The 72,089-nt window shown below is 39.1% G+C and overlaps 1 protein-coding gene and 2 pseudogenes across 1 annotated transcript; 1 reads left to right on the forward strand and 2 right to left on the reverse strand.

Moving 5' to 3' along the window:
• Positions 1 to 1,559: 1,559 nt before the first annotated feature.
• SLC40A1 (solute carrier family 40 member 1) lies at positions 1,560 to 27,069 on the reverse strand. The gene is made up of 8 exons (XM_059055270.2): positions 26,622 to 27,069; positions 26,064 to 26,131; positions 20,507 to 20,666; positions 18,169 to 18,284; positions 12,954 to 13,080; positions 5,986 to 6,228; positions 4,522 to 5,175; positions 1,560 to 3,376 (listed from the first exon to the last, which is right to left on the reverse strand). Exons 1-8 carry the CDS (start codon positions 26,662 to 26,664, stop codon positions 3,063 to 3,065), a joined length of 1,725 nt encoding a protein of 574 aa, XP_058911253.1. The 5' UTR covers positions 26,665 to 27,069; the 3' UTR covers positions 1,560 to 3,062.
• A 23,175-nt stretch (positions 27,070 to 50,244) lies between these two features.
• Positions 50,245 to 53,019, reverse strand: LOC131750415 (non-histone chromosomal protein HMG-14 pseudogene; annotated as a pseudogene).
• A 1,561-nt stretch (positions 53,020 to 54,580) lies between these two features.
• Positions 54,581 to 56,953, forward strand: LOC131751453 (mitotic-spindle organizing protein 1 pseudogene; annotated as a pseudogene).
• The last annotated feature ends 15,136 nt before the right edge of the window (positions 56,954 to 72,089 follow it).

Raw genomic sequence — 72,089 nt, forward strand, 5'->3', positions numbered from 1 at the left:
GTCTGGGTGTGTGCTCTCCAGCTCACATACCCTGTGACCTCCCCAACAGCACGTCCAGGGATTTGGCTCACCTCTTGCATTGTTTTTTTGTCTTATGGTGAACAGGAAAATTATTTCTTACTTATACCCTTTTTCTTTTATTTTTTTAAGTTGGGGGGTGGGCAATGAAAGAAACATCAAGGAAGCCAGATGTTTCAAGGGAAAAAAAAAATGGGAAAAGGCATATTTCTTTATGGAAATGAAAACAGCTTTAGGGCTTCCCTGGTGGCACAGTGGTTAAGAATCCACCTGCCAACGCTGGGGACATGAGTTCAAGCCCTGGTCCGGGAAGATGCCACATGCTGTGGAGCAACTAAGCCCGTGTGCCACAACCACTGAGCCTGCACTCTATAGCCCGCGAGCCACAACTGCTGAGCCTGTGTGCCACAATTACTGAAGCCCACGTGGCTAGAGCCCATGCTTCGCAACAAGAGAAGGATGTCTATGTGGAAAGAATCAACTTTAATAAACACAAGAAACCTGCACAGGAATAGAGAAGAACATGAAAAAATGTAATAATTTGTTTTTAAGTGGGGAAAAAATAAGTGATACTTTTGTGAAATGCAATTACATGTTAAATGAAAGACTGTTTTCCTACATCTATTCACTTCACTCATTTGTTTTACCTATTGACCCTGTAGGTATTTGAGTTTGTTTCCCCATTTAGAAACACACCCAGACAGTCACACATCATCTACCCAGCCCTACTATGCCTTGGGGCAGTACACAGCAAAGGCTGTCCAGTCCAGCAGTGATTTTCCCCCATCTCCCTCCTCTTCCTGCTCCGAAACCGCACTTTGCAAAGATAAGGGGAGCACCTGTAAAAATTTGTTAACTAACTCCATTTTCTTTCCTTCCACACAGGGCCTCTCTCAGTAGCCCCCCAGTTTGGCAAAACATCCACATTAAGAGCTGAGATCTTCCTTTGCTAAGATGGTTCTACTCATTTTACAAGGTCACAGGCCTTCAATTATAGCTGCAAACACTCAGGGCAGATCTCCAACCCTAGCTCGACTCCTGCGGGAGGAAGCAGATGACCTGTTCAAGACAGCAGCCAGACCTAACAGAGGCATCTACTGTCTGCTCAAAAGTCAGCAGCAGATCAGTAGCTACAGGGTGATGCCAAAAGTTCTCAAGCTCCCAATTTGGGGGGAAAGAAAAGGAGCCTCTGATCAACCGTGTTTGAGTCAAATCTGCATCCCCAAGACCAGTTTGGGACACAGATCAAGTGTTCAGCAAACATCTGCTGAACACAGAATGTGGCTCTACTCTCTCTGGCCGATCATGAGGAACCTATCTTTAACTCCCTGTCATTAGTTAGATCCAACTTCTAGTAATACTACAACTTTGTCTTATAGCCCACAAAGTGCTTCTACAAGAATTATCTCACTTGACTCAATCAGGGAAGTTGGGAGGTAGGTAGGGTTGGTTTTATAATATCACTTCCAATTTACAGAAGAGAAAACAGAACTCAAGAGAGCTTAAAGTGACTTCTTCGAAGTCAAAGAATGAGTCCTGGGCCTCGTGTTTACTATACTTTTATCCAAGCCACCATAAACTAGACATATAATAAGCAGGGAGACAAATCTAAAATTGTGAATGATTATGAAACTGTAGGCCTTTAGAGATAAACAGATGTTACCCAAAACATGTTCTGTAACAAAAGCAATATTAAACAACTGGGGAATGCAATTAAGGAAAAAGAAATCAAGATTTTTTAAAATGTTTTTATACAGAAATATTTTACAAAGATTTTACAACATAGCAAATCATTATGTCATACTATAGAAAGGAGAAAAAGATTAAACCTCAAGGATAAAGAAAGTGCTCAGAGCAACGTATTGCAGTCTCCATGAAAGTGCATGAACAGTTAAGGCTAAGTACCCCATTGGTACTGGCATGTTGCAAAATGACTTGTAAAACAGTTTTTACTTGTAAAATATATATATAAAAGGGTTTTTTTTTTTTTCCTCCATTTTTCTCAAAGATGTTTGAAAGGGATACATTTATGAACAGTCTTGCTCTACAACTAGGTAAAAATAACTCCTGGGTACAAAACAGTAAAAGTAAAAATGCTCTACCAAGCATGTTAAAAGTAAATCAAATGATTTGTAAAGCAAAACCTTTCCAAGCTTGGGCTTGCTTTCTACATTTAACTTGCCAGGCTGAAGGCTAATTCCCTCATATTCCACGACAGAGATCATTAAGGATAGCAACGTGAGTTAAATCAAGATTGCCCTTTGCGTGACTTTTAACTTCTAGTTTCTATGGCCGAACCACTGGTGTGTTTGAAGTACTCATGCATTCACTGTGTTATAAATCTACTCTATAGCTTTGCTTCTATCTTCAGCTTACACAATAGCCATTTTATGAAGTGTTACATATGCTTAATACAATATTTTGCCCTAGCTGATAAGAAAAATACAAAGGTGGTCTCTAAAGTTAAACCATAAACCCTATCAGAGAATTCTAGTTAAGTATTTCATTTTTCCACATAGAGGTAAATCCCTTAACATCAATAGGATCAATAAGGATAATACTGGTTATCAAATTTTAATCTTCAAACTTGGAAGAGAATTTGTTTTTATAATATAACTGAGAATAAGATTTTTTTTAAAAGTAAATTAGCTAGACTTGAACAAGAGTGTTAGGGAAAACTGACATACCTGAATTCTAGTACAGATAAAAATCTGCCAAAGAATAACTTAATTCACATGACTAATCACTCTTTTATGTAAGATTTTACCTACTTGTGAGAAATAGGGAAAATCAGTGTTACTATTTTAGTCTCCATATTTAAACTGAGTTTTTCTTTCTCTATTTTTTTTCCACCCTTAAATATAAGGGAAATTAACCAGCTCATTTCTGCTGGCTCAAGTTTCCTAACTAGCTTTTAGCCCTCAAGGTATAGCTGTGGTAAAACCAGAGAGACACACTGAGCCATTTATTGGAATTTTGAAGTACAAAATAGGCACATGTGCTCTTCATAACCTAGTAACAGGGATAGCAACAGTTAAACTGTCTTACACATCCGATGTATTAGTTTGATTTGCATCTGTAACTTCTTTATCACCAGGACTACAGACAAAAAGTTGGGAGCCCAGAGTTTTCTGGGCAAATCGGAAATACATGATGTGGCCCATTGCCACAAAGGAGACTGAAATCAATACAAGCAAGCCAAAAGCTTCAGGATTTGGAGCCAGGATGACCATGATGAAATGCAGAAGATCAAGAAGATAGTTCATGGAGTTCTGTACACCATTTATAATGCCTCTCTCAGATTCGACTACATTTTCTTGCAGCAACTGTGTCACAGTTAAATCAAAGGACCAAAGACCTATAATAAAAGATTTTTTTTTAGAAACTTAATTTTAACTTATAGCTGTACATTTCAGATTTATAGATTAAAAATCTGTTGACGTGCAAAATACATACTTAACCCTATTACCTTAAAGTCACCATATGTATATTTATCATAGTCTAGCCTTAGAGTATTATTTTTCATTAATAAACACTGAGTTATTAGTAGCTTCAAGAAATTGTTTTTACAGCCACAAGACAAAAATAAGTCTAATCTACAAACTTCTTAATTCTGTTTTTCTGTGATTATTCATACTATGAAAGCAAAACTCTGAAATCAGAGACATAATAAATCTTATTTAAATTACTAGTATTTTTAAAGTTTAAAATGAGTAGACCTAATATATTGTTATCGTTAAAGTGTAAGGAAACTTTAAACCATCAATACATTTACTGTTTGGGTTCTAAAGCCCCTACAATAAAGCTGTCTTGCTTAAATATTAATGTCTTTGATAAATTAATGAACTGCTTTGTATCACAGGATAAATATGGTTTCATTTCAAGAACGATTTCAGTCAGAGATAATTTATCAGTACTCTATTAATGATTACTTAAATTTTACTTTGTAAGAGGTCTTTATGTTTCCTTCCAGAGCTATAAAATCCATTTGGCAAAGTATACAATAAACAAATATCAGCTAGAGAAGACCTTTGAAGGATGTTTTTTTCTAACTACTTATTTTTATTTTAATTTAAACCCCAAACCCTTTTTTTTACCTTGTCCCATTGAAATATTTGCTAAATTACAGTCCTTTCGGTAAAGTTATAGCAATATAAAGACTCTAAATTACTAAAAGTATAATTATCATTGATAATATCTTTAGAAAAATTAAATAAACTACATTAAAAGAGTAAGATATCCATTTAGTAAAAATTTTCAAGCCCTAACCATGTTTTAAGAAGGTATACATACACACACACAAACACACACACAAATATAGATTTTTTAAACTATAAAATAAAAATTTCATAATAAGTGACTGGATTATACATAAGGATAAATAGTGGATCTTGCTTAAATTAACATTCAGGGAATATTTTAGACCACTTACTGTTGAATTATCTGAAACCACATTGCAAAAAGACACTTTAGTTCATTAATATACAAAAAGAGATTTCTTACCGATTCTAGCAGCAATGACGCCTGCAAACAGCAGACTGACAGAGATTACAGGCACAGATTTAGGACTCATCTCTGGGACAATATTAGCAGGATCAGATCCGTTTGACATTTGCAAATCAGTTGTAGAGATGATTTCGGATATTTTTGTAGGTGTAATTGAAAGTGGTTCTGTTTGAATGAACCTAGAACGGATATCTTCAAAAGGAGAAACAGACAAGTCCAAGGGGCTTCCAGGCATGAACACGGAGATCACACACAAGATCAAACAGGAAAGCTGTGCAAATCCTGAGATCAGACCAGTCCGAACCAGGCCACATTTTCGACGTAGCCACGTAAAAGCCACAGTTCCCATTATTCCAGTTATGGCTGACGCTCCCATCAAAATACTGAGGATGGACCCGCTCAGCCCCTGAGTGTAGGCGTACCCTGTAGTGATGCAATCAAAGCCCAGGACAGTCATATAGAGGAAAGCAAGACCCATGCCCGCCAGAAACACCGGCTGGTTGTAATAGGAGACCCATCCATCTCGGAAGGTGCGGAAGGGCTCAGCCATCTGGGAGGCACAACTTAGCCCTTGCTCATGTTCAAGTTCATAGACGTCTGGGTCTTTCTCACCCATTAGATGAGTTCCCTCCAGGGGTTTTGGCTCAGTGTCTGTTAATAAAAGACATTATTATTTGAGGGAGGGGACATGGGGGAAAAAGCCAACTATCTTAGTATTTTTTCTTCTCCCCTTTCCCTCACCCATGGAGGGTATCAGCCATGGATACCCTTGGCTACTACAATATAAAATGTATTTTCTTTTACTCATCTAAGAATTCCAGCCAAGGAACAATCTCCAAGTATTTATGTTAAAGAAACAAAATACTATTGATACTTCTCCCCTCCTCTCTTCCCCTCTCTCTCAGAAATTATAATCCCACCAAAGTAAATAACAGGAAAACAGATCAGAAAACATATAATAATTGTCTGGGGAAACACAGAATCTTATTTTCTGGGACCCTTTTAAGATTACATTTGGTCAGAAGCCCAACTTCCTCTTCTCTTCTTGAAAAATGCCCACCTCATGTCCTCACTCACTTCCACTGTCTTACAAATGGCATGTAACTTCCCTTCTTTATAGACTCCTAGGAATTCTCTTGTTCTCTTTCTCCCACTGGTCTTCCCATTCCTATGGCTCAACTTTTCCCAGCCCTCCCTCAATGAATTGCCCCTCTGTGTCCGCTGTTCCTGTTAAGGAAAAGGGTCAGGGGTCCCATTCTAACCCCTTGAGGTTCAACCCAGAGTTGCTTCTCCGACCCTCAAGAGCCTGGATTCTGACTTACTACCACATTGATATATTTAACCTCATGCAGGCCTTCAGTGGTAACTAAACCTGATATAAATTCAAAATTATTTTGGCCTTAACCAATATTTAAGGTCTGAAAATGAGAATAAAGGGATTAAACATTTTGTTGAGTTTACCTTTGTATACCTTCAGCTGTTTCAACTCAGTGTCCTCTTTAGGAGCAGCTTTCACAGCTAGAGCAGGGGTTTTCTGATAAACCTTCCAGAGCAGAAAGTATTCCACACACATGGATACCAAATTCCATCCCGAAATGAAACCACAGCCAATGACTGGGGAGCCAAATGTCATAATCTGGCCTACAGCCATGGGGGCCAAGATGTTGGTTAACTGGTCAATCCTTCGTATTGTAGCATTCATATCTACAGAGGTAGGTGAAAGAGGCAGATAAGTGTGCAAATCTATCAAAGACAGACTGCCCACTTACATAATACAACTCATAAACTAAGGTGTAGACTCCTAAGATGTAAACTTCTAAAAGCATTCTACAAGCAAACCATTTTCTTAGAAAATCATTTGTTGTTTGGATCAAGTCATATTAAATTTGCCTCAAAAATTGTGATTCCCTTGGGATTATATAAATGAGCCTGACATCAGCTTTTAAAAAATGAATTCAATAGTAACTCTACATTCATTTATTTCAACAAGCATTTATTAAATGCCTATTATGAGCCAGGCACCATTCTGGCACCATAACAAAAAATGAAGAATATCCTTCCCTGTCTTCATGAAGTTTACACTCCCAAGGGAAAACAAAAATAATAAATCAACAAGCATATAAACATACAGCATGTCAGATGTTCATGAAATATTGTAGTGAAAAATAAAGCAGGAGAAAAAGGGCACAGAGAGTACTCAGGGGAAAGGGGAAATTTCAGTTTTATATATGGCAAGGTCAGGGAAGAACTCACTGAAAAAAAGACAGCATCACAGCAGAAGCATGAAGCAGCAGGAGGCAAAAGAGTGAGTCATCCGGATATCAGGGAAAAGACAATTCCAGACCAAGGGAAGTGCAAAAGTCCTGGGGCAGGAGGAGCTTGCCCAGAGGAACAGTGAGGAGTCCGGTAGGGCTGGAGCAGAGTGAGGAAGGGAGAGGATAGGAACAGATGCGGTCAGAGAGGAGGGAAGATTGGCCCAATCACATAAGGTCTTAGTCTATTACTCAAACTTCAGTTTTTACACTGAATGACTCAGGAAGCCTTTGGAAGTTAAGGTACAGAGAGGTGGTATCACGGGACATATTTTTAAAGTTTTATTTTGGCTGCTGTGATGAGAAAACAGTGTAAAGTAAGTGTGTGTGTGGGGGGGTGTAGACAAGTGCAGAGGCAGGGAGACAGGTGGGAGATGATGTGTCATGGAGCAGGACAGTAGCAATGGAAATGGAGAAATAGATACTGGGTGTACTTTAAAGTAGAATCAAGAAGGCTTGAAAAAGATTAGATATGCTATGTGACAGAAAGAGAGGAATTAAAGTTTTTACCCTGAGCAACTATTGGAAGGACAGAGCTTCGTCTTACTGAGAAAGACAAGACTTCAGAAGAATCAGGTTTTGGACAAAAGAATAAGCATCTGGTTCTAGAGGTGTGGATACAAGAGGCCCTATCAAGCAGACAGTTAGTCATATAGGTCTGGGGTCTAGGGAAGAAGTATGTGCCAGATTTGGGAGTCATCGGCAGCTTGATTTTTGAAGCAATGACACTGGATGAGATCACCAGGGGAGTGAGGGTACATGAGAAGAGACAAGGTCTGAGGACTGAGTCCTGGGCATGCCAGTGTTCAGAGGTCAGGAAGATGAGGAGGAATCAGCAAAAGAGGAGAAAAGGGCTTCCCTGGTGGCGCAGGGGTTGAGAGTCCGTCTGCCGATGCAGGGGACATGGGTTCGTGCCCCGGTCCGGGAAGATCCCACGTGCCGCGGAGCGGCTGGGCCCGTGAGCCATGGCCGCTGAGCCTGCGCGTCCGGAGCCTGTGCTCCGCGACGGGAGAGGCCACGACAGTGAGAGGCCCGCATACTGTAAAAAAAAAAAAAAAAAAAAAAGGAGGAGAAAAAACAGGAGAGCAGGGGGTCCTAGAAGCCAAGAGGTAACAGTGTTTCAAAGAGAGGGGAGTAATCAACTGGCAAGTGATGCTGGTAAGTGAAGAAAGGTGAGCACTGACAGTCAGCTCTAGATGGGTCACATGGAAGGTATTGAGGGCCTCAAAAAGAATAGTTCTGGTGGAGCAGTAAGGGCAAATGCCTGATTGAAGCTGGTTTACAAGATTGGTGCCAACTCCAGGGGACACCATTTCTATGATATTTTAAGTGAGTGGCACCCCCCTGGATTCACAATGTGAATGTTGCCCCCCTGGCATTACGGAAAGCAAGGCCCTGACCAAGGAAAGAAATTGGAAAGAGTGAGCACAGGTATTTCTTTTTGTTAAGTTTTGTGCAAAAGAAGAACAAAGAAATGGGGTGACAGAGGGGTAAAGACAGGTATTTTTAAGATGAGAAAAGTTATAGCATGTTTATATGCAAATAATACAGTAGATGAGAAGGGATAGAATGAATCTACTGCACAAGTGGCAGAGTTGTTCTTAGGAACGCAAGCAATTCAACAGTGTAGGTCATGTAATGGCCTCAGGTACGAGTAGGAAGAGTGATGTGAAGGTGGGAGCACACGGAAGTTCTCTCCTCATTTTTCCATCTTCTCAGCAGAATACAAAGCAAGGTCATCAGTGAAAGTGAGTATGGGAGAGGAGGTACTGAATGTATGAGGAGAATCGAGAAAGTGAGAAATAGTCCTTTAGGGAAGTGGGAGAAGGAAGGGACCAAAGAAAATAGTATGATCATCTGGCAGCATGAAAGGGCCAACTTGAACCCAGTGGTCATGAGCTTTAAGAGAGAGCAAAGTTGTATGTTTTTTACCAGCCATGTGCTACTGTGGAGAGCTGGATTTAAGCAGGGTCTTATGAAAGGAAAGTGACAAAAGGAGAGGAGGCCAAGTGAGCTGAGGGTATACACTAGGAGGTATTCATATGGTTGGAACAGCTGACGTTGGAATTTAAGCTGGGTAAGGAGGAGAGACAAGAAAGGTCATGAGCAGTAAAAAGGTAGTAGAATTAATGGCTTGTAGGTGCCAACCAGGTTGGAGCATGGCTGGGGTACCAGGAGGAGTGAGCTGGAAAGACAGGAGGTATAGTTCAAGTCTTGGATGCTGGAGATTGAGATTATGAAAAGGGAGGGTTTAGTGGTGATACCAAGGTCTAGGGTATGACCATGGGAATGTAGCTGAGTCAGAGTAGAGGACAAGATGAATAAAGGAGAGGAAGTCAAGAAAATAACCTACTTTGTCATTCTCTATCTCACGGAGTAGAGTGAAAATTATTGAAACAACTCCTCATCAATCATGTGGGGGCACTTTAAGGGAAAAGCAGTACATGACTTATAAGTACATTAATAGAAAACTGCCATTATTCTTTCTCTAGTTCTTCCTGGTCCTCAACTGCCTTCCAATTAGTCCTATGTGTGTAGAATGCTAATATGATAACAGGAGAACTTTGACATATTTCCCCTTTCACTTGAAAAGCAAAAGCAGTTTTCGTTGATCTTACACACAGCCATTTTTTGCCATGGCCTCATTAACTTCCATCTGCCCCTACTAATAAGTTCCTAACAGGGAAGTGTAGAATTGATCCAAATAACTCAATAATCTGAATCCAAAAATCAAGTACTAATGAAAATATACTCTTGGATCTGAAGGCCCCAGAACAAAAACAAAATTTAGTTAAAATGATTTGTTAATCTTTCACTACCTCCATTTTCAAGTGCTCATGAAGCTTCCTAATGCCACCAATTTCTATATTTTATTTAGAATTTAGAAATTTCTATCTCAGGAAGCTAATAATGTTTAGATGTAATGGAGTGCCAGAAAACAGATTTTATTTTTCTGAAGCAGAATGAATGAAATAATAATTTTGAAAAAGACCTAATCATTTTACTGTTAACAGGCTAGAGAAGAATCGGTCCTCTGAAGGTGCAAACATATTCTTTTTGCAGGTTTGTATTTATTCTTACGCAAACACACAAACCTGTGCTCATTTAATTCCAATTTAACTGTTTTCAGCTACAGCTGTGGCACAGAGCATGACATTCAGTAACTACTTACTATTATAAAAGGTATATTACATCTCATAGAATAATAATAAACAGATTTGCTGAGCAAATAGTAGCTAGCAGGTTTGTCTACCTCAAATATGAAATCAATTTTCAGTCAATAAGATTTCAAACAAGAAAGTTATCTGTCCTACTTGATCAAGCCAACCAGCAGATGTTTCTTTAGAATGGTGGACAAGAAAAACCTACCAGAAGCTATTAATAAAAAGTGATTAACAAAGGAAACGAAGAAGGAAATAAAACAACAGATGGAATAAAAACTCAGGCAAAGGAAATGAGTTTCAAAAAGGTTTGACAGGTTAAGGGTCATGGCTCAAAAGAATGTTTTAATAAAACACTAAATCAAGTTACCTAGACAAATTAGTTAACAGATTAATTAACAGTATTTATGTGGAAAAAGAGCATCTTTCCTGGAGCTGTCTAAATTAGATGGTAACAGCTATATTTTGACCTGATGACACTGGAGTTATAAAACTTTTCAGCCTACACACACACACACACACACACACACACACACACACACACACACACACACACACACACCTCACAACGCAGACCGGTTCAGCCAGCTCTGCCCCATCTCCTGCTTGGTTTCTAATAGTCTTTGTTGGCAACCTCAAAAATTTCTCTTCTACTTTTCCTTTACCCTCCTCCTTTTTTTCTGTTCTGTAACTGCCTTCTAGCAGGAATGGTACCAAAAACCCATGGTTAGAGCCTTGCTGACCCTCAGGATGGAAGAAGTTTCTGTTTCCTGTTTTGAAGCATGGTTTTTAATTAATTTTAAAACAAACATGGAGGTCCAAACCTGAGGAAAAACAACATGGAGGTTTTTCTTCATTAGGCTACTAACCCATTCTAGGGGCTGGATTTGAAACAGCACCGCTTCCTAAGCTAATTCACAGTGGACAAGAGTTCAACAGGCAGCTTACTTCCTTTCTTAAATTTGAGAAACTCCAGAAGGTTAGAAAATAGACTAGTTAGCCTGGATTTTTCCACTCTGCAATAATTCCTCAAATAAAGAAGGACAGCTGAGAAATGGCCAGTCATATTTTTGTTATTTTTCTGGAATCACTTTGTAGGCAGAAAGATCCCAGAAAGTTATGTGGGATCTTTGTTTTTGTTATTTATTTACTTGGATATTTAGCACAAATTAAAGATTCAGTGTAACTTTCTTTTTACTCAGGGCTTTTTTTTTCAATTACAGACTTCACAGAGTCAACATGAGTTAAGAAATACAGATAAGAGAAAGAAAATCATATTAAAAGCCACTTTTTTCCCCAAATACATTTTGACATATATATGTGATCTGTTTTCAAAATATATCCTTTTTGTGCCCTTTGAACTTTAAAACGTGGACATGTATTACATCCGTAAAATTGCACACTAAAAGAGAAAGTAAATAACAGGGAAAAAACACCAAAAAAAAAAAAAAAAGAAGGACAAAGTCTTATCTTTTAATTCCACGTGACAAAAAAGAGAAATGGAATTATTTCCTATTAGTAAATGATCACAGGAAGAAAAATCAGTGAGAATCACTACTTTAGCTCGAGAGAATTTCCTGCAATCCAGACTCACGTGTGTTAAATTCATCTTCCACACTCACCATCCTCTAAAATCACTGTGGTTTTTCTATCTGGAGCAGTATTATTACTGCTACCACAAAGTGATGACTTAAGCAAATCCTTCATTTAGACCTCCCACAGATTTTGTACCCTTTCTCTCAACCTCCTTTCTACCTTTTTTTTTTTTTTTTTTTAAACCACGGGTCTAGTCAAACAAAGTTGCTTGCTGACCCCAGTACTCAAGCTTGCTTCTGTGTCCTGATAAGCCACTGAAGTCATCAGGAATGGTTTCCTTGTCAGTCAGGATGGTTGGGAAATGTGTTTGTGATACCCATTATCTCAATGACCAGCAGAGTTGACTCAGCTGACCTGATGGGTAGATAGGTGTACCCTTCCTCCTTTACTCTGTGTAATTTCAATCCAATTTGTGTCTGGGTGCTGTACTGGGGGGCAGGTGGGGAATATTGAGTGAGGTAGGTTATTCTGAGCCCAAGTAATTGTGATGTAATGGATGTGTTGCTCTGTAAGCATTCTTTTTTTTTTTTTTTTTTTTTTTTTGCAGTAAGCGAGCCTCTCACTGTTGTGGACTCTCCCGTTGCGGAGCACAGGCTCTGGACGCGCAGGCTCAGCGGCCATGGCTCACGGGCCCAGCTGCTCAGCGGCATGTGAGATCTTCCCGGACCGGGGCACGAACCCGTGTCCCCTGCATCGGCAGGCGGACTCTCAACCACTGCGCCACCAGGGAAGCCCCTCTGTAAGCATTCTTCAGACTTTCTTGGCTCCTCTTGTACATGTTTCCAATGGACAACTAAGATGCAATCTTTTTAAAAACCTACGTTCTATCTTGTATTTCTCTTTAGTATTCATAATAGCAGTTATATTACACCATACATAATGTAATAAAAGTTACCAATTATGGCTTTAAAGTTGAAAGAATTCACTTCTAGAGTCTCTCCTAGAATTAAGTTGTTTCCATTTGTTTGGATAAAAACAATATCCATAGTATAACCAGTAAGTACTGGTAATAATATCCACCATATGACTGATAAAATCACAAGTCAGATTTTCACTGTTCTAAATATTAAGAAAACATTTAGAAACAGTTAACAGAATTTGAAAGAAAGCTCAAAAGAAATGTTCTTCTATTTGCCAGGTTTGCATGGAATAAAAGAGAAGGTCACTATCCTGTAAATTTGCTTCATAACAGTGAGGTAAATCTTTGCACTGAGACAGATAATGTAAGAAAAAGACTATGACTTCAATTTATTATTCTTAAAAAATACTAGGAGAAAAAGGCTTAAGCCTCATTTACTACCACTGATTTAAAGTGAATCCTGATAAAACCCATTTGGTAGAAAGAGAAAAGCAAATTTACCTGCTAGTTTGCTTCTGTCGTCTCCTGCAACAACAACAATCCAATCCCTTTGGATTGTGATTGCAGTAGCAGTACTGGCCAGGTTTGCAATATTTGCAATAGTGATGATCAGGATATAGCATGAAGTCTAAGGAATTACAGGAAAAAATTATTAAAATGTCAGTTTTACCATACTGTACCTACCTCACTGTACAATATAGTTTAAAATGGTCTTTGGTAACATAATAAAATTTTAATTTTAATTTCATTTCATAAAATCATAAGAAATCGTTCTACTTTGTACACATGAAACAATAAACACCAGTGGTCCAGTTAAAGGGCATAATGTCTTTCTAATCTGTATCCTCTATGGTATGCATAATACAAAAAATTTTAATAGTCATATGCACACTTATGTGACATAGTTATCATAAAGTGTTAACAAAGGGGTGGTTTTTAATTTCCCCCACAAATATGTCCTTTGCAAAAAACAGTGAAGGGGAAGTGAGAAGACATGAATTTAAATCAGAGTTCTGACACTTTCCAGATGCATGACAACGGGCAAACAGCTAACATCACTTTGTCTTACTTTTTTCATCAACAAAATGAAGGCAACAGCCTAGAAGGTTTCTTGTCCTACCTGGCTCTGAAACTCTACAATATCAATCCAAATATACCTAAGAAGATTTAACAGGAACATCAAATTCACTGCTTTCCACTACACCCATCTCTCTCCTCTTTTCCATCAAGCTATCATGAAATTAGAGTGTGGGAAGTTATCTAGTCCATGTCCTCAAACAGAAATACCACTTATTATTAGAAGAACACAATCATGACTGAGTTATATACATACATATATATATATATATATATAGACACCATTTCTTAAGTGGTGTGAAAAAATTACAGGTTAATACTACTGAGCTTAAAACTAGCAACTGAATTATGTAATAAACTCTTAAAACTGCCATTAAAAACAAACAGGAAGGGGCTTCCCTGGTGGCTCAGTGGTTAAGAATCTGCCTGCCAATGCAGGGCACATGGGTTCAAGCTCTGGTCCGGGAAGATCCCACATGCCGCAGAGCAACTAAGCCGATATGCCACAACTACTGAGCCTGCGCTCTAGAGCCTGTGCTCCACAACAAGAGAAGCCACTGCAATGAGAAGCCCGCATACCACAACAAAGAGTAGCACCCACTCTCCGCAACTAGAGAAAGCCCGCACACAGCAACAAAGACCCAATGCAGCCAAAAATAAATAATAAAATAAAACAAAACAAACAGGAAAACAACCAATAGGACGAAATTTAAATTCAAACAATACTTAATGAATGCCTGCTAAGGGCCAAAAAACAAAACAAGACAAAAATGGTAGGGGATACTAAAGTAGTACAGAGATCAAAATTAACAGGCCCTAATTCTTAGAAAGGTATAACCTTCCAAGACTGAACCAGGAAGAAACAGAAAATATGAACAGACCAATCACAAGTAATGAAATTGAAACTGTGACTAAAAATCTTCCAACAAACAAAATCCAGGACCAGATGGCTTCACAGATGAATTCTATCAAACATTTAGAGAAGAGCTAACACCTATCCTTCTCAAACTCTTCCAAAAATTGCCGAGGAAGGAACACTCCCAAACTCATTCTCTGAGGCCACCATCACCCTGATACCAAAAACAGACAAAGATACTACAAAAAAAGAAAATTACAGACCAATATCACTGATGAATATAGATTTAAAACTCCTCAACAAAACACTAACAAACAGAATCCAACAACACATTAAAATGTGATACAACACATTAACAAATTGACGAAGAAAAACCATATGATCATCTCAATAGATGCAGAAAAAGCTTTTGACAAAATTCAACACCCATTTATGATAAAAACTCTCCAGAAAGTGGGCATAGAGGGAACCGACCTCTACATAATAAAGGCCATATATGACAAACCCACAGCAAACGTCATTCTCAATGGTGAAAAACTGAAAGCATTTCCTCTAAGAACAGGAACAAGACAAGGATGTCCACCCTCACCACTATTATTCAACATAGTTTTGAAAGTCCTAGTCATGGCAATCAGAGAAAAAGAAATAAAAGGAATACAAATTGGAAAAGAAGTAAATCTGCTATCACTGTTTGCAGATGACATGATACTGTACATACAGAATCCTAAAGATGCTACCAGAAAACTACTAGTGCTAATCAATAAATTTGGTAAAGTTGCGAGATACAAAATTAATGCGCAGAAATCTCTTGCATTCCTATACACTAATGATGAAAAATCTGAAAGAGAAATTAAGGAAACACTCCCATTTACCACTGCAACAAAAAAAATAAAATACCTAGGAATAAACCTACCTAGGGAGACAAAAGATCTGTATGCAGAAAACTATAAGGCACTGATGAAAGAAATTAAAGATGATACCAACAGATGGAGAGATATTCCATGTTCTTGGATTGGAAGAATCCAATACTGTGAAAATGACTCTACTACCCAAAGCAATCTACAGATTCAATGCAATCCCTATCAAATTACCAATGGCATTTTTTACAGAACTAGAACAAAAAATCTTAAAATTTGTATGAAGACACAAAAGACCCCAAATAGCCAAAGCAGTCTTCATGGAAAAAAACGGAGCTGGAGGAATCAGATTCCCTGACTTCAGACTATACTACAAAGCTACAGTAATCAAGACAACATGGTACTGGCACAAAGACAAAAATATAGATCAATGGAACAGGATAGAAAGCCCAGAGATAAACCCACATATCTATGGTCAACTAATCTATGACAAAGGAGGTAAGGATATACAATGGAGAAAAGACAGTCTCTTAAATAAGTGGTGCTGAGAAAACTGGACAGCTACATATAAAAGAATGAAATTAGAACACTCCCTAACACCATACACAAAAATAAACTCAAAATGGATTAGAGACCTAAATGTAAGACCAGACACTATAAAATTCTTAGAGGAAAACTTAGGAAGAACACTATTTGACATAAATCACAGCAAGATCTTTTTTGATCCACCTCCCAGAGTAATGGAAATAAAAACAAAAATAAACAAATGGGACCTAATGAAACTCACAAGCTTTTGCAAAGCAAAGGAAACTACAAACAAGACAAAAAGACAACCCTCAGAATGGGAGACAATATTTGCAACCAAATCAACGGACAAAGGATTAATCTCCAAAATACATAAACAGCTCAGGCAGCTCAATATTAAAAAAACAAACAACCCAATCCCAAAATGGGCAGAAGACCTAAACAGACATTTCTCCAAAGAAGACATACATATGGCCAGGAAGCACATGAAAAGCTGTTCAACATCACTAATTATTAGAGAAATGCAAATCAAAACTACAATGAGGTATCACCTCACACCAGTTAGAATGGGCATCATCAGAAAATCTACAGACAACAAATGCTGGAGAGTGTGTGGAGAAAAGGGAACCCTTTTGCACTGTTGGTGTGAATGTAAATTGATATAGTCACTATGGAGAGCAGTATGGAGGTTCCTTAAAAAACTAAAAACAGAATTGCCACATGACCCAGCAATCCCACTACTGGGCATATGCCCAGAGAAAACCGTAATTCAAAAAGACACATGCACCCCAATGTGCATTGCAGCACTATTTACAATAGCCAGGTCACGGAAGCAACCTAAATGCCCATCGACAAACGAATGGATAAAGAAGATGTGGTACACATACACAATGGAATATTACTCAGCCATAAAAAGGAACAAAATTGGGTCATTTTTAGAGACATGGATGAATCTAGAGACTGTCATACAGAGTGAAGTAAGTCAGAAAGAGAAGAACAAATATCATATATTAATAGAGATATGTGGAACCTAGAAAATGGTACAGATGAACTGGTTTGCAGAGCGGAAATTGAGACACAGATGTGGAGAACAAATGTGGACACCAAGGAGGGAAAGTGGCGGCGGCGGGGGTGTGTGTGTGTGATGAATTGGGAGATTGGGATTGACATGTATACACTAATATGTATTAAATCGATAACTAATAAGAACCTGCTGTTAGAAAAAAAGAAAAAGAACCAAGCAAAAATCTAAACATCTTATAAATGTCTACCAGTCGCATTAAGTCAATTATGTAATCTGTTCCCTGCATTACCAAATTCTGTATATCAGTTTTAAATCAAATGCAGCACATTGTCTTTACACTGCATTCTATGCTCTCTATTTACACATGAACATGTTTCTGAGAAATTGCATTTAAAAAATGAAAAATGTAATACTATTTTCATAATTTCTTATATTACAAAAACAAACATACACTCTCATAGAAAACCTTGGTCTATAACACAATATTATTTTCATAATGTATATAAAGTCCAAGTTCAGTCTGACAATAGAAACTCTCCTTCCCACACTTTTCAAACCTTCTCTGTGTGTTGCATACATCCATCACTCAGAGAAACTGTGCTTCCCCTATTTTCACGCCTTTATGAATGCCAGTCCATCATTCCAAAAATAAATTTTAAAAACTAAGAGGGATTGATGGGAAGATGGATGTGCCAATGGATAAATACATGATAAAGCAAGTATAATAAAATGGCAGAAGTAGAAACTACGTGGTAGGCATATGGGTGTTCAGTGGAGAATTCTTCCAACTTTGCTGAATGTTTTAAATATTTCATAATGAAATCTTGGGAGAATAACATCCTATTTTCAAGGCCCACCTAAATGGTCAACCCAGAACTCCATTTTTCTCGAAGGCACTTAACCATGCTACCATGTATCATAGTTATTATGTGTCACATCTAATCTCCCTACAGGATCCACACTTGAATCATTTTTCTATCATTCAAATGCATCTAATACAACTTATACACAATAATCATTCAACAAAGGGAAAGGAAATACTTTGACTATAGACTTAAAATAATCACTGTTCTTTAGTAATACTACTAATAAAATTATCCTCAAGTATTGCAAAAAAAAAAGTATCCTACTGGTTTTGACATGCTATGTTTAAATTTTAAAATTTATCTTTCCATTCTGAACATGTTCTAATTTCCATGCTGGTTTTTTCTCTGACTTCCACGTATTTCTGGTATCTTTAAATTTGTAAATATACAGTTATTAAAAAAAAAATTAACAGGCCCTATTTGTGAAAAGACACTCCCTCAAAGAGTTTTCATCTTTTACCATTAACAGACATTCAATTTTCTACCATCAAGGATCTTGTAGAGAACTTACAAGAACCCATCCATGGTACATGGTCAGAAGCTCTTTTTTATGTAAGAAAACCATCATCAGGATGATTCCACACAGGATGACCGAAACATTCTGGATCACCAGTGAAGTCTGGGCCACTATACAGAGAGAGAAACAAAGTATTCATACACCAAAACATCTCAAAGGAGATGTTTTTATCCATACATCACTGTTCTACTGTATTAATGCATATGCAAATTACTACAAGAAATAAAAATATTCCTGAAGTAAATCCTGCCTCAACTATTTCCAGTAGGGCCCAGCATATCACATCAGACCAGTAAAGCATGCAGATAGAATAAAGAACTACCCCTCATTTTTCCTGTTAGTTGAAGGCATTCATAATGACCACATTTTCATTTAGTTTATTCTCTTTAAAGTTTACTGTCATAAACAGAACTATATTAACTACATAAACAAGATCCACCTCTCAGGCCTTTGTAGCTTAGGCAAAAATAAGAATATGGAGGAGGTTAAGTAAGAGGTCATGGAATCCATAACCTCCTAGATGGCAGGCTGAACTTGGTAAGATTGTATGGATAAATAGGAAGGACATATTAAAAATTGCCAAGAATAAAGCAGCAGTGTGTTCCTTTTACTAAAGTTATTTGCATTGTTATGAAATTCTAAACTACACCTTTTCTCACAGAAAATGCCAACTTTCTGAGACTGAGGCACCCATGTAGATAAAGGGCTGGCATAAGGACAGGTTAGGATACCAGGTAAGGACACCTTGTAATCTTTTCTCTGCTGCTCACGAGGGAAGACGATCTAGGGCAGAATACTTAATATCTTTTATGTCTGTGTCTATAAGGTGAGGATATAATACATACCTGCCTTCCTTACTTTATGGGGTCATTTTGATGCTCAAATAAAATACTTTGAAAGCACTTTGAAAGATACAGAGGGTTGTAAATGTAAGGTATAATTAAAGCTCTTGCCTTTAAGGACAGTAAAGCTCATTCTGGCTTGGAAGATTATATTAAAGCCTTGAGACAAAACAAACTGCTTTCTGAAATTAATTTGAAATAAAATCCCAACATATAATTCATTCATTCATTGCACAAGGCTATTAAATATCAACCGAATGAGGTTCTTGGCTTTCAGGACCCCACAGACCAGAGGAAAGGTAGACATGTGAAAGGATAATTATAAGAGCATAAATGCAATAGCAGAGGTATTAACAAAGCTTCATGGGAGTACAGGAAAAAAAAAGTGTCTCTGGTTAACTCAGCCTAGAGACATCAAAGAAGATTTTCATGGAGGTTGTCACATGAGTTGATTACACAGGATAAGTGCAAGATTGCTATCCCACCACACTCTCTTCATCCAACCCAACATTCTATCCTAAACTACAATTTCAGTGCTCAACAGTCATAAGGTTAAAGGTCTCTAATGTATAACATTCCCACATTCCTATGTATAATGATGTAAATAAGTAGGAATTTTTTTTCCAGGATACAAAACCTTTTTCTATATGTGTTTTGGTCTATTGATTCTCAAAATAGAAAAATGTCCATCTTGGCCATTTTACTAATAGCATCAAGTCCTAGTATTTGATAATCCAGTTGCTGTCTATCCGGGGGCAGTTATCCTGCACTGAAAGAAACAGATACCTCAGTCTTTCCCCAGTGTCTAGGATAGACATGGCCAGGTCTTAGCATTATCAACTGAGGAACTCAGGAAAATTTTGCCCTGAATTATTATCTAAATTGCCTTTATATTCTGAATAATTAAATTGTTCATTCACTTTCTCTCTTTCTTATACAATACTTAATGATTTCAGTATTAATGCTCTAGAATGAATGTCAATATATTAACATTTCTTCTTTTTTTCTTCAAAAATGTATAATCCAGCTCTCTGTGATCCAGCCTCAGGTATTCTTTTCTGAATCCATTGTTTTCACTTCCCCTACACACCTGCCTATATAAAACACAGTAACCCAGAGGATAGATGTTAAAGCTGTCCCAGGGACGTCACATTAAATGAACTCCAGTGCAAGTCATGGTTAAAGGATGCCAGAGTTCGGTAAACTCTTAATGTTTAACATGGTTCGCAGCAAAGTGCCATGGTGTTAATCATTAACATCTGTAATTTACGAACAGCCAAAACAGATACCCCACAAAATCTATAAACTCAGTATCCTGGCATCCCAACTCTGGGCAGGAGCCCCAGGACCCTCCATGCAGAGGTGCTACCACTGAGCACACCCCATCACTCAGGTGGCGGCTGCAGACGCAAAGTGGGTTAGTCACAGAGGTTTCTCTCTAGCTCAGGCACTAGTCCCACGAACACAAAGGCTTTTATAACACCACTCACCTTTAAGTCTGGCATTCTTATCCACCCAATCACCAATGATGGCTCCTAGGACCAGAACAGATCCTGCCACCACCAGCCCGTAGACTGCAGTCAGGAGAAGGCTGTTTCCATAGAGCTCTACCAGAAACACAGACACTGCAAAGTGCCACATACGATCCCCCTTGAATAAGAGAAGATAAAAGGTTCTGATAAAATGTTGTAGGTTGCTAGTCAATTATACTCAAGAAGTTGCTTCCTGAACAAAAGGGCACTTTCCCAGCTACATTATGAGATTCTCAAAGTCAACAATTCCTCTCTGGATTGAATGTAGTCAGGTGTTCAAACTGTTTGTCGTGGCACAATGGAAAATATTCTTGCCCAGATACTAAGTAAACCCGAAAAAAGCATGATGTTAATGAAACAAACATACTCCCTATCATTCTAGAAAAAAATACAGTTTCCAAGCCCAAGGAGGTTTTTTTGAAATAAAACCTGTTCATTTTTTGTATCAGGTTTCTAGCCGGGCCTGGGATTTACCTACCCTGATTTGAAAGGCATAAAGGAGTTTGCTACTGAACCAGAATGAAACAAGTATATTTTACAAATATCAGTTATGCCTTGAATGTCAAGAAAGAGCCAGTTTCCCTATTTGTAAAATGGTAAGAATGAACTATATGACCTCTCAAGTTTCTTTTACCCCTAACATTCTAAAATCTATGTTCTATTTTCACAAATAAATTTCAAAGTCATAGAACAGCAGAACAATCAGAAAGATGAAGTTAATTATGTGCAAATTCTGGCACCATATGAATGAAGATGTTAGAAATAAATACATAAGTAGTTATTTAGTTATTTTCGACACAGTAGTTATTTTCGAAACAGACGAGTTTTGAAAGGGGAAAAAGACTATTTCTTCACTCCAGAGTATATAGGGAATTTTGGAATTCATTGCTGCAAAATGTGGAATAACAGAAGCTTTTAAATGAGTCAGGCAAATTAACGCATAAGAAATCTATAATGGACCTTGTTATGAGCTTTTAGGCTCCATCCCTGACTTGTTAGGTTAAGCTAAAACAAGACAACAATGTTCTATCATAACCTATCCCTATAAGAAATCACTACAGGAAACTAAATTCCCAGGCTAGGCTCCTTATGGATTGGAAGTAGTACTACACTCCTGGTTCTTTACAATGTCTCTTAACATCCTCCTGAAAAATTTAATGTATAAGGAGCAAAGTATTATCCTAGTATGGCAAATGCTTTTAAACATTTAATAAAGGCAAGACAACAATCTTATGCATCCAAAGTTAAACTGAAGCGCATATTCTGTAGCAATCATTTACAATAAAATTCATGTAGACCAGTATTTCTCAAGTGGGAGTGATTTTACTCTCTAGGGATCACTAAGCAATGTCTGGAGCTATTTTGGGTTGTCACATCTGCAAGGGTGGATTTACTACTGGCATCTACAGTCCCCCACAACAAAAAATTATCCAACCCAAGATATCAATAGTGCCAAGGTACAGAAACTTTGGTGTAGAGGATTATGAACATTGTTTAGAACCACAATTTAAAATTAACATAAGATTAGGACTTTGAGGGATAGGGTGAACACGGCCAAGTAAACGTTAAAACAGACACTGGAAGCCAGTGGAAAAACCATGCTTGAAAGACTGATTCTCACTCGATGGTCTGGAATGTGAGCTCTAGAAACTTCTGCACTCTCAACCCTCAGCACAGTGCACAGCCCAGAGTAGAAACACAACAAATAACGGCGGAATCAACAAAGGAGTGGATATGCAGTGGATCCTGGCTATAAATGAGTACAGAATAAGACTTATTTATGAACTATATTGTTCTGGTACATTAGATTTGCTCCACGAATGTTCAAGAAGTTTGATGCTTAATCAGTACCATAATTCATATTTCTGGGACAAATTTTTAAAGTTTGCTTTGAAAACAGAAATCTTTTCCATTTAAGTTGGAATTACATTTCAAATACCCTTGTACTAAATGACTAAAAATATATATATATACATACAATTTGTTTGAAACCAATAAAAAGACAAGTTTATACATTAAGATAAAAATGTCAATAAGAATAACAAATGAAGCTATTTTCTTAATCTTTAACATGAGAAACAAATTTAGATTTGATTAGAATAAAATGGCATGAGGCGACGGGAAGTACTTTATCCTAATCTCTCTTCTCTGAAAAGACAAAAACATATAAATGCCTCAAATGATAGGTTGCCTCCATGAGTGAATTTCCTCTTTCTTAACATAAAGAATAAGAAATATTATTCCACTACTATTGCTTCTTCCTTTTTTAAAGAAAATATTTTTATTGAAGTATAGTTATTTACAATGTTGTGTTAGTTTCTGGTGTACAACAAAGTGATTCAGTTACGTGCTCTTTTCCATATTCTTTTCCATTATGGTTTATCACAGGATATTGAATATAGTTCCCTGTGCTGTACAGTAGGTGCTTCTTTCTTTCTTTGTTGTTTTATTTTTTTGCTTTAAAGCAGGACTTGAAACAAGTGCTACGAAATGAAAGTTTTCTCTCTTGCTTATTTCTGTATGGCATGCCTCCTCCTTGGGACTTCCCTGGTGGCTCAGTGGTTAAGAATCCAACTGCCAATGCAGGGGACAGAGGTTTGAGCCCTGGGCCGGGAAGATCCCACATGCCGCAGAGCAACTAAGCCCGTGCTCCCTCAAGCCACTACTACTGAGCCCACGCACCACAACTACTGAAGCGCGCGCACCTAGAGCCCGTGCTCTGCAACAAGAGAAGCCACTGCAATGAGAAGCTTGAGCATCGCAACAAAGAGTAGCCCCCCCCTCGCTGCAACTAGAGAAAGCCCGTGCACGGCAACAAAGACCCAGTGCAGGCAAAAATTAAATTAATTAATTAATTAAAAAACAAACAAATAAACAAACAAAAACTGCTCCACTTGCCCTAGTTTCCAAAGGGTTTAGGCTTTAAGAAGTAACAGACTCTACACTCACAAAGCCCAAGAATCAGGTAAACGCTCTGTAAAGGTTGACCAAGTACAATCTCAGGCCCACCCACCCATTCCTTCCTAACATCCATTTCCTGCCTTCCCACAAGCTCTCATCATACTTTGAAGATTTGTTTACATGTTCATCTACCTCCAGTGCACTGAGAGCCAAAGGGCAAATGAACGTCTGTGAATGAATGATCACAGTCATTAATGCACTGAATACTTTTTGAGAGGCTACTATGTACTCAAAGATACTGCAGGCACTAGAAATTCAGCAGTGCGCAAAAATCAAGATTCATGCTTTCATGCTGCTTGCATCCCAGTGAACAGAGACCAAAAACAAATCTAGAATAGGTCAGGTAGTATAAATGCTATGAGGAAAAATGCAGTAGGGTGGGGCAGGAAGGTGGTATTTTGCAGGAAGTAGTTAAAGACCTATGAGCAGAAACCCAAGGATGTAAGATCTGGCACCATGCAGAAATATGGCATATAAATGGAGACAGTCCATAGCATAATGCATAAGATATCAGCACTGGCCACCCTTTTTCACTGCCTTACACTGTTAGTTATCCTTTTGTAATTAGATATACATTTTTAAAGCCCAACCTGAACTATATTATAAGCTCCTTGATGACAGGATCCACTTCTTACCATACTTTGTATTCCAGTAGTATAGAGTAAAATATATTGATCCACCGGCAGAAAGAAATGAAGTCAGGAATAAAAAGCATTCAACCTCACACAAACCTAATGCAATATAACCTTCTACCCTAACACCTCTATACTCAGCGTACAGGAAACCATGATTTGGCAGTCAGTAGGGTAATGCATAGGTAGGCATGTATACGTATGTATATACGTATATAATAAATAAGCAGACATCTTTTGTTGTAATAAAATCAGGCGAAATGTCAAACAGGAAGCAAAATGCAAAAGATTGAATTAGAGAGCATTCCTCTTTTGCACTCCTCTGCAATAAGTGAAAATCCACTAAAACTTACACGACTACAATTGCTGTGTTTTGTTTTGTTTTGTTTTAATCCAAGTTTCCCACAAAAACTCCTTTTGCCCAATTTACTGTAAGACTAGAGTAAACATCTGTCACTTTTCTTGTGTTTTTCATTCATGACAAAAAAGATCCTCCTGGAACAATCACAGTTCCACTCCTTTGGCAAATCTGACCTGCCAACCTAATAACGAAAGGTCGCATAAACCTTAAACTTATTCAGTGTTTGGAAGTTAGGCACCTTCTTCCCCTAAGAGATAGGTCCAGACCACAAGGTGAGAATTTCAGATACTATCTCCATCACCTATTGGGTTTTTTAAAATACTTAATACTTACTGAATTAAATTGGAAGAACAATTTAATTGGATTTAAATTAATTAAGGGTAGTTTCACTCAATTTCTACTGAGAATCATCAGTTATTGGAAATGAAACTCACGCCAAGTCCACCTTGTTTACATGTATTTGCAGAGTCATCCCTATCTAAGCCTCTGGGGAGAAAGAAGCCGGCCTTTCTAAAAAAGCCATCTTTGAACTGCTATTTCTTAAAGAGCTGATAACTTAGCTTAATAATTTCCCAAGGGCATGGGTACAGATTTCCACATACAATAGTTTGCATTCATGTCTTAAGAACGATCCAAAAAAAGTTTCCAGTTTAAAAAGAAAATAACATTCACAAAATTTACTCTCAAAATTCTTTCCCCTTACTTACGGTTCTTTTAAATTAAATATCATACATGAGGCATGAATAGAATTTATGCAGGTTTATTGCTTTTAAACAATAAGACCAATTGTTTAATTTAAAAGATTCTAATCATCATTAATTAAATACACATCTAGCATCCTTTGGGGATTATTCTTTTGGGTTGATGGAGGAATCCAGGCCCACAGAAACACTGGGACTCTTCCAAGACCATGGAAGAAGTCAGAGGGAGAATTATGAGTCAGTTGCTGATTTTCGTTGGATGATGGTTTTTAAGATAGACTGAGATGCCCTACACATATCTAGCTACAGATAACATCGTAAAAGACCAGAATTTTCGTCACTCAGATATTTGTTCTTGGGGTCAATTATATTTAAATTAACCTTAGAATGCTATTTTTAGCCTAACTCAGTCACTCCACTGTATTTTCATAGCGCAGTAGGCTGGAACTTACAATTTTGACAAAAGAAGAAAACAGAGAAATATCTTAAAATGTGAAAAAATAGAAGGTCCATGAGACATCCATCCATTCTTAGTAGCAGATATTACCTTTTATTAACCCTTGTAATGCAAAATACAATTTACAAACAATGCAAATAGTCCTGTCCTTGTTAATCCTGTTTTTGGACAGCTGCCAGTCTGTATAAAGTATGATAGCTCAATAATTAATAGCATTTACTAACACCTATGGGAAAATATCTTTGGTGAAAATAACTTTTTCGTTAGAGCATGTATGTTTGGTTGATTTATTTCTTCAGCTGCGTGACAAAACTGCAAGATGGCTTAATACAACTGGCCCAAATGAGAGGAAACAAGAAATTGTGCAATCATGTTGTAAGAATTACTGTAGATTTTCACTTACCCATGTAGATAGAGAATGACCAAGGTAGAGAAGGAATTTCGCAGAGATCAGGTAGTTTGCTAAGGATCCTGCAAAGACACACAGTAGGCAGACAAAAAGCGTATTTAGTCACTTGAGTGAGCTGAGATTGGAATGCTTACTCATTTGTCCTTATTAAACATAATTATTAAAAACTACTTTGTGGGGTAAACCATGTACATTTCACCAAGTCACCTAGAAATTGATGGGTCGATGAAAAATTCAGCACGACCTCTTGGTCAATAACTGCGTAACTTCACATACAGTGAAGAAAGCTCTTGTTTCAACATTCTTTAACTCCATTTTATTTTTGACAAGATAATCCAAACTACCCAGTCTGCTTCTCCATCCTTGCCTGTGTGCACACCCCTTTTCCCATACCTTGAAATGCCTTTCTTCCTAAACCCCCAACAAAATATGAGTCGAACGAGCTACTAATCACACTGGTTAACAGCTGAGCCACATTTCTCCAAAACCTGCGCGGAGGTGCCGGTCTCCACTGCGCAACCTGTTTCTGCCACATGCGTTCGGTCCACTCACCACAGCATCCTCCCAGGCGGTTCTGCTCTCTTGCCCTGGTCATGACACCAGGCGCCCCCCGCTTGCTCTTCTGCTGCTACGGCTGCTGCTCCTGCTGAGGTGCTTGTTAAGAGGAGTGCAAGGAACTGAAGAGAGCACCGCTGAAAACACAACAGCTCTGTGCAAAAAGCCCCCGACGACTATACCAAAAAAACACAAAACAAAAGGAAAACGGCCCGGGGGTCTTCTTTTGGTCTTCTTTCCAAACTTAGCTAACACTGTAGCTGAAGTTGGAAAGGCAAAGCCTTATGGAAGCGGGTGGGAGGCTCAACAGGCCGGCCGAGCCGCGCCTGGTGTCCTGTGTGTGCTACCGCCGCCGCGGACCCGGCTCAGGCCGGCCCTTATACGAGGCCTGGGGCGGAGCTCCGGCCGCCGCCGCTCCGGCCGCCCCTCCCTCTCAGGGCCATCTGGGCGTCCCCACAGCGCGAGGCCAGGGGCCCTACCGCCCTCCACGCCCTTGCCAGGAGTCGGCGCCCGCCCGCGGCGCAAGTGTCCTACTGGCCGCGAGCAACCCGCGGGCCTGCGGGGACCGCCGCCGGACGAACTCTGCTCGCCGGGTTTTCCGCCCTCCGGGAGGCCGCGACAAAACATCGGGGAGGTCGGGCGGCCGGGAAGGGCAGGACCGCGCGCCGAGCCGGCGGGGCGGCGGGGAGAGGCGAGCGGCAAGCCCGGGGCCGAGCCGCGCTTCTTCGCAGCAGCTGCCTGGCCAGTCGAGGAGAGGGCGGCCGCCGACGGTCGTCGTGCAAAGCGCCAGCCCGGGCTTGGGGGGTGGGGGGACATCCTTTTTTTTGTTTTGTTAACGAAAGTCATTTTTAATATAGGTATCTAAATAAATATAATCCGTGTCACAGTGGCCGCTTTCCTGGCCTTCCCATTCCGGCCCGCCTGCGGCAGAGAATGTCTTTTCTTCCCAGGACTGCATAGCGGGGCTTCCCTCAAAGAGCCAGAATCAAAGGGCAGGAAGGGGCGCAAAGATCAGAGTCCAGCCCTCTTCAGAGGAGCAAACGGAGCCTTGGAAAGGTTAAGTCCCGCAGCGACTCAGGCACCCAGCTCTAGCCCAGAGCTAGGGTCTCCAAATCCTTCCTGAAGATGCAACGAGGAGGAAGCAGCCCAAGCGTTTCCTTTACCAACCTTCCTTCTCTCTCAGCGCCCTCTGGCCCTCGCCCGCACCCACACTTCCCTTCCCCACCTCTCCTCCAAGAGGCTTAGTATGCACAGGCAGTTACCAGGAATACCGGTTATCCCAGTTGTGTCCCTGGCCAGATTAAAGCCATTGGTGGCCCCCTGGAGGGACGAGTGAACGACTCTGAAGAACACCAGACTTGAACCTTCCTTGACTTTTCCACCTCCACCCCTACCACCTCTGTGCCAGAACCCGTGGAGTCCCTATAGCCCCCTGGTTACCTTACCCTTCTCAATCTCCTCAAAACCGGGGACTGGATCCTACACATTGAAACTCCAACGAGATTCCACACCCTGAACACAGGCCGGACTGACACCCAGTAGTGAAAGGAGACACACGGGAATATATGCCCTGTATCTAGACTGGCAATCAGGAGCCCCAGAGTTTGAGGGGCGGGGTGCAGCTGGATTCAGTTGGGATGTGGTCTGGAGGTCAGAGATAGGGGATTTACAGTTTAGGTACTGCTGTTAACTGCCTTTGTCCTTTTCAAGCCTTTTCCCCCCCTTTCTTTCACAACACTTTCAAGTCTTTTCTCTTCTCTCCTGGAGAAGTTTGGTTTGTTGTCCGAAGTTGGAGAACAGGGTCATGTATCCACATGTCCTTGAGAAGTAAACCAAGGCACACTCGTATGAGACACCTGCAGAAGGAGGGAACAGAGGAATCAAACCCCTCCACATTATGGCAGTCTCTTACTGGAGATGAATTTTGTGGATAGGTCCTCAAGCAAGGCACAAAAGATAATGATATTTGCCACAGAATATCTCAGCAACAAGGACCTCCAAGTGCTTTACATTAATTTTTACTTGCCATAAGGGGAGTGCTGTGCTGCCCCCAACTTCCAGGTAGCTTAAAGGAGATTCAGTTGGTTAAAAAAAAATTACTTCCTGTCCACACCATCTGAGAAATGTTTGTGGGAATAGTAGCTAAGTCATGTATATCTCGAAATGTAATGTGGAGACTCTGTTTTCCATTGTCACCAAGGAGTCCTCAGAAGCCAAAACTGAGAGAATGGTGGCAAAAAGAACAGGTGGGAGACTATAGTGAAGCTTGTGGAAAAGAACATTTGGAAAGAAAACAAGATCCATAACACCAAAACTAGTCATGTGTTTGCGCTTTGGCAGGGGAATCCTAAGTCCTTATTAATGGGAAAAGTCAAGATATATTAGTTGGGGCTTATAAAATGGAAAGGAATTGAAAATGCAAATGGAATAAAAAGTCCTCAAAATACACGCAAAATGCAAAATGACTGTAATCTCCTGGCCTTGACAGTCTAGATTACAAAGCACCACTTAAATCACAAGACCCAACTGGCTATTCCTCGTTCTGAGGAATTACTTGACTGGCTGAAAATTAAGATTACTTTCAAAAGTCATATGTATTTTATCCAGAACTCAGACAACACAACCTTCCCGTCAATGTAATCATAACTAAGGAAGCCATGCAAGTTTTAAATCGGTTTACAAAATAAACAGATGCCCTAAAAACCATTTTCTAGTTCATTCTCCAAGTTTTTAAGTTAAATAGGTTAACTAACTTTAAAAAAATTCCAGCCAGAATAAAATGTGCATTTTAATTTAAAATTAATAAGTATTTATGGTTGCAAAATAAAAGAGGTTTATTATATTTTTAAGTTGCTTTTTCACTTACCCGTCAGGCATCCTAAGTTTCCTCTGCTGTATCTGATGTGCTCACCAGGACAAATAAATGCGGATTAAGCAATGGTCACCACTACACTGCTCTAAAGAAAAATAATAGGGTTATCATCAGCTATTACAGGAAGAGCTCAGATCCAGGACAGAGCTTCTGCTGGGTCTGAAAATTTTTAGCTTAACATAGGAGCGATAAAGCCACGTTGCCATTCAAAAGCCTTTCTCAATGCTGCAGGCGTATCTCAAGAACTGTTTGACGATTCTCCAACCTGTAATCTACTGGATCCTTGAGAAATTTACCTTCAGACACCTAATTTAAGTTATGGACATCTAATTAAAAAATAAGTATCCTTCTACGTTTCCATTTTGTTTGAATATTTCAAATAGATTTGACCTTGCAAAGGTTCTCATGAATGCTGACCTCTCATTTCTCTCCCTTTCTCTCCATTTCCCTCTGTCTCTCTGTCTCTCTCATACACACACAGAGATACACTCAGTAGTCTGCAGCCTCTAGTTGTAAAATTAAATGCAGAATTCAGAAGATTCCAAAAGAAATATATTCCTAAGGCAAATCTATAGAGACAGAAAGCATATGAGTGGTTGTCAGGTGCTGGGGTTTGGGGAAGAGGAGGATGTGTAGAGACTGCTTAATGGGTGTGGGGTTTCCTTCTGGGATGATGAAAATTTTCTGGAACTAGACAGTGGTGACGGTTGTACAACATTGTGCATGTACTAAAAATTACTGAAATGTATACTTTCAAATGTATACTTTCAAATGGTGAATTTTATGTTATGTGACGTTTACCTCAATTTCTTAAAAAAATAAATGTATTCATATATGGAAAGTTTGCCATTTTTCAGTAGTAGTGTTCATTGGGATAAATGTAGATAGAAAATCTTTAAGAAAGAAAGAGAATTTGGAAAGAGGAAAAGAGACATCTTGTCCATCACACTCACTGAAAACTCAAAAATCATGGCACCAAATTTACTGTTTATTTTCTCCATGTGCAGCCAGAAAATACATACAAATTTCATTTAATAAATGTTTCAGTCTCTCAACTTTTGCCATAGGTAGTTTCTTTTGCTGTCTAATTCTCTCATGTTACAATGTAAGGCCCATTCTCTTGTATGCTGTCTTTAGAAACAGAAGACAGACCCTTAGCATCACCACAATATTCCCTTCACATTCTCCAAACCTTGATTGGCCTTACCCAGCCTTGACTTCCTCAGGCTAAAAAAATAGGGATGGATTTCTCTGGTATTCAGTCATTTTAATTGATCTTCTTGGGGCCCATTTCAATCGCACCATTTGCTTGCAAGCCCCTCACAGCACACAGGGCCTCACCCATTTGAGCAGAGTTCCTGGGTCACACACGCTCATATCCTTAATCATCTGTCTCAGACACTCCACACTGCATCCCTGTTTCTAAGCAGCACCTTGAAGATGATTCCCACTAAGCTGGCCATACACATGCATGAAGCTTGCATTCTGGACTCTTAGCAAAAATTTCAGAGTTCCTTAATGTTCCCTTTGTGACATAGTCCATGTGTCCAGTGCAAGAGTCCCTGTTTTCCAGCTCCCTCCTCACTCCAGTCTTTTACTGTTGTGATCATTGTCCTGCTCTTCTATTTTGTTTTTGTTTTTTATTTCAGTAAATATGACTTCCATACTGTTAGTCTGTTCCTTAAGAGTTTCATAAGATGCCCAATTGTTACAACATGTCAATTATGAGTGCAGCATAGTAAAAGATAATGGTGTCTCACAGCCATAAAATCCTGACTAATGGTATCCCTCATCTTGGGTCCCTTGAATTTGTGCACACACAGACCCCGTAAGAAGGAAGACCCTAATATGATAAAGAAGACCTTCATCATGTGCCCTGGACACAGCCCTCTTCTTGGATGCAATTAGAAAATACTGACTAGAGTTATTATTTCATCATTTAAGGATAATTAAAAATACAATAAGAAGGTCCTCCCAAGGATGTCTGCCAGAAAAGTTTCACTGCGTTGTTATCTGCGTTGAGCTGCATGTATAACAAAAGGCACCATGTATGTGGAGCACTGTGGCAGATATTAAACAAGGGGCATATGAGATATTATCTTGTCTCATCTTCACAACACCCCTATGAAGTAATACTATTTTTATTCCCATTGTACACATAAAGAAACTGGAGACTCGGAGAGGTTAAATAACTCACCCAAGGTCACTCAGAGAGGGGTAGAGCTAGGGTTCAAGCCTAGACTTGACTGATTGCAAAGCCCTTGCTCTTTCCACTTTGTTATTCTTCCTGTCACCCCCTAATAAGCTTGGGACAACACAGGTGATGCCAATAAGCATAAATAGGGCTTTTTCTTCCTGTTGGCTCCCTTAGAGATGACAGGGACTGGGGCACCAGTAGGGACTTAGAACTAAGCATTGATGGTGGAGGCCACTGTAAAACTGTGTGTGGGAGTATGAACTGGGGGTAATTCCATCTCTTTGGTGGGGTGTGAACCACCTAATAACAGGAGCTGTTGGATACCTTTTGCATGGTGCCCACTGCCCAAGTCCAGCTGATAGTACAGCCCCCCCTTTCAGAGCACTGTGTGGCTATAAGATGGATAAAATAACATTAAATAGGTTGGTGAAAAGCTCAGTTTTATACTTTTAGGTATGAAAAGGGGAGACTAAAATAAAAATAAAATATTTGGGGGGGGGTCCGTTTTTATTTTTAGACTGCGTACTTCTGAATTTTGTAATCAGTATTGAAAGTCAGGGCTTTATAAAAATGTTTTGCTATCTCAAAAATATTCTAGGGCTTCCCTGGTGGTGCAGTGGTTGAGAGTCTGCCTGCCAATGCAGGGGACACGGGTTCGTGCCCCGGTCCGGGAAGATCCCACGTGCCGAGGAGCGGCTGGGCCCGTGAGCCATGGCCGCTGAGCCTGCACGTTCGGAGCCTGTGCTCCGCAACTGGAGAGGCCACAACAGTGAGAGGCCCGCGTACCCCCCAAAAGATAAATAAATAAATAGAATAAAATAGTCGAAAGGAATTTCTTGGAACTGTAAAGGGAAATAGAATTTTAAAAGGGGGCTTAATCAGTATAGATTTTACATGATTAAAGAGGTTATTTTCAAGTTACTTGGAAAGCAACATAGATACAGATTCAGTATCAGGTATAGGAGATTGGAGTTTTTCTATAGTGGCAGAAGAAATGCATTTTTGAGAATAATTTTTCATATTTAGAAAATGTTCTACCTAGGAGAATAATAATTAATATTTGCATAGGTCTCTTTAGTCTACAATGTGCTTTGATGTTTTCTTACTTAATCCTCTAATAACTGCAGAAGGTTTTTGATCATGAACGTCATACAGCAAGTCAATCCCAGAAGTCCATTGCCTATGTACACACACACACACACACACACACACACACACACACACACATACACACTGTACATGTCCCTCTGGAAGTAGGAAAAGTTTTGAGTGCTGGGGGCTTGTAACGAAGGATATGGGTTTGGAAAAGGGACTGGGTTAAGGGGAACTTAAGGGGCTGAAGATAAAAGTGAACAAAAAAGCAGGGAGGAAGAGAGTGGGCAGCATGGTACATCAGAAACAAGGTTCAGATTAGACATCAGGAGACAAAGTTGCTAATAAGGAGCTTTGTGTCCTTGGGCAACTTTACCTCCATCTAAGGTCTGTTTTCTTATTTGTAAATGAGTGCTTTAGTTGATCCCTGAGATCAAATTCATCAAAATTGTCTGTGATTCAATAACAGTAGTTAGCTTTAGTGATTTTTATTTTCCTCTCAATAATTTTCCGTATAATGAGCATGTTAATTACTTACATACTTTTATAATGAGCATATATTTCCTGTATATCCAGAAACAAAAAGATTAAACGTTCTGTGGTTTAATTCCTTCAACCACAGGAAGGTTTCCTTATACCAGTTTATGCCACTTCAACCTTTGAACAGGACTAACTGTAAATTATCTTCAAGGACAATGATCCATAAAATACTAATTAATTAAGCTTTTAAAAAATCTGAGCTGCAATAATGCGTTTAAAATAAATCTCAATAAATTTTTCTGCCACATATATGGTATTATTTTTTAAGAGGAAAATGGATGATAGTTTTCTATCTTTGATATTGCACTTGAATTGATTTCATTATTATACCTCTGGGGAATTTTGAGGTATTCACTAAAGGAACATATGATCCTTGTTTATTTTTAGACTACTTTATTTATCTACTAGGTCCAAATATTCATAAGCTAGAAATAATATCACCAAGTAAGAGACCTTGGTTTGGTAACTCTTTTGGTGCTCTTCACTTAATTAATTTTTTTTTGAATTGTTTAGTCCATCAGCTATCTGAAATGTAACAATGGGTATTTGAAGTTTTGCTTCCTGAGGAACATTGCATTTACATGTGAAGACTGGTTTTCAGAAATATATAAAATATGCTGCTAGAACTGGTGGACAAAAATATTTTCAAGGCTATCACTCTAAAAGAATGTGTCCTTGAACTTTTAGTTTTCATTTGATTTTGGAAGTCCAGCTTAGGCTGACTTCAGCTTCTTCAAGGATTGTTTTCTTAGTTTCACCTGACCCTCCATCAACACTGACTGTGAGCCTTCCCTTTTCCATCCTCACCCTTTCCTTCTGATAGACATTAATGGCCAATTACTGTGCTGTGGCAAGCTCAGCATCCCATTTCTTGTGGTCACAAGGTATGTACTTTTAGTAATTTACTTTGTATTCTTAGCATGAGGATGCATCCCTAAGAAGTCACATTAGAAGACATTAATGTTTTGACTAATTTAAAACTGCAAATGAAAAACACCTAGGCTACAATTATCAGTTTATGAAGATCTAGGTATCATTAAATGAGTTTAGTTGTTTCTTCTTAGTATCCATTACTTAGACATGCCTAATTTGTTTTTCTTCCTATGAGCAATTGATTGCCCTTTAAGGTAAAGTTGACTGATGTAGAATGATGATTAACTGTGTCAGCTCTTCATAGGGTGGACCATCTAGGCTAAAGTTGAACAATAAGGATAAAATGGTTTAGGAATGGTTCATATTTGTGTCATAGGAATCTCTTCAGTCTACTGAAAAAAGGTCTCATTAAGTAGTTGACCAGCTCCAACAAGACTGTAATCATAGCAAATTAAGTGTATCCGTTTACTTATTGTGAGCTTATACTAAGCTGGTGAATAAATACTTAGGAAATAATTCCTCACTGAAATCTCATGAATTATATTACATTGGTATTTATCTTTATTTGATTGTGCTATATGGCCCCAGGGAATATTTTCTCTTTCAAACTGTTCTCACTTTTTATTATTTTTTTTTTTTTCATTTTTTTGCGGTATGCAGGCCTCTCACTGTTGTGGCCTCTCCTGTTGCGGAGCACAGGCTCCGGATGTGCAGGCTCAGCGGCCATGGCTCACGGGCCCAGCAGCTCCGCGGCATGTGGGATCTTCCTGGACCGGGCACGAGCCCGTATCCCCTGCATCGGCAGGCGGAATCTCAACCACTGCGCCACCAGGGAAGCCCTCAAACTTTTTAAAGTAAAAGTATTGGGTGGGCCAAAAGGTTCATTCGTTTTTTTTTCCGTAAAGTGGATAAAGTAGCACTTAATTGTCGTTAACTTCATTCGAAACAATTTTGTTAGATTGTATGTGACAGCTGTCATATCAGCCTGCGTTTAAAAAAAAGACATCAAAATTGGTGAATTTTTGTGTAGCCATTTTTATATTGAAGATGGAAGGAAAAAAAGCAACATTTTTGGCATACTATGCTTTATTGTTTCAAGAAAGATAAAAACACAACTGAAATGCAAAAAAAGATTTGTGCAGTGTATGGAGAAGGTGCTGTGACTGATGGAACGTGTCAAAAGTGGTCTGTGAAGTTTCGTGCTAGAGATTTCTCGCTGGACGATGCTCCACAGTCGGGTAGACCAGTTGAAGTTGATAGCGATCAAATCGAAACAATAATTGAGAAGAGTCAACGTTATACCACACAGGAGATAGCTGACATACTCAAAACATCCAAATCAAGCTTTGAAAATCATTTGCATCCGCTTGGTTATGTGAATCGCTTTGATATTTGGGTTCCAGATAAGTTAAGCGAGAAAAAACTTCTTGACCGTATTTCCACATGCGATTCTCTCCTTAAACGTAATGAAAACATTCCGTTTAAAAAACAAATTGTGACGGGAGATGTAAAAGTGGATACTGTACAATAATGTGGAACGTGAGAGATCGTGGGGCAAGCAAAATGAACCACCACCAACCACATCAAAGGCCGGTCTTCATCCAAAGAAGGTGATGTTGTGTATATGGTGGGATTGGACGGGAGTCCACTATTACAAGCTCCTTCCGGAAAACGAAACGTTTAATTCCAACAAGTACTGCTCCCAATTAGACCAACTGAAAGTGGCACTCGACAAAAAGCATCCAGAATTAGTGAACAGAAAACACGTAATCTTCCATCAGGATAACGCAAAACCACATGTTTCTTTGATGACCAGGCAAAAACTGTCACGGCTTGGCTGGGAAGTTCTGATTCATCCACTGTATTCACCAGACATTGCACCTTCGCATTTCCATTTATTTCGGTCTTTACAAAATTCTCTTAATAGAAAAAATTTCAATTCCCTGGAAGACTGTAAAAGGCACCTGGAACAGTTCTTTGCTCACAAAGATAAAAAGTTTTGGGAAGATGGAATTATGAAACTGCCTGAAAAATGGCAGAAGGTAGTGGAACAAAAGGGTGAATACGTTGTTAAATAAAGTCCTTGGTGAAAATGAAAAATGTGTCTTTTATTTTTACTTAAAAAACCGAAGGCACTTTTTGGCCCATCCAATATATGACAACTCTCCTGATTTCTCCTGTTCACTATTTCAGAGACTTCTTGGCTCATCAATGCCATTTGTTCCAAACTGCTTTGCAAACCATAATAGTATATAAAGACCCCGTGGAACAAAAGTCCCAGAAGTTCCCTAACTATGCCTTTTGGTCAAATAAAGTAGCTATTATCTTCATGTAGAAAAAGATCAAAATAGTTGTTTTGATTCTTCCAGTTCAAAATACTTTCATGTCTGTAAAAAGACAGTTAGGCTTACACAACTAAACCTGAAAGTCTAGCCAACAAACAAAAGAGTGGGTAACCATTTCTGGGGTGTTTATAAAGATTATTGGTCAAAATATCTCTCTGATAAATTTCCCTTTGTCTATATATGTCCAGGTCAACTCTGGGTATAAATACTCTTCAAATATCCCTGTATAACTATCACCTCCTCAAGGGAAAGGAAACGTCTCTACTGAAATCCATTTATTTTGAAATTAAAAGAGGAAAGAAGACCCTTCTGATAATTTAGTCCAGATCTTTTGAACTTAAATTTTAATTGCTGGCTCTGCTGTTAAGAAGTTAGACACTGTTTTTTAAACTATTCCCAAGAACAAGACTCTAAATGCCAGATGGAATTAACCAAATGGTCCATGGATCCAAGATTCAGTCTCCAACTTTGGGACAAAAGGATAATTTGTAGAAGAGGATGGTGGCTTGCCTCTTTGTCTTTAAGGAAGTAGTAAGGCATAGCAGGAGGACACGCTGTTCCACACTAGACAAACCTGAGTTCAATCAACTCTACTTCTTATTAACTATGTGATGAGGTTACCTAACTCTCTGGACCTCAGCTTCCTTTTTGGTAAAATGGAGACAGTAATGTCTCTTTCCATAGTCAACGTAGGGCATAAATGAGATGCAACAGACATACTGCCTGGTACATGGTGAGCCTCAAACGTCAATTACTTCATCAGAACTTAGAGACAAACACCTTTGAAACCTGTTAGAGCCATCTCTTCACTGATCTCCACATTTCCTCAATCTGTGTTTTGATTTTGTAACATGAATTTATCATCACTCCCTATCTGAAAAAATATTCCATTTGTTTACACTCAGTATTTTACTTTTTAAAGTAAAAGTATTGGGCAGGCCAAAAGGCTCATTCGTTTTTTTTTTTTTTTCCGTAAGATGGATAAAGTAGCACTTAATTGTCGTTAACTTCATTCGAAACAATTTTGTTAGATTGTATGTGACAGCTGTCATATCAGCGTGCATTTAAAAAAAACATATATCAGAGTAAGCCTGGCTATCGAACCAAAACACTCATCTCATCTCTACCTTTTTTTTTTTTTTTTTTTTTTGTGGTACGCGGGCCTCTCACTGTTGTGGCCTCTCCCGTTGCGGAGCACAGGCTCCGGACGTGCAGGCTCAGCGGCCATGGCTCACGGGCCCAGCCGCTCTGCGGCATGTGGGATCTTCCCGGACCGGGGCACGAACCCGTGTCCCCTGCATCGGCAGGCAGACTCTCTACCAATGTGCCACCAGGGAAGCCCTCATCTCTACCTTTTAAAAAAATAGCCACTTAAAGGTTATTTAGTTTTAAATGTTATATGCTGTAAAAGGCAACTACTAAAAATAACTTCAGTTATTCATCAGTAGACCTTCCACACTTTACACTATGTGCCAGGCAAAAATGAGGTAGTAATATAAGTCATCATCAACCATTAACTTGTTTTACCACTCTAGTACATACTAAGCATGTACTAGATATGAAAGTTAAGATATGAAACTTTTCAGATATGAAAGTTAAGTTTTCAGAATGTAAGATTTTCGTGGTAAGATTGGAACAATTCCCCAGAATACAGGATGGGTGGCACTCCTATAGTTTCCTAGCAAGTAGATTATATAAAATCTGAAAATTTTCAAATTTGGTTCTTTTCTCTTTTATCTGTTTACTCTTTCTTTTTTTAGAACTTATTTTTCACACTACAACTTACTGGGTGTTAGATCCTTGTAAGAACATAAGAGAATGTCATTTCTGAACCTGTGCTTATGAAATGAAGCCTATCTCAATCAACTTATCAACTGAGCTTTCAAATGCTTGGCTGGGATTTCCTGGTGGCGCAGTGGTTGAGAATCCACCTGCCAATGCAGGGGACACGGGTTCGTGCCCCGGTCCGGGAAGATCCCACATGCCGCGGAGCGGCTGAGCCCATGAGCCATGGCCGCTGAGCCTGCGCGTCCGGAGCCTGTGCTCCGCAACGGGAGAGGCCACAACAGTGAGAGGCCCTCGTACCACACACACACAAATAATAATAGTAATAATAAAATAAAATGCCTGGCTGGCAGTGGGTGGGTTCATTTGTCTATTTTTGGTTGGTGAATTTTTCTTTATATATTTTTTAAGTAAGGCACAAACCCAAGGAACAGGTCCCATTGCATGTGAGCATTTAAAAATGGGATCTGAGGATCATGATTGCTATGGGTTGAATTGTCGTCCTCCCCCGCACCCCCCCATGCAAAATTCCTATGTTGAAGTCCTAATCCCCATTACCTCAAAATGTGACCTTTTTTGGAATAGGGTTATTGCAAATGTAATTAAGATGAGGTCATACTGGAGTAGAGTAGGCCCTTAATCCAATATAACTGGTATCCTTATAAAAAGGGTAAATTTGGACATAGACACACAAGAAGAAGAATGCCACCTGAAGATGAAGGCAGAGATCTACAAACCAAGGAACTCCAAAGATTGCTAGCAAACCACCAGAAGCTGGGACAGAGGCATGGAACAGAGTCTCCTTCACAGCCTTCAGAAGGCCGCAACCCTGTTGACATTTTGGTTTCAGATTTCTAACCTCCAGAACTGTGAGACAAACAAATTTCTGCTGTTCTTAGCTACCCAGTTTGTGGTATTTTGCTACAGCAATCCTAGCAAGCTAATACAACACTTAATCACAATAAATTAGAAATATCTGAGGCTGTCTTAGGGTTGGAAAGGCTGTTGAGGGAGATTACACCCTCCTTGGAAGGGGGTTGACCTTACTCAGGGGAGGAAGGAAGGGAGGGAGGGAGGGAGGGAGGGAGGGAACGAGGGAAGGAAGGAAGAAAGAAAGGAATGAAGGAAGGAAAAGAGAGATTGATTGTCAGCACCATCCAAGGAAAAGAGAACTACCTGACTGGTAGCCCGAGAAAGATCACAATAGTAGATATGAGAATCATTTGCCTTTGCCACATTTACTCAAAAAATCCTTTAAAGCCATCCCATTCACTTTCCTTTCACTTAATTCTCACCACATAATCTAGAATTTACTAATTTAATATCACAGATCACATAGTGCTGGACAGAGGGAGTAACAGGGAGTATTCTTTTCCCTAGAAAGGATATGCCTCTCTGCAAATTAAAACAGTGGTAGAAACCAGCATCTCTTGAGTTTAGCAAATATAACCTACTTATAATAATAAACAATAATAATAGGTAACACTGAGCACTTGCTATGTACCTGACACTCCTCTAAATACTTTACATATACTAATTCATTTAATTCTCACAGTAAACCATGAAGTAAGCATGATGATTGTACCCATCTTACAGACAAGGAAATTGAGGTTTAGATCTCTTGGGGAGCATTTTACTAAATTTCTAGACCTGAGCACTAAGAAACTAAATGCTTGACCAGTAATGATCCCCTAATATGCTCTACCTTCTTATACCTGGCTTGCAATAGACATTCTCACCAATCATATCACCACACAGGTAGTACCTGCACAATCTCAGCAACTCTGTACACAGTACAGTTCTCTCTTGAGAATTAAGATAGCAAAAAAGAATTGCAAACAGAATCTATTATATCTTCTCAGATCACCTATGGGTGAGTGATTCTCCATGCTGTCATCTACCTAGCATCCACAGAGTACAGATAGTATGAAATAGCTTAACTATTCAGGGTGCACAGATTGTGTGCAATTTTGTGCTCACACTATTATATTACTGGGTTAGAAGCAGTGTTGTATACTCAAGATATCAGCTTTGTAAGGGTGAATTTCTTTTGCAAGTACTGCATATTTGGATTGCAAGTAATTAAAACTCACCACACAGTGTAATAAGAGTTTTCATGCATCCCTTGGAACCACTGTAATTCCACAGAATGTATGACTAAAAGTTAAGCTTGAGGTGCCTGCTTCTCTTTTATAATCCTCCTGATCTTTAATAGATGAACTGAAAATAAACACCAACAAAGTGTAAGCATAGAACAGTTCCCTATGGTTAACTTTTATCTTTGACCAACAACACATTTAAATTTTGTTACTCCAGTCAGAAGAAGATTTTTTAGGAGCTGAGATTATGGAATGGGGCCTCGAGTATTCTATTATATTATCAATGTTAAAGAAATAAACATAAATTAATCAAAACAGAGAGCAATGAAACAAGAGGTAAACTGAGGAAAAACGTGAGGCATGGCTTGCCAATCTCACTATAAAGAGTAGTTTTTATCTCGTAAACCTTGAGGCAACCAAAGAAGCTGGGAGAAGAAAGAAGAGGACCTGGTGCTTACACTGAGGTGGGGTGGAGGGGAGTGGAGAGCTGCTTCCACAGGTCCTGAGCAGCGCTGTGGAGGGCCATCCTTGCTGCCTGTGGACACTGACTTAGGCAGCTCCTACTTGGTGGCAGGCATTCTCCAGGTTCCAAAATACAGAAGTGAATAGAATAAACAAGCTCTATACCCCATGAAGCTTACATCCACTATGACAAACTCGGTTTGGGATATTGATCCTTTACACTTCCGGAGAAGAAAAGTGTGGAGGGGTGGATACAGATAGAGAACTAACATCTACTGAGCATACACTACATATGAGGCTCTGGACTGTACCCTCAGTCCAGAAAAATCCTGATCTCCTGCCTAGTTTGGATCCTAAATAGAAAAGACTACACTATGGACTATAATCAGTAGTCTATGAAATTAACAATCATAGAAATACTTAGAATCTTCAAACTGAGGCAGTCTGGGCACATGGAAGACATTCAGTAACTACTTTTAGAATGAATGCATGATTAATCATAATTTTTAAAACTGTCAAATACTCAGATTCGTTATTTACTATTGATATTTATTGTATGACATGAAGTGATCTGAAACTGTATAAAAGACACTGTTTCTTTCCCTCTTAAAGGGAACAATACCTAGATATTGCCTAAATAAAGAAAACACTTAGAGAATTTAAAGTAGTCCAAGGGGCTATTTTAAGCAAACACTTCAGTTTCTTACATCCATGAGAATTCTTTATAAACAAACAACATGAAGTCACAAGAGGTCCTTCACCTGAGCAGCATCAGTTATCACAGCATAGATTCCAGGAGTGGCTAGCTGACCCTTATCTTCAAAAGGAATGATGGTGAGAATCTAAGAAATAAACAATGGGGATTGTTCTCCTTTCTGAACTCAAAGGATATACACTTTGAAGAGACGTAAAGGGGAAGAATTTCATTTGCTTAGTGAAAACAAATGAAATTGTCCAGTGTATTTGCCTTCTCACTGGAATAAGTGAGCTATGTCTAGACAGGCACAGTATAGAGAAAAGTGTGTTGACTGGTTAGATAATTTCAGTGGAAGAAATTCAATACTGAGGAAAAGAAATATAGTTGCAAAATCCTCTGTTCAAACATGGAGAATACTCAAATATAGCATAAATTTGTGATTAAAGAATATGAATGTTAACTGTTCCTATTTTTGACAGCAGTACACATTTTTTCTTTCCACAGCTTCATGATACTATATTCCTGCTTAACTGCTTCCTCAGTAGTCTTTTCAGCCTACCAAAAACTAAGGGAAAAAATTTTAATTACCACTATTTAGAGTAAAAATTTTAATTAACCTTCCTAACAAATATGGAAGGGGGAACCAACAACAAGTCATCTGGATGGGAGTGGAGGAAATCATCTCTGCTTAGGCTGATGTTTCTTTAGACCAAGTAAAGATGTTGGTCATCCTGAACATGAGGTAGAAAGCAAGGAAATAAGCAAAAGCCCATGTCATGAAAAGTGGGCAATTTCTGTATTTTAGGAGTCATAGCTTCATGGTAAAGCTTTATTATTTTATCTGAATTGTTGTAGATTTTCAGCAAGAAATACTCACAATAAAATATAAGTTCAAAACACATTCCAGAGACATGTGTAACTATATAATCATCTCTCTTAATTATCCCTGCTAATAGGAAACAAAGTGGTAAAGATCACCCCAAATATCTTTGCTTGAACATTACTTTTCTGTGGATTTAATGGGGTTTGAGGTATAATTGGCATACATTATACTAGTTTCAGGTGTACAACATAATGATTCGGTATTTGTATATGTTGTGAAATGATCACCACTATAAATCTATTTAACATCCATCACCATATATACTTACAGAATTTTTTTCTTGAGGTGATAACTTTTAAGATCTACTCTCTGCAGAACTTTTAAATATGCAATAGAGTATTATTATCTACAGCCACCATGCTGTATATTATGACTTACTTATTTTATAACTGGAAGTTTGTATATTTTGATTCCCTTCACCCCTGTCTCTAGCAACTACCAATCTATTCCAAATATCTCTTTAAAAACCATATTAATTGGGCTATGAATATAGTATAGTATCAACATATAATATGAAAAGTTGATGAGCAATAAGAATTACTACCTTGGGATTGTTGCTTGTTGCTGTTTCTCTCATTCTTTTGAGAAGTTTATGCCCAGTGTTAATGGAAACTAAAGAGACATAATGCATCCTTAGGAATAAATTTGAGTCTGAGGGAATATGAAAGTTGAGAAGTTTCCATTTCTAGGGTCTCTTTCACTCTAACATTTAGGAATCTGTGTCTGGAAGACAAAGAAGTTAACAGGTGATCACTGGATTACCTATTACACAGAAAAGCGAAAAGAAGTTTTCTAAGAACCTTTGATCTTCAAAGTCAGAAGCAAACATAAAATAAATTTATGAGAGGAAGCCAACCTGGGGAGCATACCAGTGGCAAGAACAAACTGGCTTAGAACTAACTGGCTCAAGAGCAGAGGAACATTTGTATTTCAATGAAAAGAAGAAAAGAAAGTTTAAAAGGAAGGTGATAGTATATTTGATCTGCCAATAATTTAATATTTGAAAACTTCCAAAAGGGCATTTCTACATTTTCACATCAAAAAAAGGTCATGGTTTCATCCAAATATCCATGCACAATTGTATTTTTATGTACAATACACAAATAGTCTAAGCAAGTCTAGCTCTAAAACATATTTCTCAGGTATATTTCATGACAAATTCCCAGGCTGAAGGCCAGGCTAAAACCGAGGAGGCCACTGCCCCTTCCATGATAACCGTGTGGCTGGCTGCAAGATGGTCAGGTGAACACAGAACGTCTTTGGACTTCTTGTAGGCAGAACTAGATATTACTCATCTTTAGAAACTCAGCACCTACTACAGTGCTTGATACACACAGTCACTACTGGATCAGTGTTGGCTGATTAATTAATAAATGTGTACCTTATAGGTGAACAATCATAGGTAGCTACCTGGATTGGGAATAAGTCACAGACTGAAATTCAAATTATGTTGGCAACTTGTTCTGTGAACTTTCATGAGTCAGCTTCTGTCCATTCAGTCATCTAGGAAAGAGGCTGCCTGCTGAAATGTTTAATGTATCTAATGTGAATTGAAGTCTTCATATAAAAGTACAAAATTACTCTTTATTAACTAAAGAACTCATTCTTTGCACTTACCAAAGTACTTTTCATCTTGACAGCACTTCCAGTAATGGCAAATTACTCCTAATATTTTTCTAAATCCTTGACATATTTTAAGGACTAAAAATATATCTATAGCTCTCATTTGGAATTATTACTTTACCCAGTTCCAGATGGCTTCACTGTAATAATTTTTAAAGCCTTTCTCTGGTCTCTTACCTTTTTCAGAATTAATAAAATATTTTCATCAAAAGGCATTCTAGATCAAAAGGAATAATGTAGAGGCCCTTACACTCACTATTAAGTTCAAGGTCAGTAAGACTTTAACTCTGTTCATTGTATCCAGATTCAGATAAATCTGAAGAAACCTTTTGCTATTATCCAGAGATTCTCAATCTCTGGACCATTACTAGCCCTGGGGACATAGGTCAATTCTAGTACTTAGGTGGCTCAGAATCACCAGGGGACATCCACACTCAATGAAAGAAACCCAAGTCCTCGGGAATTACTGAACTCATTCAGTTCTTCTAGCACCCGAGAAGTTAGGGGGGGTCCATTAACAGTATACACTCAAGGACCCCTTGTACTTCTGCTGCTCACATACAGGCCAGTCTTGGCTCCTGGTACTTCAGCCATTTCCAGGCATCCCACTGAGGGTCATTTGTTACGCTGGCACACTGAGGTCCAGTTTCACAACTTGTGCAAATCTACCTGTCTTCAGTGCTAAAAAGAGGAAAAATGTTAAGGGAAAACCAGAAAAGCAGAAAGCAGGAACCAGTAACAGATTCAAAAGATGGTTATGTCTAACAGGCCCTTTACATGTAAATATATATTTGTATTGTCTTCCCAGCTCTGTATTTAACATAAAACAATGATCATTTTGAAAATGAAACACCTATATTTAAAGCATATAACATGAGGACATTAGTTTGAAAAGAAAAAAGTTGACAGGAACTTTTGTTGGAAATTTGAAAAGGACTAAATATAGATCTTCATAACTGTTGTAAAAAAATTTTTAATTGTATGATTGACAAAAACAAAAATCAACCTCTCTTTTCCTTCTCTCTGTCTCATACATCAAAATTAATAAATTCCCCCCAAAGCATAAATTATTTCAAAATACAGACTATTTGTAAATTTGTATTTACAAGTAGAATACTGAATACATGTTTTGTTATGTTGTTCACTGTTTATTGATTAAAATGCACTTTGCTGGATTAAAATTTTATTTTGTTACACATACATTAATTTAGGAAAAAAAGAGATGAATGCTTTACCCCTTCTAATTATTGCTTCTTCTTTCTTAGCCTTCCAAAGGAGGGAAACATAAAGGATGAAACTTAACAAGATCAAACGCAAAAATAGCCTGTACTTCATCAAAATCGCTTATGAATACCACATTTATGAATATTTATGTGAATGTTCATAGGAAGCTATGTCTTCCTTGTGATTCCTTGAATATTGCCAGAACTATTTTTTGTTTTATAGATATTCAATTAATATTGATTAAACACCTTCAGTCAATATAATATGAATTTTTCCTAAACTTCGATTAACTTATCCCAAATAAATTAATAAACTTTAAAGTGTTTTTGAAAAGTACATGGTTCTTATACAAAAATAATTTACCTCAATAAATAATAGTGGAGTGACGTCTATAGGTAGGAGATATATCAGCAATACAGAGATAATAAGAGTGACTAAACACAAATTACCATCCATGACAGTTATTCTTGGTCCCCAACCCCCTTATCCTTTACCACAAAGACAAAAAAAGCTAAAGACTCACTTTCCCAAAGTCCCTTACAAGGAGATGTAGCCATGTGACACAGTTCTGGCCAATGAAATGTAAGGAGTCTGTAGGGTGTGTTTAGGAAATTTTTCCTTTTCTAATATAAGGAAAGCCAGATATGGCTAGCAGCTGCCCTTCCCCTCCTTCCTGCACTGAAAGCTGAAGTGATGGCTGGAGTTGTGGCAGCCATCTTGGAATCAAATAGGAAAGAAAAAGAGAATCACAGTGATGCTGGTGCTGACACCACTGAGATGCTGACATATTGCCCTCAGCCACCTCCTCCCAGATTTTGTGTCATGTGAGAGAAATAAAACCCTATCTTTTTAAGCCACTATCAGAGTCTCTGTTGCTTAAAAGTGAAAGCCTTTGTAACTGATAAAGAATTAATAAAAGTATTTTTTAAGTACACAAATAACGACTAGAGGTTCAAAGAAGGAAATTACATAAAGTAGAAAGACATAGGAAAGGCCTTGAAAAAGACTTGTCATTTGTTAAAAGCATAAGAGGCTGGGATATGAAAGTAGGGTGAATTTCAGGTAAAAATTATGCTATGGGCAAAAGATTTGAGGAAAATGTAAAAATTATTCTTCTTTTATTAAGCCATCTGTTCACAAGTTCATTTTGCTTAGTTTTATTTAAGGCTAAAGATTGATTTATATATTTAATGCTGCCAAATATTAACACATTCTCAATAATACTTGCTATATCACAAAAATAACTGATTTATTTTGTCAATTTGGTGAAAAAATATCCCCAAAAGTATAAATAATGAAGCATTTTGCAATTTTAAACTCCACATGAACTATTTTAAATGTTTTTTGAGTAACTTATACTTATTAAAGTTTATTTTACATTTATTTTGTTTTTCTTTCTTTACTGTGTTTTTATAAACCAGGGAAACAACATCATCTTAATCCCATTTAATCATGATAAATGATTATTTATTACAAAAAGAAACTATCAGTAGCCAATGAATCATTGCATTCTTCATAAACCTGATTATTACATATACATTCTAAAAATAAATACAATAATGAGCTCCTTGCCTCTGCATAGATACGGGAATCATAACTATAAAACTGTGCAGGCTTCAGGTCAAAGCAGTAGGTCTAAGCTCTGATCCTAACCAACTCAGGACAAAGCTGCTGATTAAAAGAAAAAATTAAATAACAACAAAAATCCTATCCCAGTGCAAGGGAATGCACTTGACAAATTGTTTATTAGATTCAAATGTCTTTGCTCAGCATGGGCAAATTCATTAAAAGATGAAAATGAAAGCCCGATGAGCTTGTAAAAATGAGAGTTCTCCAAATTTAATTCAAGGTTGAGGATGATCAATTTGGTTATTTATTCAGTGTGTAAGAACACTGGATAATTGGTGTTAGAGGGAAAGACTGGTTTTTATTCTCTGAAACAATCTCTAAATACATAATTTTGGCATTACTCCAATTTGTACATTGTCATATTTCTGGAAGTATGCTTAATTATGCAATAGTAATAACTATGGATGCTTTGTGCCAAGATATCAAGACCAAAAAGTCTGTTGTGCATCAGTCTTCCCAAGCAAATTAAATAAACTTTGTAAGTTATTTTAGTACAAGTTAAATATTAAGATGAGTTATATAAGACAAATAAACTGATGCATAATGGCCTCTAAGACAGATATGTACTTTTTAAATTCTGAAGAGTTCAAAACAGAGATGACATTAAAATGCTAACATAAACTCCCTGTGCAGAGTAAAGCTGCAAAATGCTATGTGAAATCATTTTTAATAAATCAAACTATTTTTATACTGAAGTACTAAAAGGGTACCTGCTGGAAAGATGCTCAATTTTACTATGTTAACTAATGGGAATATAAAAGAATTTAAACAAGAAAATAGCTATGTATTTGTCATTTTAATTCATATTTATTTTAAAATCCTTAATCCTGGAACATATACAGATGTGTATATATGTGTGTATGCACATATGTATGTGTGTATGCATGTATTGGTTTTATTGTCCATTCATAGCTTCAGAGACCTGATCTATTTGCAGCTAAAACACATTGGTCTTGGGATCTGACTCACAATAGTATCCTAGGGTCAAAGACTAACTTATTTTACTTTTAAAACATGTATAAGCTTCTGAAGATTATCTGTATTTGCTTGTGTCAGTTACATATTGAATCCTATTCAGCAAACACTGCACAGCTGAGAGCAAGGTTCTAGCCCAGACATACAGGACATACATATCTTTCTCAAACTTCCCTGACTGCCAAACTTAACTACCACCACAAGCACCCTATTTTTAACAAAACCAAGGAATCATAGTTTGTTTCTTTCAAAATTTCTTTACCAACAAAAACAAACGGTTCATGTTCTGGAGTGAAGCTGGCAAACCTCCCAACAAGGCAGCCAGCAACAAGAGAGTATCCTGTCCCCATGAAAGAAGCAGGGGTTTTTCTGTCCACCCCAGGCTGAGAGGTATGGGGGAGGCCAGGCAGAGCCAGACAGAGCAGATCCAAAATCTATGCATGCCCATCTCTCTCTCTCTCTCTCTCTCTCTCTCTCTCTCTCTCTCTCTCTCTCTCTCTCTCTCTCTCTCTCACTCTCTCTCACTCTCTCTCACTCTCTCTCACTCTCTTTCTTTTTTAGGTGGCCATCTATCTAGTAATCTGGACCATGAGGTAAAACATGATTTCAGTATACATGAGGGAAAACCTAGTAAATTAATGAATTCTATTTTGATACCTAAAGAGTTTAGCCAGACATTTCTAAGCTTTCCTCATCAACTGCAAACATTACTTTTCTGTTTTATTTCTCTCAACCTAAGGATGCTAATCTTTCACATACCATCATTTTTGGCAGGGATGGAGAGATTTCCGTTATCATTGCCTCCTTGGTGAAAAGTCCACACTCTGAAGTCCAGGATTCTTCTCTTTCTTTTCTTTTCAGTAGACTTTATTTTTTTAGAGCAGTTTTAGGTTCACAGCAAAATTAAGCAGAAGGTATAAAGATTTCCCATATACCTCCTGCCCTCACATGCATAGTGGTCCCCATTATCTACATTCCCCACCACAGTGGTACATTTGTTATAACCGATGAACCTACATTAATACATTATCACCTGAAGTCCATAGTTTATATTAGGGTTCACTCTCGGTGTTGTACATTCCATGGATTTGGACAAATGTATAATGACATTTTAATCCTCAGCAACTGTACAAGTTATTCTCCATTACAGAGGGAAATTTTTATAAATATATATATATTTTAAGAACTAATTCTTAAAGCCAAGTTATCATAATCAAATTGCTTCAACTCTTGGTGGATTCACAAAAATTCACATTGCTGTTGCCAATAACCTGTTTTCTTTTTTTTTCTTTCATAATTGAGATTTTATTGGTTGTTTTGAGGATCAGTACACAGACATTTCCATTTGCACACGATTCTCAACATACGTACCAAAAAGCTAAAAAATCATGCAGTTGTGATTCTTTTCTGAACAGTTATTCCAGTGACTTTCCAGCTTAAAATTTAGGGGCAAATTTTCCTTCATAGGCTATCAAGTACCAATATCTTCAAATATTGATATGCTGTTATATCGTAAGTCCCACTAATTCACAATTTAATATCATGTACACTACATACTCAAATTGTCAGTCGTTCGCAGTACATTAACAGTTACTAGAAGAACTGGACAACCACGACCAAAGATGTTACAGAGGGCACAAAATTCTGCCCAGGAGAGCCAAGATCAAGGGGTGAGAGGTTTGCTTTAGGAAACAATTCTACCAAAAACAACATCGGAAGAGAAGTAATTTAAAGTGTTTTAAGACATTAAATGCACAACTGACTCCAAACTGCCATTTAGTATGCTTTGTATTATAGGATATGAAAGCTACCCTCCATCTGGGGAATGTTAAGCTGACACCCAAGACAATCAAAGCCTCCCATATTCAAAATCCCACTATTTTCTGGTTGTACCGAAAAATAAACAACCAGCAGATGATTTCACCTCTTAAAAAAAAGCAGTTAGGGGCTTCCCTGGTGGCGCAGTGGTTGGGAGTCCGCCTGCCGATGCAGAGGACGCGGGTTCGTGCCCCGGTCTGGGAGGATCCCACATGCCGCGGAGCGGCTGGGCCCGTGAGCCATGGCCACTGGGCCTGCGCGTCTGGAGCCTGTGCTCCGCTACGGGAAAGGCCACAGCAGTGAGAGGCCCGCGTAACGCAAAAAAAAAAAAAAAAAAAAAAAAAGCATTTACACTTTAAAAATGAAAAGTGGTGGGATTCCCTCCTTTTAAAAAATGTTTCTAGAGCTACTAAAAAACCTGCATTTACAAAAGAGTTGATAAAAATATTCTTCTGGATTGTACAAGAAGGGAGACAGGGGCCACTGATAGGACCAGGTGTGTGATATTAATCAGACTTGGCTTCTTTCTCTCCTGCTTAATCACAAGCTGGGCTCTCCTCATTTTTAGTCTCTCCATTTTCTGCAGGTAAGTCTTCTTTAGTCTCTTGGTTAGCCACTTCGGCCTGTTTTTCCTTTGCTCCCCTTTTCCCTTTTGTTTGCACTCTTGTCCGAAGATTTATCCTTTCCTGCCGCCTTTCTTGGCTTCGTTTCTACTTTTGCAGGAGCCGGTGTAGCTGACAACCTCGCCGACCTCCTCTTGGGCTCCTCCTTCGCCGCCCCCTGGGCGCAGCTGACCTTTCTCTTGGGCGTCTTGGCGGCGAGGCGGGCGCGTGCCCGGTGCGTGGGGGCCGCGGCGCGCCGAGAGCTTTCGGGAAGCTGGGGGGCTTGGCCGCTACCGCTCCTCCCGCCGCCCCAATAATCTGTTTTCTAGTGCCTCAAATTTTTTTGACAGAGTTAACTGGAAGGCTTAGTATTTGTTTGGGATTTTGGTTTTGTTTTGGCTAATTTTGTTTACATTTTTTTAAGCAATAGAATGAAATAGCCAAATTGAAATAATATTCTATTAAAGTAATCATTTGTTTGGTTGAACTAATTGACCAATTTTAATCATGACAGTGTTATTAAATACAGTGTAAAGTGTTCTGACTGAAAATTAAACTTGCTCGAAATATGGAAATTCAGAAAATGTAACTATATGCATTGCCTGTATACAGCAAAATTTGCATATCATTCATATACCCTCATCAGACAAGAAGGTAATACCATGCGGGCCGTTTAAGTAACCTGACAATACAGTGTGCTTTTAAAAGCTTTGAATACATGGAACTATACAGAATAATATTTATGTTACTAAACAGTGTGTAACGATGCGTGGCTCTTGAGTGCCACATCAGTTTTTATGTAGGTTTTTAGCTTGTTCAGACATCTACCATTTCTTACAAGGATCAGGAAAGAAGCCAGACCGAGATCATGTTAGGCTGATGCTTGGCAGGGCAGATCGTCAAGTAGCTTGCGTTGGTTTTCAGAGCCCCCTTCCCTTTGCCTGACCTTCCCTAGGTGTATCTCCCATATGTGCCTCCCTAGTGCCTCCCACCATATAACTTCCCTCACTATCAAAGCAGCCTCCCACCCCTCACCTAAACCTGCTCCAGGAAATGATGGGATAGACTCACTTTCATGTATAAATAGCTGACAAAGCTTCACTTGTTATCATTCCTGAGTTATATAAATTTTAGGTAAACAACAAATAAGCAAAGAGCATATTTGCAAAGAGCAAATAAGCAAATAAGCATATTTAATTCTTAAATTTCAGGGTCCTGGCAAGTAAAAAAAGGATTTTTGCAGGATGGTGTGGGAACAGGGCAGGCGAGGCGTGGGTGTCTTCTCAGGGAAAAGGATAGGGGAAGTTTAGTAATCTCAAATTATTTTCAGAATTGCAGTAAATATTCCTATGTACTTAGGTCAGCTGAAACATTTCCCCATAAAATATGACTGCTGGTATTTGCTTATATCAAATAGCTGAACAAGAGTCTGACCTACAGCTTGATAATTTAAACCATAATTATTTACAAACCTCATTTCAACTTGAGTCAAACCGCCCCCCAAATTACTGCAAACTAGAGAAAAATACTTGGTTGTCCACTGTGCATCGATGTTGATCTGTCATCTTTCACTCTATCCCTGTTGCCTATTTTACCCTGTCAACCCCGATGCCTTGGCTCATATACAAAAGAGAAGAATTCCATTTTCTCATCCTAGCATTAAAAGAACGAAAATAGTAATTTTGTACTAGGCTAAGCAAGGAACAGGTCAAGAGACAAAGGGCCGGAAAATATGTGAGAATTAGGAGAATTGCCAAGAAAGTACTGAAGTCTCCTGATATGATGAGGCTGTTTGCTAAATCCTTCCAATGCTTCATGAACTATATAAAGAGAGAGCAACTTCCAGAGCAGCATTACCCAAAATTCCAGTTCCTGTCTCTTGTCTCTGGCAATGGACACAGAAAACAGTGTAAGATGCATCCGCCAGGTTTGACAGCAGCTGTACAGCTAATGAGAGATGTTCACTATGTTTAATCATATATGTTCAATTGTGAGCACCAAGGGTCACTGGCATTTTCGGCTGCATTCCTCCCATGTAGTTTCCTTCCTCCCTCCCTTCCTCCCTCCCTCCCTTCCTTCCTTCTTTCCTTCTATTTTAAAAATATTTTCTATTCTCTTGTTTTCTATCATTTCAACTCAGTGGCCGTTCAGTGACCCCTACTGTGGTTTGTTTTCCAGGAAAGGCCACATAAACAGGGCAAGAGCTCCCAAGAATTTATGGGGAAAGAGGAGCCTTGCCTTGAATGGGTAGGAAGTTTTAAAATAAGCTGTGCTGGGAGAGTCTAAAGGGTTCTCCCTAACCCAATGCCACTTCATTTCCATGATGGAGGCTACCACAGGTTGCAGGTTAAGAATTCAGATGAACCACACATGGGCAGACCTCCTGGATGAGGTAAAGAAAGACATCTTTTTTTCTGACAAGCCTCAATAAACCAGAGTAAAGTTGTAGGATGTGCTTCACACAGACTAACAGAAACAAACAAAAACAACATTTAATAGGAAGTAGCATAGTGCAGCAGGAAAAGCAGTGGCTGTGGAAACAGGAGGTGGGATTCTAATTGCTAGGCTAGGCTGTATAGCCTCAGATGTGTTGCTTACTCTGTTGCCCTGTTTCGCCAACTGCAAATCAAGTGAGCTGTGTTCGAGAATCATGGCTTTTTTATTGTTTAAACACTTCATGACAGTAAAACTAGAAAAGTTGATTTAAACATCCTATGTGTATTATATTTCTGTTGCTGCGTAACAAATTACCACAAATTTAGCAGCTGAACACAACACACTTTTAATATCCCATAGTTTCCACGGGTCAGAAGTCAGGGCTCAGCAAGGCTCTACAGGGCTGCAGTCTAGGTATGGACTGGGGCTCAATTCTTCTCTAGAAGCTTAGTTCTCATATGGAAGCTCAGCTGGTGATCTGCTTCCAAGCTCATGAGGTTGTTGGCAACATTCAGTTCCTGTGGTTATAGGACTGAGGGTCCTGACTTCTAGCTGGATGCCAGCTGGAGGCCACTGTCAGTATCTAGAAGCCAGCTACAGTTCTTTGCCAAAGGGCTTTCTCCAGAGGCCCTCTGATAGCATGGCAGCTTACTTTTTCAAAGCTAGCGAGGGAGAAAGAGAAGAGCCTACTAGCCAGATGGAGTCTTATATATGTAATCACAGAAGTAACATCCCATCACCTTTGCCATGTTCTATTGGTTAAAAGTTAGTCACAGGTCCCAGCCACACTCAAAGGGAGGGGATTAAACAAGCACATGAACACCAGAACGCAGTGGTCAGGGGGACCACCTTAAAGTCGGTCAGCCACACTTTTGTATTTTTTCCCACACTCTGTCCTTCAGCAGATCCTGTCAGTTCAACATTCAAGACATACTCCAAATGTGTCACTTTTCATCGCCTCCATTTCCAACCCAGCCTCCCTAGTCTATGTCATCATTTTCTGTCATTAACATTACTGCTAAAATTTCTTGTTTCCCTCTCTCTTGCCCTATTAGCTTAAAACCTTCCAGTGGACTTCCTGTTATATGTGGAATAAAATCCAAATGCCTTACTTGCATGACCTGGCCCCTGACCACTTGTGTGATCTCATCTGCTTCTGTTCTCCACCTTTTCTCACTCCATGTTTGCTACCACCAAGCCTATTCCCACCTCAGGACCTTTGCACATGCTTTCTCCTGACAGAAATGTTCTTCCCTTACATCTTTACTTGGTGGTTCCTTCTCTTCATCCATTCCTCACTCAAATGCCACTTCCTCACAGACCTCCCTAACCATTCTAGGTGAGTTAACCAACCCTGGCCCTATTCCAGGCATTCTCTGTCCTGATACTCTGATTTATTTTCTGCATAGAACTTACTGGTATGTGAAATATGTGTTTTATTGTTCAAAATTTGTGTCCTCCACTTAGAATGTAATGTCCATGAGGACAAGTCACTGTATCTCCAAGTGTCCAGTATCACAAATATTGAATGAAGAAAACATAGAAAAACCAAACTCAAATTTTTAAAATTAATTGAATAATATTGGTTATCTGGAAATTTACTATATTGTCCTTAATTTTTTCAGTTTGCCATGGACCAATGACAGGTTTATCAGTAACTGCCACCTATTCCTGCCCAGCTTTTTTAAGACCATTACCTTATTTTATCAACACCATAGCAATTGTTTCCATGAGGGAGGCCCTGTACTGAGTCTAAATAGCTGGTGAGTGCTTGGGAAATAGCTATCTTGAGTGACAGACTCACAAGCTTTCGATCAAGACATACAGGAGGCGAGGCGAGCGCGAGGGGCGGAGCCTGCCCGGCGAGAGCGGGGGATGCGCGGTGTGACTGCCCAAGAGAAAAGGCAGGCGCTCCAGTTCCGGGTCAGGTCCTTCGCCCTCCTCCCTTGGCCTCCGGCCTCCGGCAGGGCGAGTAACAGCGGCGCCGGGGTGGCGGCGGCGGCGAATCTGAATGCGGTGAGGGAGACCATGGAGAAATCTCTGCTTGAGATTTCAAGAATTTTGAATACTGGATTAGATATGGAAACTCTGTTTATATGTGTACGGCTCTGTGAACAAGGAATTAACCCAGAAGCTTTATCATCAGTTATTAAGGAACTTCGCAAGGCCGCTGCAGCATTAAAGGCTGCTGAAAATATGACGAGCTGACTTCCTGAAGAAATCCTGATGAGATATGTCAAGCTCTGCAGGAGGATTGAAGATTGCATTGTAGTTAAGAATGTACAACGAAAGGCTGCTGAAAATATGACGAGCTGACTTCCTGAAGAAATCCTGATGAGATATGTCAAGCTCTGCAGGAGGATTGAAGATTGCATTGTAGTTAAGAATGTACAATGAAATCACTGCATGTAGCAATGTGGAAACATTGTCCTTTTTAAAAGAATGATAAAACCATAGCTTTATAAATCACTGGAAAGTGGCTTACGGAGAAAACTATCAGTTGTGTTTACACCACATCTTATTTTTTTTTTACAGTTCTAATGCTTTGTCACTGCTGTGTTCATATTTATGTGTTCCTTATTTATAGCTCTGATAGCTTTAATTTTCTAAGCAGTCTGTCTATCAGATGTGCACATGTGCTGTGCCTGGTTGAAGTATAGTGAAACGCATCGGTAGTAATGTTGTAGTTATGACTTGTCGACATTTCCATTATAAACTTTAATTTTGAATTGTTTATGCAAACTAACTGGATTTATGTTGTATTAGGCTGAAAGTTGACAATTTCGGCTACCAGTTGTGGATTTTGACTTAGATTCAGTATGCATATCAGAATCTTGTTTTTTATAAGAGCCTGGAAAAACATTTGTTGTAAACTGCTCTTTAACAAAGAATATTTCGTTTTTTTAAACATAAAATTTGACTGGCAGTTAATAGTGTGAAGCAGATCATATTTGTATTGATTTAAAAATGAAACTTAGAAACTTAGATTTTAAAAGTAATGACAGTGCTTAGCTTACCATTATTTATCATTTCAACCATTTAAATTTAGTGAGAATATTAATTAAGAATGTTTTTCTTTCTAATTTTTATACTCTGTAAATCACAGCCTTAAAAATAATAATGCATAATGAAACAATTCCATCATGAAAAGTCTTTTTTACTTTTGTTACATAAAAATAATTTGAGTGCTAACAGTATACCGTGAGTGGTTATCTAGTAAATCACAAAATAGATGGTGTCACTCAACGAAGAATATTATTTTCTGAAGGAATAAAGATTTCCAGTCATTAAACAAAAACTAAATAATAAAGTGTTCTGTATCAGGAATTCTAAATGTGCCTTTCTAAGATCATTTTTATGTGTCATTATTTTTACCCTTAAAGTTTTAACTAATCGAAGTGATGGTTCAAAATAAATTTTAGAAAACTTAGCATGGATTCTGTTCCTATAACAGAATCTCAATGGAATATTTTTCCCAAGACTAATACAAATTTAATCTGATTTTTTAAGACTTTGTTAGCTTCCATTTACATGATAGTATAGGGACTTCCCCGGAAATCCAGTCGGATGTTTAAGACTCCACCTTCCAATGTAAGGGGTGTGGGTTTGATCCCTGGTCGGGGAACTAAGATCCCACATGCCGTGGGGTGCAGCCAAAAATTAAAAAAAAAAAAAAAAATGATAGCACAAGCATATACTCTTTGGTAGCATTTTTTGTTCTTCAGACAAACCAAAGTGATTTTAATAAGGCTTAATAATATTTAATGGCAAGCTTCTGTTCTATTTTAAAAATCTAGTCTTTTGACCACTTTGACTTTTTAAATAAATACATGACATCTTGACCAAATGCACTGAAGGTCTATTATAGGGAGAACTGGTTGGGAGACAATAAAAGTTTTGATTGTAAGTCATTCGTTTGATTAAAAAACATTGCAAATACTGCATGTTGTTATTTATATAAAATCAGAAAAATGACATTCTTGTCAAGTTCCAAAATTTGTATATACTTTTAGGTCATAAGAGTTAATAGTTTTATTTATGACTTTGTGGATTCTTGTCAAGTTCCAAAATTTGTATATACTTTTAGGTCATAAGAGTTAATAGTTTTATTTATGACTTTGTGGATTATGTTATTTATGTGTGAAACAAAGCAGGAAAATATATTGAAAAGGAGTTATGTTTATAGAGGACTTTTTTAATGTGTTACATTTCTTAAATGTAAACATTTATTTCTAATGCATACTTAAGTAATGTTTAAGGAAACCAAAGTAATGCATTGTTGTGCATCTTGGCAGTGTCAAAAATAAAACCATTTTGGTGGTATTAAAAAAAAAAAAAAAAAAAAAAAGACGTATAGGAGGCAATGACCCAGGCATTAGGAAGAGACACCTCTTCCTCATTTAGGAGAAACTCCTAAAATCAGTCATTTCTATCTTTAGTGAGCAACTGATATGCAAAGGAGGTAGGATGATATGGTGAAAAGAACACTGGTCCAGGAGCAAGGAGACCTGAATTCTAGACCTGATTCTATAGCAACAAAAAGCAAAAGCAATTTAGAATGTCATGTATTTGCCCCGAGCCTCATTTTCCTCATCTATAAAAAGACAGAGTTCAGGGCTTCCCTGGTGGCGCAGTGGTTGAGAATCCGCCTGCCGGTGCAGGAGACACGGGTTCGTGCCCTGGTCCGGGAAGATCCCACATGCCGCGGAGCAACTAAGCCCGTGAGCCATGGCCGCTGGGCCTGTGCGTCCGGAGCCTGTGCTCCGCAACGGGAGAGGCCACAACAGTGAGAGGCCCGCATACCGCAAAAAAAAAAAAAAAAAAAAAAAAAAAAAAAAGACAGAGTTCAGCTAGATGACTTCCAAGATCCTCTCAAATATTAAAATATTTTTTGAAATCTATGAGTTCCACCAATCTATAAGATTCTATAAAAGGGTAGCTGCTGAGTTGAGTTACTGAGCAAAAGGCTGACCAACTAATTACAGCACCTGTAGAAAGGAAGAAAAATGACCAACAATGACAACTGTAACAGCAACAATAACAGCAACAGCAAAGGTGGTTCATCCTGTTCCTCAGAAATTAGTCACACTGTCTTCCCATTAACAGTCCTATTATAGTTGCTGACACTTGTCTTTCAGCCTAGTCATATGTTACCATCTCAACAATAAACACCTGAGCCAAAGGACTAGTAGTTGCTTCAGTTATCCATATCATATTCTAAAAGTTCCTTATACTCCAGCTACCCAGTTTGGAATTCTGGCAACACAGAGGAAAACTTTCTTTTATCTAGTCCAAGAAATAATGTATTAAGACAGAAAACAGATTTACCAATTTGAGGTCCAACAAACTAGTTGGATGACGTAGACATGGCTTTCTAGAAAGCTTTAGGAATCTTAATTTTGTAGTAATGATATGTGGCCTATATACATAACACGTCAAAGTGATTCCACATGCCATGTCATTTTTGTCTTTCCTTTCATAAAATTGTACTATTTAAGCTCATTTGTAGTCCATACTAACACATTGCATGATACTCTAATTAAAGCAATAGTAAAAGGTTAAAGTTACTTAAGAGGAAATTCATCTTTTTTGGGGGGCTGTGTTGGGTCTTCGTTGCCACACGCGGGCTTTCTCTAGTTGAAGTGAGCTGGGGCTGCTCTTTGTTAGGAGCATGGGCTCTAGGCACTCAGGCTTCAGTAGTTGTGGCTTGTGGGCTCTAGAGCTCAGGCTCAGTAGTTGTGACACATGAGCTTAGTTGCTCCACGGCATGTGGGATCTTCCCGGGCCAGGGCTCGGAGCCGTGTCCCTTGGATTGGCAGGCAGATTCTTAACCACTGTGCCACCAGGGAAGCCCCATTTTTTAGTTTTTATGGGTTACCTAGTATCCATGTGAATTAAACAAATGCTCTCCTAAAGAAATTAACCTTCAATTTGATTATGCTTAATTTGCTCGAGGTTAGACCAGTTATAAAGACAGCCTAGGGTAGTTTCCTCAAAGATAAAACTATCAAATTTGGCCTTCTACTTTAAGATAGCACTGTGGTTTGACATAAATAATGGACATTAGAAAAACACACAGGAGCAACTGACACAAAAGGACTTACAAAATCTGGCAGACAATGCAAAAATAATGCTTCTTGGAAAAAGAGGGAAGAGTTATGGGAACATATGTATATGTATAACTGATTCACTTTGTTGTAAAGGAGAAACTAACACACTATTGTAAAACAGTTATACTCAAATAAAAATGTTAAAAAAAAAAATTACTTTTGGAAGCAAAAAAAAAAAGGCCTTGAAAGCAATTCAAAAATAAGAAACAAAAAGGCAAATATTTTATTTCACAATCTTCAAATATTTCATGACTGCGCCATTGGAGTTTCTGATTCGTTCCAATGATCATCTTCCTCTGCCTTTGCCCTCATTTTGAAAGGCTTCAAAATGTGTACAGACCACCCAGGCAGAGTTGACGTTGAAGTTGGGAAGACCACACTTCCCTGCAAGCCGCTTCAGTCTGCCATCCACATGCTAATGAATAACTAAAAGTATATGAGGCCTGAGAGAAAAATGCAAGCAAAGTTACAAATATAACACTTCCCCATGTAATTCAGACAACAGAGAAAGAAAGAGAAGGGGACGGATGTGGTGAGAACGCATAAATGTGAACTGACCAGGTCAGAAAGACCTGTGTTGGCAGTGAGAAGTGATGTGAAGTGTGTGTGTGCTTTAATCACTATTAGGTGAGTAGATAACAGCCTCCATCTTCTTCTTCATTTTACCTGTGTGTTCACAGATTGGTAACTGAAAGTGCAAGACAGATATTCTCTTCCAGAGGATCATTTACAAATCACAGCTCATTCATCACATGGAATGATTCTAGAACACTCTAAAAGGTGTTCATCAAATTAAAATGCCTCAGATCTCTCATACGGCCATCAAGCACTGTTGCTATGGCAACAGTGCTAATGCTGGAGGTGGGGGACCCCACTGTGATGATGTGGTTAATTAAGGCTGTAGGAATTCATTGTGATCATGTGCCACAAAGTGTCTGGATGTTAAGATTATTTTGAAAGCTCTAGAACGTGCTATTGTAAAACTCTCAATCAATTTCTGCCTTCTAGATTGAGGACCTAGAATTGTTTTTGTCCGAAAAGAACCACTCCCAAGAGTCTTTCACTCACATAGCTGAAGAAATTTCCTTCATCTTTCTCTGGGGCCTGGATTACAAGGCATGGAGATGCCAAGGGGCAACAGTGAACAGGCCCCTGCTCTGTGAAGCATATCTGAGATCCAGTCATTTAATCAACTTTGGGCTCATGCTTACACCAGTGACCTGACAGCTTGACTGTGTTTCTGAGAGAAGAGCTGAGGGAAGGGACAGTAGTGTTCCTTTCCAAGGCCACAGCAATGGTGTGAGCAGTGATTCCAAAGGACATCTGAGGCTGCTGGAGCAGTGACCTTCACAAAGGCCACTGGTGGCAAGGCAGCAACAGACTGTGATACCAAAAGGCTGACGTGGGAGAACCCGAGTTCTTGCTCTCAGGCACATTTGATGTGGTGCTTTGAGACTCTCCCAGTGGTATCTGCAGAAAGAAACCAGGTGAAGGTTGGACTTAGGGCAGTCACATAGGCTGGAAGTTTGTGTCATAATAATTTGGATATAAAGGGGGAATTGTGACCTTATTTTAGTCATAGGCTAGAGAGATCAAGGACATACACTCCAACATCTATATAAGCTCCTTGAGGACAGAGTTCTCTGTGGCTTAGTTTATCTACAAATATGGGTAAAAGTTGGGTTTGAGGATTAAATTCATGTATAATTTATACAAATATAGTTTTATATTTGTACCATATATAAATTTGTTATATTTATATATTACTGTGTTTATTATATATTTATATAAAATTTATATTATATAAGATTCTTCTATATGAAATTAAATTACACAGATATAAAAATCATTAAGTATCTGGCCATAAGAGATCAAGAAATAAGTAATAGTGTACAAATTTATATATTTACCCCCCAGGAGAGAAGGAAGAAAGGGAGGGAGGGAGAGAGAAAGAAAAAGAGAAAGAAAAGAGAGGGATGGAGGGATGGAAGAAGAAAGAAAGAATGACTGCCTAAACAAGCAAATATTCCCCTGATGTGTCTAGAGAACAACGAGAATCCCTAAATATGCAGGGGAATGTTCTTAGAGAAATAGTACAGAAAGTACCCATGTAAATAAAACAACATTATGACACACATAAATCCACCCCGTTTTAGCTGTTGACACTTAACACTTTAGTTCCTACATCCACAAATACTACGTGGCTGACAGGAGCCGTGCAACAGGAGCAGCCGCAGGTCACCGCAGATCAGAAGGCCTGTCTGGGCCTCTCACTGGGGCAAGCCCGTGTTTCCAGCCTTTGACACGGACCCGAGGAGGCAGCTAGTGGGAGACAAGATGGTGGCTCAGGCTCACGTACATAGCAAGGCAAAAACAGACCACCTTCCTCTGTCAACCACCATTCCTCTGAGTGCTCTCTGGAAAGGTGGTGTCCTGATCCTACCTATAACAGCAGGGTTGAAAAAGGCTGATGTGACACAGGGCCTGCCCTGGCCCTGCTCCACCCCCTTGATCTCCTGTCACACATTCAGTTAGAAATGCTGGCTTCCAGTCTCTCTCCTCACTACACTTCGCTGCCCACCTCTTCTCAAAAACACCCAGATTATCTAAATTCTATTAAACTACAACCATATGTATTTCCCCTATGTCGTAATATATAGAAAACCACACCATGTGTAAGCCGGCACAGAACTGGTCTAATTCTCCAAAGTGTTGGTCAAAACTGGATGTGGGGACTTCCCTGGTGGCGCAGTGGTTAAGAATCCGCCTGCCAATGCGGGGACACGGGTTTGAGCCCTGGTCCGGGAAGATCCCACATGCCGCGGAGCAACTAAGCCTGTGAGCCACAACTACTGAGCCCACGTGCCTAGACCCAGTGCTCCGCAACAAGAGAAGCCATCGCAATGAGAAGCCCGCGCACCACAGTGAAGAGTAGCCCCCGCTCGCCACAACTAGAAAAAGCCTGCACGTGGCAACGAAGACGCAACATGGCCAAAAAACGGATGTGGATCAAGGGCTCCTAGTGGAAATTCCTCACTGTGTTTATACTGAGTGGGAGAATCATCTCCATGCCGTTGTCATTCTGGAAGAAACTTAGTAGTCACCTCAGTAGAGCCAAAATAGGAAAGGGAGAACATTGGTTTCAAAGAAAGACTAGGCTATGAGGTCACTCCTGGCTGGGACAGTGCTGGCCACAGAGCACACGCTCATCCAACGTGGGGTGAGTTGCTCAGTTGATGCTGGCTGTGGTCTTGACTCTGCTATTTATTTACCAATGGAATCAACCTAGACAAGAATCACAACTTCTCCAGTACTCAGATTCCAAACATATAAAATAAGAAAATTAAACAAAACTTTTGTTTTTATTTTTCAGAAATTGAATCTTTTCTTCAAAAAAAAAAAAATCTTATGTGTGAAACCCAGCCAGGTAAACTGATACAGGAGCACCTGCATATGTGTAGGGATGTTGGGGTGAAAGGGAGCAGAATCTCTTCCACCCATCCCCTCGTCCTTCTGCCATCACAGAGTTTGAGGATAATTGTGACCTCCCAGCTATTCCTCCAGGAAATCTGTAATATTTGATATGCACTTGCACCCTCTTTCGTGATGCAATTATTATGTTGCAACAGAGACAACTACAGAGCAATACAGACTATGTTCTTCCTGCTGCTGCAGGGCTCTCCAGGGTAAGGAAACCCAGAATGGAAACCCAATCATTGGGGTTCTGTAACTTTCCCATTCCCACCCCTCACCATTTCACCCAGAGCACCTGTGCTTTTACCTATTTCAGGGCCCTGTAAAATTTCTTTTGAGAAAAAGATTCTGTTGCTTTAAAAGTTCAAAATCCTCTATTTTAAAGCAGTGGTTCTTAAGCACTTTTTCACCTTAAAGCACAAGAAAGATGGCATTGCCATTGCACCTCACAGTCCCCTGGACATGCCCAGAGTGGTAGGTAGCATCTCCACCCCTCCTCCCACTCAAGGACATAGAAAGGCTTGCGAGAGGGTGACAGCGATGTTACTATAGGGTTTGTCTTGAATATATGTATTTGTTCCTCCTCTGTGGCTGACATGATTGCTGTCCCACCACTGTAAGCAAGAAATATATAGGACACATTAATATTAACTTTACAATTCTTTCTAAATGATAGGGTTTAAAGGAGATGAGAATCACCAATACTTGGAGGAAGATGAGGGGACAATATGCAGGATTTAAAGAGATGATTTGATGTGTCTTTGTTTTTAAAGCCTGTTACGTTTAAAATGTTTGTGTGTGGTGTGTGTGTGTGTATAAACACATATATAAAATACTGATATTTTAGTCATTACCTATGACCAGTAATAACTGGTTTTTCAAATAAAATTGCTCATATAAACACAATCTGCATAATCAATAATCAAACTTATAAATGAATCAGGGTAAAAATCACTCATTACTATATTTGGGGCAATGCAGCCTTTCCTCTGCCCCACAGTTCTCCCCAATACTTTATGCACTCTACACAGTACTGGGGTGGGATGTACCCCACCACCCCAAACCCAGAGAGTGTGCCTGTTGGCTCGGAGAAACTACACAGCTTGGAGCTAGAGGGAAATATCTGTTTGGGGCACCTCCCTGACCCACCTGGAGTGTGAGGTGAGACCTGGTGCTCCATTAACTTCTCCTTTATAACTTAAACGTGAAAAGGCCCATCAGGTGTGTCAACAGGGTGACTTGGGTTATGATCCAGGTATTTTATTCAAATTCCTTCTTATAACTTCAAACCTTACATAATATCAATTCTGGGTAAAGTATTATTATCCACATGCCCAAACAAAGACAACCTGATCTTTTTCTTTTTTTTCTTTTTTTTTATGGGGTATATCATGGAAATCTAATTTAAAATCAGCTCATTACAAATGTATTAGAAATCAAATCAGTTATTTTTACATCAAATATGCTACTGAAATTTATATACTTACTATAGTAACATATATACCTCCCTCCCTTGCCCCTTCCAAAATAATTTTTTTCAGAAGTAAAACATCTCCTACACTGGGAAAACAGTACAATTAATTTTATTGGTATGTGCCAAACTTTCCATGTAAAATTAGAGATGAAATTACAGTAGCTATACTTAAATTTTTGTAATTTTTAGTAATTTAATTATTAAGCTTACATAAAAGTACATGAAGATAATTTCATTGTAATGTATGTGATTTTTAATACCAAAAAGGTGCCTTTAGAATAAAATAGAATCTGAATTTGCAGGAGTCATAGAGATCATTTTGTATATATATATATATATATTTTTTTTTTTTTTTGCGGTATGCGGGCCTCTCACTGTTGTGGCCTCTCCCGTTGCGGAGCACAGGCTCCGGACGCGCAGGCCTAGCGGCCATGGCTCACGGGCTTAGTTGCTCCGTGGCATGTGGGATCTTCCCGGACCAGGGCACGAACCCATGTCCCCTGCATCGGCAGGCGGATTCTCAACCACTGCGCCACCAGGGAAGCCCTATTTTGTATATTTTAAAAACCACTTTATTGGGTTTTCCCTGGTGGCGCAGTGGTTGAGAGTCCGCCTGCTGATGCAGGGGACACGGGTTCGTGCCCCGGTCCGGGAAGATCTCACATGCCGCAGAGTGGCTAGGCCCGTGAGACGTGGCCGCTGAGACTGTGCATCCGGAGCCTGTGTTCCGCAACGGGAGAGGCCACTGCAGTGAGAGGCCCGCGTACCGCGAAAAAAAAACAACAAAAAAACACTTTATTGAGGTATGGTCAGCATGCAAAAAGTTGTACATATTTAATGTATACAGTTCGATGAGTTTGGAGTTAAGTGTATACCCAGGAAACCATCATTATAACCTATGCCATAAACAATCCAGCACCACCAAAAGTTTCCTACTGCCCTATTTATTTCTTTATTATGATAAAAAAAAACCCACTTAACTACCTCCTGGCTCTCAACTCTACCCTTTCAGCAAAAATTTAAGTATTCAGTACGGTATTGTTAACTACAGGCACTGCGTTGTGCAGTAAATCTCTAGATGGATCTTTTATAACTGAAACTTTGTACCTTTTGACTAATACCTCCCTGTTTTCCCCTCCCCCCAGCCCCTGGCATCTACCATTCTACCCTCTGCTTCTAGAATTTTGACTATTTTAGATTCCTTATATAAGTGGAGATCATTTTATATTCCCCCACACATACCTGCATCTCCTACAACCCTCACCTCTATTCCTGCCAATCAAGCCCCAATTCAATGAAATTACAGTATAGAAATAATCAGTGACTAAAATCTGTCAACTAATTGGCATTAACAGAATTGGGACCCAGATTTGTGTCACTGATATTTAGTTTGGGGATGTTTCAGTTTTAAAGGTGTGAGAAGAACACTATAAGTCTTTGGGGGGTTTATGTATTTTTTGTTTTGCTTTATTACAACAGTCTTTATAGAGATCTAACTATTTTGTTTGAGATTTTTGGGTAGAGTAGTGGGGGACTGACGCCCAGGGACTTGGGGAAAAGAAAGCAGGGGAAAATGTATCAAATCTGAAGGGAAGCTGAGCCCAGCAGCTGGGACCCAAGGAGAGAGGGCCAATTGGAAGACCTCCTGATGGAACATGGGCAGGGAACCTAGGGGCAGGGATTTTTGACAGACAGCTTTCAAGTCCTTTAACTCTTCTTATTAACAACTGTAATCTAACATCTGCCCTTTTTAAATTTTATTTATTTATTTATTTTTGTGCTACGTGGGCCTCTCACTGCTGTGGCTTCTCCCATTGCGGAGCACAGGCTCCGGACGCGCAGGCCCAGCGGCCATGGCTCACGGGCCCAGCCGCTCCGCGGCACGTGGGATCTTCCCGGACCGGGGCAAGAACCCGTGTCCCCTGCATCGGCAGGTGGATTCCCAACCACTGAGCCACCAGGGAAGCCCCATCTGCCCTTTTTTTAACTGAAGTATAGTTGATTTACAATATTATATTAATTTCAGGTGTACAACATGGGGATTCAAAATTTTTATAGATTGTACTCCATTTATAGTTATAAAATATTGGCTATATTCTCTGTGCTCTACAATATATCTTTGTGGCTTATTTATTTTATATACAGTAGTTTTTACCTCTTAATCCCTTACTCTATCTTGACCCTCCCCCTTCCCTCACCCCACTGGTAACCACCAGTTTGTTCTCTATATCTGTGTGTTTCTGTTTTGTTATATTCACTAGGTTTTTAAAATTTTGTAGATTCCACATATAAGTGATAACATACTGTATTTGTCTTTCTCTGACTTATTTCACTCAGCATAATACCCTCCAAGTCCATCCATGTTGTTGCAAATGGCAAATTTTCATTCTTTTTTTATGTAGTACCTGCCTAACAGTTGCTTAGAACATGAAGGGAGTGGTTCTCTCCTATGAAGAAGAGGGAGAAGGCTCAACATGGAGTATGGTGACCAGATGACCAGTGACAATCAAGAACTGAGAGAGTAGTTAAATAAAAAGTGACAAATGACAACACAACAGGCAAGACTCCAAGGAACTTTCAAAAATACCCATAAGGGAAATGAGTTTAACATGAGCAAGCAAATGGGTGTTCACATAATTTTTATTTGGATATTAATAGAAAGGAGAATTGCAGAAGGCCAGAAAATATAAGGCACTCCGGTTACTCTTGGATTATCTAGAACATTCTACTCACAACTGAATTCCTTTTCAATGACTCTGGAGTTACATCATGACTAAGTATAACTTTCTAAAAGCCCGAGAAATGGCAACAACTTGCTAAAACCAGTCTACTTTCTTTACTTGAGGAAGAGAAGGTAACTATTTGTAATTGGAGACCTTACATCTTTTGTACCTCTGTGTAACCTCAGGGAATGAGGGAAAGGAGCTCAGAGAGAGATGAGAACTAACATTTACTGAGCACCTACTAAGTCCCAAGTGCTTTACAAATATTGTCCTCATTTAATCCATAGCAACCTTCTGAAGGAGTCCTTATAAATCCTATTTTATAGATCAAGAAATTAGGGTTCATGGTTAACTCACCTACCCAGGATTACTGTGTTTCCCATGCTTGAGTAAAGAATGGACCCCTTTTATAAGAATCATCAAGAATATGCCAAGTCCCTGGTTTAAAACATATTGATCCAAGATATGTTTTTAAAGGATCTTTTGGTTATAAATTGTAGCTAAAAACAAAAAACCTTTTACTCATGTAAGGGTAAACAATAATTTAAAATATCACCATTGAACTGAAAACACACACTTCAAAATACAAGGACCTGAAAATAATGTCTTCAGACCCCTAGGTGTCCACAGATTCTTGAGAAACATTACTCTTCTACCATACTCTCATAATTTCAGGTGTCAATAAAAGGATTGGACAGTGCTTTATATCATAATAAGTAGAATGTTCGATCGTTAGAACTAATTTTTAAGCTTACAGTTGGCCACTAGACATAAAAATCCATATTCCTGATTTCTAATTTGCATACACATTTCTACAATGTATATACTTGCATCTTTGCAAAGCTTTGTCAAAATGAGTCAGCCTCAGAAGATCAGTCATGACACCCTCATGCTGTATAAGGCCATTATTTTTGGACCTGGTTTCCCCCAGGGTGTATCCTGCTCTCGTGAGCTTGTTCAACAGCTTTGAACACGCTGGGACTCTTGGTACCAAGCTGATCTGGCCTTTCTGCCCCTCCCTTCACAGATCTGCCTTGTTCTAGGCTCAATTTGAACAAACCAGTTACAACTGGCTCTCTATATATCCTACCCTTCAAGAGCAATTACATATACAAATTCCAGGGTTCAACACACATGATGCAAGCTAAGTCTAAGAACAAATGGGACCCTTCAAGCAGGAACTTCCTTTATCCCAGAAACTGCGTCAACCACCTCAACAATGATGTGATTTGGCAGTCTTCCAGGGTTTCAATACGAGCTCTCCCTGCACTGCTAGAGACAGATATCATGGCTAAAAACAAAAGATCTACAAGTATAGATGGAAAATACATTGTGTAAAAGAAGCACCAGATCAACGCCTCCTTCTTAGGAATTCAGACTTTATCATCTTCTTGAATCTCTCTTCTAGATATAATATTTTTAAAAGATCTATGATACCTAGATGTTAAATCCCATTAGACATCACAAAGGGAGGATTATTTCTAGTTGGGAACCCCGGACCCTTTTCCACTTGGGATTTCATTTGCTCCCCTTTTAGATAACATAACTAATTCTAGTGGATTCAAGGACCTATCTATTAGCGGATATTTGAATTACAGAGAAACTAGGTGAACTAACCTACAAAACTAACATTTTTAATGCGAATTTATGGCCAGTCAGGGACTAGGCTGGATGCTTTACCTACTTATCTCACTGAATCCTCAGTAGCTATGTGAGGTAGCTAGTAATATGCAATCCTAAAATCTCCATTTTGCCTAGACAACCAAATACCGCAGGGCAGTGGGGCCTCTGGAATCTGTCTATGTGGCCTTGGGAGGCACAATACAGGGGAACTTATGAAAGTGTCTTGGAACTACACAGCAAGCACACTGTTTCTAGATCGGATATTTAGTTGCTGTAGTTGGGAGAGGTGGCTGACAGTGATGTGGAAGGACTCAGCGGCCCCCTCCCCAGTCCTCCAGACTGACCTGCTTCTAGTACTGCTGCCTTGTGAAGACAGTGAGAACCAGCACTGTAGGAGGAAGGATTCACCTTGCATCTTAGGTAACTGCAGGTATGCTAAAAATACATGTGATGCTAAAAATACATGTGATAACTTTAAAAAAAGGAGGTAGGGGAAAGTCTAAATTGCATTTTTCCTAAAGGAAAGAGCTGGTCATGAAACTGTAGAGACATGAGGTTTTCATGGCAAAAGGGGAACTGTGGTTCACGCCGCCCAAGAGAATGTTTTCAGTTGCTTTTCCTGCATTACCGAAGGACTGACTTTCTGATTTAGGACGTCTTTTCCATCTAAAATGTCAAGACATACGGGTTCAATTCGTGGTGTCAGCAGAAAACGAAATCCAAACTTTTTTTTTTCCTCTTACTATTAAGAGCTGAGCCAGCTGTTCTCATGTGCCCACTTGGGCAGGGAAACTGGAAGCAAGTGTGTGGGAGAGAAGGACTGGTGTCAAGGTTCACACAGGCCTGCAGAGGCCATCGTGGTTTCAAGTTGCATTGATTCCCATGTTAATACTGGAAACCTCCCTAAATGATTTAAACTGAAGAAAAGAGTTTGGATTTTACATGATTCTTTGACCTCTATCTAGGGAAAAGAATAAACATTAAATCAGTCCTATATGACATTTCATCTCTTGTTACAAATGCTGGCAGAGCATTTTACCAAAAAAAAAGCATAGCTAACAGGTTTCTTTCTTCCCTCACTTCTTCCTTCCCTTCTTCCTTTCTTTCTTCTTAGCAAACAGGGACCCAAACAATAAATTTGTTTTCCAATACCCATGTATTGGCTATTAAGTTAGTTAAGAAAGATGAAACTGACAAAACGTTATTTTTCCCCTGTATACTGAACTCCAGTCAGTGACTGAGTTGTTTTCCGTTTAGGGCGTGTTTGTTTTCGACCAGAGTGAGTCTGCAGTATTTAGGACTGATATCTGGCACACGTCACTGGAGGTGTTAGATAGTGAGAGTCCCGAGCCTGTAGAAGGCTGAAGCATGCAAGGCAGGGATCTCCTCTCTGCTCTCCACCAGCCAGCTCCACTTCCTGCAATTCTTTTCTAATGTGCTTCTTTGTTGTTTTGTAAGTGTTGACCAAAACTGTCAAGATTGTTTGCTATCTCAAATCCCAAAATATCCATGACCTTAAACAGAACATACATGATTTCTAAAAGGGGAATGGTAGCATTGATGGCAAACTTTTTTATACAGTCTTTTCCTCCCACAGAATCAGAGCTATCTTGAAAGAACAACTCAGTAAAAAATGTTATGTTTTACTGGGGAGTCAGATAATTGTAATTTGAATAAGACCCAGTTAAATCAACCAACTGACAGATACCAAGTTCACAACCTCTAGGCTGAATTAGAAATTAGATTTCTACCTTCCCTTCCCCTCTCCCCCAATAATAAAATGAGCCATTATATGATCCAATTATAAAATGAGAAACTTACAAATGTTTATCACCTCAAGCAAAATCTCAAAGATAGTTTAAACTTTCACCAGAAAAGGCAGACAAATCTGATGTGAGAAAGATGAGGCTGCTGCCCACTTAGAAATAAAATAAGGTAGCAAACCAGGAGCTGGCCCTAGAAAAGATTTTGAAGTGTGCGTATTTTGTGTGTTTATTTCCCTAGTGTTTCCGGTCTGCACTTTCCACCCTCTTACTAGCGGCCCTTCCCCCTTGCCCAGCTGCTGCGTGGTATGCACCAGTTCCCTGCACACCACTCAGCCCTCTCCAGAGCCACACTCAAGTAGGGACCATGCAAGAAGGTTTCAGTCAGTGTTTCACCACTGGGTCAGTTTGAGTAAAGTTGTTAATCTCATGAAGTGTGTTTTGAAGATAAGAAGAGTCATATCTAATTTAATTACGGAATAAAAGACTTTTCTTTGTTAAAAAGCCTTTAGGCCTCATTGTCCAGGTCTGGGATTGTGGTGGAGGTGCGGGCAGACAATTCCCTATACTTCTCTCCAGACTGACTTCTGTGCTTAGCTGGATCCAGGCCCAGCAACGGCAAGGAGTCTACATAAACATGTCTCATACCATCTGCATTTGAGAGAATTGTGTGTGTTTTGTGACACTGGTACTTTGCAAGCTCCATTACCCTGGCAGAGTAAAAACACCTTCTGTAAACTGTCTTTTCTTGAAAACAGTAATAGTAAAGCGTTCCACCAAAATGCTTTCATACTCATCAGCCTCACAACAGCCTGTAAGGTGGACAGAGTGGGCCTTGTTTCCCCATCCTAAAGATTGGGAAATCAATGTCCAGAGAAACTGAGGACCACGGTAAGTGTCAAAGAACACCCCAGTATTCTCAGAATTCTTTCCTCTGCACCAGTGGGTCCCAAACATAACATCGGAATCAGATTCCTGGATCCCACCTCTAAGAGGTCTGGAATAGGCCTGGGAATCTGCATGATTGCAAAGGGTTCCCCAGTGATTCTGGTGCTCAGACAGGTTAACCCTAATGAGACAATAATAAGCGGGCAGGTAAGTAGAGGAAATGGTGACATAGCATGGCGTCTCCTGCAGTCATCTCCGCAATCAGCTCTGTGTTCAGTTGGATGGGGTCTTCAGCAGAGCAGAGCTCGAGAGGGTAGGATAGAGATATAAAGAAAGCAGAGAATCCAGATTTGAGAAAAGAGCAGAAAACGGAAGATAAACTCCAAATTCCTAGTCTAGAGTCCTGTCTATACAAAACGTTGATTCAGATTCCCCCAGCACACCATAGGAAGGAGTCCAGACTTGCTGCTAACTATGCTGATCCCTCACACAGAGCTAGTGTAGAAAACCCGGGGCAAAGTGCTTCCAGAAACCCAGAGAGTCACCGTGGAGGACTGAAATCCCTCCTTCACTTCACTGCAGAGCCACTTAGTGCCGGGAAAGCACAGAATGTTCTTCTTCACGCCAACGTTTTAATAAACATATAACTTTAAACCACCTGTTGCATTGTGTTAGATGTAAAATGTAAAGATTCTCCTCAGAATAAAAGGCACTCAACAGCAGGAAATCACCTGAAGGGTGGCTTTTTTCCACCAATTAGCAGGGTATCTACTGTCCCAAGGAGAAATCTGATGAAGAACAAGGAACTTGTTGCCAAACTGCCTGGGTTCAAATCCCAGCACCATGACTTAATAGTGTGTAAACTAGATCGAGTTACTTTACCCCTCTGACCTTCAGTTTCTTCATGTCATAGGGTTACTGTGAGGATTAAATAGGCTAATCTAGAACAAAGACAGGGACTTAGTAAATGTTATTTATTAGCTAGTACAATTACTCTGCTTAGTTTTAACAAGGCAATGAAAAAAACAATAGAGTATTTGTTATTTCAATTTTAATGAGACATATATAATCACCAAATCTATCAGTGTTCTCTGGGTACAAACGCTATAAATCTACTCTGGCTAAGGAAAGGAAGTTTTTTGGAACTTGGAACAAATTGGAAGTCACAGGATAGCTCACAAAGTAGAAGGAAAGTTGAAGAACCAGGTCTCAAGAAGGACAGACCCACACCGTCATGGAGATTTAGGTGCTGGGAACC

The sequence above is a fragment of the Kogia breviceps genome, chromosome 2 (genome assembly GCF_026419965.1).
Source record: "Kogia breviceps isolate mKogBre1 chromosome 2, mKogBre1 haplotype 1, whole genome shotgun sequence".
Classification (NCBI taxonomy): domain Eukaryota; kingdom Metazoa; phylum Chordata; class Mammalia; order Artiodactyla; family Physeteridae; genus Kogia; species Kogia breviceps.

Coding starts and splice junctions, on each gene's coding strand:
- SLC40A1 (XM_059055270.2), bottom strand. CDS start 26,664: ATGACCAGGGCAAGAGAGCAGAACCGCCTGGGAGGATGCTGTG. Junction 13,081..18,168: donor TGTACCATGGATGGGTTCTT/GTAAGTTCTCTA, acceptor GTAATTCCTTAG/ACTTCATGCTATATCCTGAT. Junction 3,377..4,521: donor CGTCATTGCTGCTAGAATCG/GTAAGAAATCTC, acceptor CTTTTATTATAG/GTCTTTGGTCCTTTGATTTA.